The sequence below is a fragment of the Mytilus galloprovincialis genome, chromosome 11 (genome assembly GCF_965363235.1).
Source record: "Mytilus galloprovincialis chromosome 11, xbMytGall1.hap1.1, whole genome shotgun sequence".
Classification (NCBI taxonomy): domain Eukaryota; kingdom Metazoa; phylum Mollusca; class Bivalvia; order Mytilida; family Mytilidae; genus Mytilus; species Mytilus galloprovincialis.
The window spans coordinates 1,484,080-1,556,168 of record NC_134848.1 but is presented as its reverse complement, the minus strand read 5'-3'; the positions used below and the strand labels follow the sequence as shown (position 1 = coordinate 1,556,168).

Here is a 72,089-nt window from a genome sequence, read left to right as displayed (position 1 = left end):
CAGGGCTTGTTTACACGTACCCTGTCGATACACCTAGTCTTGCTGATTTTGGAGTTGATGTGATTCCCTCAGGGCTTGTTTACACGTACCCTGACGACACACCTGGTCTTGCTGATTTTGGAGTTGATGTGATTCCCTCGGGGCTTGTTTACACGTACCCTGTCGATACACCTAGTCTTGCTGATTTTGGAGTTGATGTGATTCCCTCACGGCTTGTTTACACGTACCCTGACGACACACCTAGTCTTTCTGATTTTGGAGTTGATGTGATTCCCTCAGGGCTTGTTTGCACGTACCCTGTCAATATACCTGGTCTTGAGGATTTGGAGTTGATGTGATTCCCTCAGGGCTTGTTTACACGTGCTTTGTCGATACACCTGGTTTTGAGGATTTGGAGTTGATGTGATTCCCTCAGGGGTTGTTTACACGTACCCTGTCGATACACCTAGTCTTGCTGATTTTGGAGTTGTGTGATTCCCTCAGGGCTTGTTTACACGTACCCTGACGACACACCTAGTCTTGCTGATTTTGGAATTGATGTGATTCCCTCAGGGCTTGTTTACACGTGCCCTGTCAATACACCTGGTCTTGAGGATTTGGAGTTGATGTGATTCCCTCAGGTCTTGTTTACACGTACCCTGTCGACACACCTAGTCTTGCTGATTTTGGAGTTGATGTGATTCCCTCTGGGCTTGTTTACACGTACCCTGTCGACACACCTAGTCTTGCTGATTTTGGAGTTGATGTGATTCCCTCTGGGCTTGTTTACACGTACCCTGTCAATACACCTGGTCTTGAGGATTTGGAGTTGATGTGATTCCCTCAGGTCTTGTTTACACGTACCCTATCGACACACCTGGTCTTGAGGATTTTTGAGTTGATGTGCTTCCCTCAGGGCTTATTTACACGTACCCTGACGACACACCTAGTCTTTCTGATTTTGGAGTTGATGTGATTCCCTCAGGGCTTGTTTACACGTACCCTGTCAATATACCTGGTCTTGAGGATTTGGAGTTGATGTGATTCCCTCAGGGCTTGTTTACACGTGCTCTGTCGATACACCTGGTCTTGAGGATTTTGGAGTTGATGTGATTCCCTCAGTGCTTGTTTACACGTACCTTGTCGACACACCTGGTCCTATTGATTTTGGAGTTGATGTGATTCCCTCAGGGCTTGTTTACAAGTACCCTGTCAATACACCTGGTATTGAGAATTTGGAGTTCATGTGATTCCCTCAGGGCTTGTTTACACGTACCCTGTCGATACACCTAGTCTTGCTGATTTTAGAGTTGATATGATTCCCTCAGGGCTTGTTTACACGTACCCTGTCGATACACCTAGTCTTGCTGATTTTAGAGTTGATATGATTCCCTCAGGGCTTGTTACACGTACCCTGTCGATACACCTAGTCTTGCTGATTTTGGAGTTGATGTGATTCCCTCAGGGCTTGTTTACACGTACCCTGACGACACACATAGTCTTGCTGATTTTGGAGTTGATGTGATTCCCTCAGGGCGTGTTTACACGTACCCTGTCGATACACCTAGTCTTGCTGATTTTGGAGTTGATGTGATTCCCTCAGGGCTTGTTTACACGTACCCTGTCTACACACCTGGTCTTGCTGATTTTGGAGTTGATGTGATTCCCTCAGGGCTTGTTTACACGTACCCTGACGACACACATAGTATTGTTGATTTTGGAGTTGATGTGATTCCCTCAGGGCTTGTTTACACGTACCCTGTCAATACACATAGTCTTGCTGATTGTGGAGTTGATGTGATTCCCTCAGAGCTTGTTTACACGTACCCTGTCGATATACCTGGTCTTGCAGAGTTGATGTGATTCCCTCAGGGCTTGTTTACACGTACCCTGTCGACACACCTAGTCTTGCTGATTTTGGAGTTGATGTGATCCTCTCAGGGCTTGTTTATTACTTAAGCTTAAGCCTTCTCAAGATTGAACATCTGTAAACTACTGTTGTGGTACAGAGTCGAATGATATCAAAGGGACATTCAAACTCACAAGTCGAAAATAAACTGACAATGCCATGGATAAAAAAGAAAGACAAACAATAGTACACACAACTAAACATAGAAAACTGATGACTGATCTGCTTTCCCATCCTGAGCACCTGAGACTACTCCCAGTTAATGGTGGGGTTCGTCCCATCATGAGCACCTGAGATCACTCCCAGGTAATGGTGGGGTTCGTCCCATCATGAGCACCTGAGATCACTCCGAGTTAATGATGGGGTTCGTCCCATCCTGAGCACCTGAGACCACTCCCAGTTAATGGTGGGGTTCGTCCCATCATGAGCACCTGAGATCACTCCCAGTAAATGGTGGGGTTCTTCCCATCATGAGCACCTGAGATCACTCCCAGGTAGTGGTGGGGTTCGTCCCATCATGAGCACCTGAGATCACTCCCAGTTAATGGTGGGGTTCGTCCCATCATGAGCACCTGATATCACTCCCAGTTAATGGTGGGGTTCCTGTTGCTCAGTCTTTATTTTTCTATGTTGGGTTTTTGTCTTTTTCTTTTTTTTTTGGTAGGCGTTGTCAGTCGGTACAACAATTTCCCGAAATCTTCCAAAAAATGAATATTTGCCCGAGAACCGATAAATCTCTTTATCATATGTATATTGCGTGCCTTTTTTGCTTTCAATGTAAAGGAAAACAAATCATATCGATACACCCGATGTTTATCGTTTTACAGTTCATACGATTCGTTGAGTTTTTGTCTTTTTCCTTGGATTGATGAGACTTGAAATACAGTTGCCTCAAAATTTGTAACCTAATACCTTAACTGTAACCCAGAGCTCTGCCTTAACCAGATGATTTTTCCAAGAATATTATCCATTGAAAAAGAAAATGAGATATTCAAGTGTTTATACACATGTCAATGTTTTAATTGGCAGATGAAACGTCGAAAAGAAAAGCCAATGTCCATTAAAATATATTGCTAATGCAATTATTTTGTATCAATGGTTCTGGTTGGATGACAATTATTCTCTATCTCCCTGTCTGTAACAAATGAAGCCGACATTTTGAATACCAGAATGTATTGACATGTAATTTCACCAATATGAAGTCAAACAAACTGAAATAATGACTGAAATTGAATGATTTATTTATTTTGCATTAGTATAGTGATAACTGTTCTGTATTTGAAGCTTTGCGGACGTCCATCGGTAGTTTTATTGTCGCAAATATCTGTCTACCTGTCTCCGCTAGGTGTCGCCAAGTTAAAACTAAATTTGCAACAACTACAGACGGATGTCCACAAAGCTTCAAATACAATACAGTTATCTCTAAAGTATTGAGACTACCTATTAATAGATAATCGTTTGAATATGTTCTGGAAGGCATTTTGTACATTTGTTGCTTATGGTTTGATCGATGATTTAAAACATCTGCTATCTGGTCAATTGTTTGATTAGGGACTTGTAAAATACACAATGATATTTTGTCGCCGCAAAGGAACCTTTATTTTCATCAGGTGATCACCTTTGAATGAATGTTTCTACTGATAATCATGGGGTAATCAAAGTATATACCTTTCAATTTTTGAAAAAGAGCTTCCAGCTACCGGTTTTTTAGTAGAGTTTGTGCTGCTCAGTCTTGTTTTTATGTTGCATTTTGTAAACTGTTGTTTGTTTCTTGGTCGCATATTTTTTTGCCATAGTTGTCAGCTATCTTTCGTCCCTCTTTTATAACCACTCGGTCGATGTCTCTGCTTTTGGACATTTTGTCCCCGAGGACATCATCCGCCAAGTAGTAAAACTACAATTGAATGAATCTACGAAGATCAAATAGGAAACTGGCTCGGACGTCGCCCAGTATAAAAAGGTCCTAAACAGACGTCACCATGGACACGGTGTCGTCTGATACGGCAGGTGTCACCTCATCACCAGACATGACAAATATCTCAAACATGACTCATTCAGATCATAGTTCTAGTGACAATAGCAATTTTACACATATACAGCCATGTTCAGTTCTCCTTAAAGACATTTTGGTTTTTGATGACACAGTACAACACTGTCGCATTTCGAAATGTGAGACCAAAGGCTGCAAAACTTGTCCAATTTTAATTACAGATGCTGAATTCACTAGCAATTTGACGAAGAAGTCATATTTTACCAGAAGTTACGATGATCTGAATTGTAAATCAATAAATGTCGTCTACGGATTAGAGTGCAACCTTTGCGGATTGGTATACGTCGGTGAAACGAAAGGAAGGCTAAACAAACGTATGTGCGGTCATAGATCAGACATTAACCTCAATGCTAACGACATTCTATACCAGCATTTCAATCAGCCCGATCATTCTATCGTTTCTATTGAATTTTTCGAAAAAATAAGGATTTTCAAACCAAGGAGTAGATTACCTTAGCCGTATTTGGCACAACTATTGGAATTTTGGGTCCTCAATGCTCTTCAACTATGTATTTATTTGGCTTTTTTAACTATTTTGATCCGAGCGTCACTGATGAGTCTTATGTAGACAAAACGCGCGTCTGGCGTATAAAATTATAATCCTGGTACTTTTGATAACTATTCTATGACAGTTCGCATTATCGAAAAAATATAGCATAGCTCTAACAATCCCAATCTTTCAACGAATCTCCGTAGACAAAAAGAAGACTACTGGATTAGACAATTCGGAACTGCGACACCTTATGGTTGCAATGACAAAATTGATGGTATAGGTATTCTATCTAGTCCTTCGTGTAACTCGATGAATGTAATGAATATTTTCAACTCGACTCCTCGACGTAGACGCAGTCATGGTCATCGTCATTGTACATCACCTTCTCTGCATGATGTCTCTATTAATGACTTGCTGCCATTTATACAAAAGCCGTTAGGTATTCATCACAAATGTGTTATCGAAAGGTCCGAAATATCGTGAGCCTAAATCCATCAATTGGAAATACAACTTTACAATTTTGATGGATTCAGTCGAGGATTATGCCAGGCAATGGGCTAAGCGCGAGAAGGAAGACGTAGACACTCTTTCCGAATGGATTAAGGCAGTGAGGTCGTTGATACAAATCAGAATTAAGAAACTGAATGGGTCCATCAATGCCCATGCTACGTCAATCTTTAAGGACCCAAATGTTTCAAAACACCTATCCGACTTCCATGACAAATATGTTGTTGTCCCCGCAGATAAAGCCCCAAATAACATCTTTTTTGTTTGTGAAAGTCATTACATTAACTGCTTAATAAACGAATTAGGCATTGACAATTCACTTGGAAACTCAACATATACCCTCACGACACTTACCAAAGAGGAAATCCTAGATAATCATAGGTCTGTTCTATGTTCCTTTGGAATTTCAACCAAAGATGACGAATTGGATCTTCCATCACTGTATCTTGGATACCTAAACTACATAAGTGTCCTTACAAACAACAGTATATTGCTTGGTCTTCCAATGCAAGTGCTCCACGAAACCTCTTTCTAAATTATTAACATCTATTTTATCGTTTGATTCATGCGACACAACCTGAAAAAAGTAGTAAGTATGCATATCTATTGTTGACTAGGTTAAACATATTTTTTTAAAGTGGATTGGGGAAAAAATTATTGCAACTTATATTAACCCCTATTCAATTTGCGGGTGCGAGTACTGCCTTGCACTGTCGATAAAAAAAAGTTAAGAACAAAAATCTGTCAAAATCTATGCTTTCCCGCAACTTTTTTAAGAGGATTACATATTTTTATGGATTAATCATAATTGTAAGATCAAACCCATGTCTGTAGCGTTATATTCGATATTTGACATTTTGTTGGTATGATTTCTCTTTAAAATAATATTCTTTTATCAGAACCAAGACCCAGAACCTTTAGTAAGTTTAACATAGAATAACATAATCACCTATTTCTCCGACAAAGTTCTCAGATGAATATAAGAGTATAGTTTATTGGAATTTAGCTCCATTGACGTAAAACTGACCTACAAATGTAAGGTAAACGGATTTTTTTTTAAATATATCTGCTTGTAACTACTTATTTTGTCAAATACTCAGTATGATGAAAAATATAGATTTGGCTAAGAGAGTAATGTTCAAAAATATATTCAAAGGGATAACGGGAATATCTTAACGTCAGTATAAATGTAGTTGATGTGATTCCCTCAGGGCTTGTTTACACGTACCCTGTCAATACACCTGGTCTGGAGGATTTGGAGTTGATGTGATTCCCTCAGGGCTTGTTTACAGTACCCTATCGGCACACCTAGTCTTGCTGATTTTGGAGTTGATGTGATTCCCTCAGGGCTTGTTTACACGTACCCTGACGACACACCTAGTCTTGCTGATTTTGGAGTTGATGTGATTCCTTCAGGGCTTGTTTACACGTACCCTGTCGACACACCTGGTCTTGCTGATTTTGGAGTTAATGTGATTTCCTCAGGGCTTCTTTACATGTACCCTGTCGATACACCTAGTCTTGCTGATTTTGGAGTTGATGTGATTCCCTCAGGGCTTGTTTACACATACCCTGACGACACACCTAGTCTTTCTGATTTTGGAGTTGATGTATTCCCTCAGGGCTTGTTTACACGTACCCTGTCAATACACCTGGTCTTGAGGATTTGGAGTTGATCTGATTCCCTCAGAGCTTGTTTACACGTACCCTGTCGATAAACCTAGTCTTGCCGATTTTGGAGTTGATGTGATTCCATCAGGGCTTATTTTCACGTACCCTGTCAATACACCTGGTCTTGAGGATTTGGAGTTGATGTGATTCCCTCAGGGCTTGTTTACACGTACCCTGTCAATACACCTGGTCTTGAGGATTTGGATTTGATGTGATTCCCTCAGGTCTTGTTTACAGGTACCCTGTCGACACACCTGGTCTTGCTGATTTTGGAGTTGATGTGATTCCCTCAGGGCTTGTTTACACGTACCCTGTCAATATACCTGGTTTTGAGGATTTGGAGTTGATGTGATTCCCTCAGAGCTTGTTTACACGTACCCTGTCGATACACCTAGTCTTGCTGATTTTGGAGTTGATGTGATTCCCTCAGGGCTTGTTTACACGTATCCTGACGACACACCTAGTCTTGCTGATTTTGGAGTTGATGTGATTCCCTCAGGGTTTGTTTACACGTACCCTGTCGACACACCTGGTCTTGCTGATTTTGGAGTTGATGTGATTCCTTCATGGCTTGTTTACACGTACCCTGTCGATACACCTAGTCTTGCTGATTCTGGAGTTGATGTGATTCCCTCAGGGCTTGTTGACACGTACCCTGACGATACACCTAGTCTTTCTGATTTTGGAGTTGATGTGATTCCCTCAGGGCTTGTTTACACGTACCCTGTCAATACACCTGGTCTTGAGGATTTGGAGTTGATGTGATTCCCTCAGAGCTTGTTTACACGTACCCTGTCGATACACCTAGTCTTGCTGATTTTGGAGTTGATGTGATTCCCTCAGGGCTTGTTTACACGTATCCTGACGACACACCTAGTCTTGCTGATTTTGGAGTTGATGTGATTCCCTCATGGTTTGTTTACACGTACCCTGTCAATACACCTGGTCTTGAGGATTTGGAGTTGATGTGATTCCCTCAGAGCTTGTTTACACGTACCCTGTCGATACACCTAGTCTTGCTGATTTTGGAGTTGATGTGATTCCCTCAGGGCTTGTTTACACGTATCCTGACGACACACCTAGTCTTGCTGATTTTGGAGTTGATGTGATTCCCTCAGGGTTTGTTTACACGTACCCTGTCAATACACCTGGTCTGGAGGATTTGGAGTTGATGTGATTCCCTCAGGGCTTGTTTACAGTACCCTATCGGCACACCTAGTCTTGCTGATTTTGGAGTTGATGTGATTCCCTCAGGGCTTGTTTACACGTACCCTGACGACACACCTAGTCTTGCTGATTTTGGAGTTGATGTGATTCCTTCAGGGCTTGTTTACACGTACCCTGTCGACACACCTGGTCTTGCTGATTTTGGAGTTAATGTGATTTCCTCAGGGCTTCTTTACATGTACCCTGTCGATACACCTAGTCTTGCTGATTTTGGAGTTGATGTGATTCCCTCAGGGCTTGTTTACACATACCCTGACGACACACCTAGTCTTTCTGATTTTGGAGTTGATGTATTCCCTCAGGGCTTGTTTACACGTACCCTGTCAATACACCTGGTCTTGAGGATTTGGAGTTGATCTGATTCCCTCAGAGCTTGTTTACACGTACCCTGTCGATAAACCTAGTCTTGCCGATTTTGGAGTTGATGTGATTCCATCAGGGCTTATTTTCACGTACCCTGTCAATACACCTGGTCTTGAGGATTTGGAGTTGATGTGATTCCCTCAGGGCTTGTTTACACGTACCCTGTCAATACACCTGGTCTTGAGGATTTGGATTTGATGTGATTCCCTCAGGTCTTGTTTACAGGTACCCTGTCGACACACCTGGTCTTGCTGATTTTGGAGTTGATGTGATTCCCTCAGGGCTTGTTTACACGTACCCTGTCAATATACCTGGTTTTGAGGATTTGGAGTTGATGTGATTCCCTCAGAGCTTGTTTACACGTACCCTGTCGATACACCTAGTCTTGCTGATTTTGGAGTTGATGTGATTCCCTCAGGGCTTGTTTACACGTATCCTGACGACACACCTAGTCTTGCTGATTTTGGAGTTGATGTGATTCCCTCAGGGTTTGTTTACACGTACCCTGTCGACACACCTGGTCTTGCTGATTTTGGAGTTGATGTGATTCCTTCATGGCTTGTTTACACGTACCCTGTCGATACACCTAGTCTTGCTGATTCTGGAGTTGATGTGATTCCCTCAGGGCTTGTTGACACGTACCCTGACGATACACCTAGTCTTTCTGATTTTGGAGTTGATGTGATTCCCTCAGGGCTTGTTTACACGTACCCTGTCAATACACCTGGTCTTGAGGATTTGGAGTTGATGTGATTCCCTCAGAGCTTGTTTACACGTACCCTGTCGATACACCTAGTCTTGCTGATTTTGGAGTTGATGTGATTCCCTCAGGGCTTGTTTACACGTATCCTGACGACACACCTAGTCTTGCTGATTTTGGAGTTGATGTGATTCCCTCAGGGTTTGTTTACACGTACCCTGTCGACACACCTGGTCTTGCTGATTTTGGAGTTGATGTGATTCCTTCATGGCTTGTTTACACGTACCCTGTCGATACACCTAGTCTTGCTGATTCTGGAGTTGATGTGATTCCCTCAGGGCTTGTTGACACGTACCCTGACGATACACCTAGTCTTTCTGATTTTGGAGTTGATGTGATTCCCTCAGGGCTTGTTTACACGTACTCTGTCAATACACCTGGTCTTGAGGATTTGGAGTTGATGTGATTCCCTCAGGGCTTGTTTACACGTACCCTGTCAATACACTTGGTCTTGAGGATTTTGATTTGATGTGATTCTCTCAGGTCTTGTTTACAGGTACCCTGTCGACACACCTGGTCTTGCTGGATTTGGAGTTGATGAGATTCCCTCAGGGCTTGTTTATACGTACCCTGTCGACACACCTGGTCATATTGATTTTGGAGTTGATGTGATTCCCTCAGGGCTTGTTTACACGTACCCTGTCAATATACCTGGTCTTGAGGATTTGGAGTTGATGTGATTCCCTCAGGGCTTGTTTACACATACCCTGTCGATACACCTAGTCTTGCTGATTTTGGAGTTGATGTGATTCCCTCAGGGCTTGTTTACACGTATCCTGACGACACACCTAGTCTTGCTGATTTTGGAGTTGATGTGATTCCCTCAGGGTTTGTTTACACGTACCCTGTCGACACACCTGGTCTTGCTGATTTTGGAGTTGATGTGATTCCAGACTTGGGGTAATTGTAATTGTAATCGTTAATCAGCTGTAATTGATTACAATTTTTCAAGTAATCAGTGTAATCATTAAGCAGCCAAAAATCTGATTACATGTAATTTAATTTAATCAATTACTTTTCAAAATACCCTGTAATCATGATTACTTTTTGATTACATTCTGATTACAATGAAAAAAATCTAAAATTGTGTTTTTGGTCATTAAATGAACCTCTTTGTTCATATTTGATAAATTTTTATCATACTAAAATGGTTTGGTTACTTTAAGCTTGTCTACTTCAGTAAAAAATAAACTGTTACAGTATTGAAAAGTCATCATTAGCCTAAGCAGAGACATATAATACAATTATATACCTTTTATCTTGGTAAAAGATATTGTACATACATGTATAGTTATCGTTTTATAATGATCTTCATATTAATATTTGATTATAACTGTTATATATTCAAGTAATACTTTTCATTAACCCTGAATTATAATCTTTTGTTAATTTTTGTGATTTTTGTCAACTTTGAATTGACAGGTAAGAGACTAATTAAGGTTTGTTTTTATTGCAATTACCAATTGAGTATAGCTGTAGGGAAATATATATGATAAAAGATAAATCAGACATGAAAATTTATCTAATAAGCACAAACTAAATTAACAGTTGGACAAATATGTTGTTTAAACTTTTTTTTTGTATTTGGACTGGATGTGTAAAATGCAATGGTTTTTAGTACTTTAATACATATTGTTTACAATTTGATTAAACATTTCTATTAAAATTTAACATAGTTTTAACTGGTACAAATGTAACTTTATTTCATCCATATTTAAACTTCCATAAACTGCAACTTGGAATACATATAAATTATGAAATAGGTTAGAAGACAAACAAAAAAAACTCTTGATTATGATGTATCTTTATTAAATTTAATTCAAAATAATTTAGAGAACATTGGTGATAAAGTGTAATGTATAGATATGTAGTGAAATTTGGTGTTTATTTAAATAGATGACGTTTAATTTGAAGTTATCATTTTATAATTGAACCAAATAAAATACGTTCTCAAAAATGTTATAGTTATATTAAACGTTTATTCATCCACATCATTCAAAATGTTTTGTTTTTAAATTCAATGTAATCAGATGTAATCATGATTACTTTGCCAATGTAATCATTAATTTAATCAGATACTTTCAGAAATGATGTAATCATTAATTTAATCAGATACTTTCAGAAATGATGTAATCATTAATTTAATTTAATCGTACAAATGACAAAGTAATTGTAATTTAATCAATTACATTGAAAGTAATCGGACCCATCTCTGTGTGATTCCCTCATGGCTTGTTTACACGTACCCTGTCGATACACCTAGTCTTGCTGATTTTGGAGTTGATGTGATTCCCTCAGGGCTTGTTTACACGTACCCTGACGATACACCTAGTCTTTCTGATTTTGGAGTTGATGTGATTCCCTCAGGGCTTGTTTACACGTACCCTGTCAATACACCTGGTCTTGAGGATTTGGAGTTGATGTGATTCCCTCAGAGTTTGTTTACACGTACCCTGTCGATACACCTAGTTTTGCCGATTTTGGAGTTGATGTGATTCCCTCAGGGCTTATTTTCACGTACCCTGTCAATACACCTGGTCTTGAGGATTTGGAGTTGATGTGATTCCCTCAGGGCTTGTTTACACGTACCCTGTCAATACACCTGGTCTTGAGGATTTGGATTTGATGTGATTCCCTCAGGTCTTGTTTACAGGTACCCTGTCGACACACCTGGTCTTGCTGATTTTGGAGTTGATGTGATTCCCTCAGGGCTTGTTTATACGTACCCTGTCGACACACCTGGTCATATTGATTTTGGAGTTGATGTGATTCCCTCAGGGCTTGTTTACACGTACCCTGTCAATATACCTGGTCTTGAGGATTTGGAGTTGATGTGATTCCCTCAGGGCTTGTTTACACGTACCCTGTCGATACACCTAGTCTTGCTGATTTTGGAGTTGATGTGATTCCCTCAGGGCTTGTTTACACGTATCCTGACGACACACCTAGTCTTGCTGATTTTGGAGTTGATGTGATTCCCTCATGGTTTGTTTACACGTACCCTGTCGACACACCTGGTCTTGCTGATTTTGGAGTTGATGTGATTCCCTCAGGGCTTGTTTACACGTACCCTGTCGATACACCTAGTCTTGCTGATTTTGGAGTTGATGTGATTCCCTCAGGGCTTGTTTACACGTACCCTGACGACACACCTAGTCTTGCTAATTTTGGAGTTGATGTGATTTCCTCAGGGCTTGTTTACACGTACCCTGTCAATAAATAAAGGCAACAGTAGTATACCGCTGTTCAAAACTCATAAATCCATGGACAAAAAACAAAATCGGGGTAACAAACTAAAACCGAGGGAAACGCATTAAATATAAGAGGAGAACAACGACATAACACCGAAACGTAACACACAGAGAAACGGACCAAGCATCAGACAAAACACCACGAGAATAACAAATATAACATGAAAACCAAATACATGAATTTGGGATAGACAAGTACCGTGCCACGTCTTATCTCAATTTCTCAAAAATAAGAGAAAACACAAATGACTCAACGTTAAAATGCAACACACACAGAAACGAACAATAGTATAACAATGGCCATCTTCCTGACTTGGTACAGGACACTTTTAAAGGGGAATAAAAGTGGTGGGTTGAACCTGGTTTTTTTGGCATGCCAAACCTCGCACTTTAATGGCAAAGTTAAATATAACATTGAAATGACAACATAATATTATAGGACTACAATACAAATTAATAGGAGAACATATTAGACAAAGAAAAACATGATTAATAGATAACAAAAAGCATCAGGTTTAAAATTCAATACGCCAAAAACGCGCCTTGTCCACACAATAAACCTGGTCTTGAGGATTTGGAGTTGATATGATTCCCTCAGGGCTTGTTTACACGTACCCTGTCGATGCACCTAGTCTTGCTGATTTTACATTTGATGTGATTCCCTCAGGGCTTGTTTACACGTACCCTGTCAATATACCTGGTCTGGAGGATTTGGAATTGATGTGATTCCCTCAGGGCTGGTTTACACGTACCCTGTCGATACACCTAGTCTTGCTGATTTTAGAGTTGATGTGATTCCCGCAGGGCATGTTTACACGTACCCTGTCGACACACCTGGTCTTGCTGATTTTGGAGTTGATGTGATTCCCTCAGGGCTTGTTTACACGTACCCTGTCGACACACCTGGTCCTATTGATTTTGGAGTTGATGTGATTCCCTCAGGGCTTGTTTACACGTACCCTGACGACACACCTAAACTTGCTGAATCTGGAGTTGATGTGATTCCCTCAGAGCTTGTTTACACGTACCCTGTCGACACACCTGGTCTTGCTGATTTTGGAGTTGATGTGATTCCCTCAGGGCTTGTTTACACGTACCCTGACGACACACATAGTATTGCTGATTTTGGAGTTGATGTGAATCCCTCAGGGCTTGTTTACACGTACCCTGACGACACACATAGTATTGCTGATTTTGGAGTTGATGTGATTCCCTCAGGGCTTGTTTACACGTACCCTGTCGATACACCTGGTCTTGCTGATTTTGGAGTTGATATGATTCAATCAGGTCTTGTTTACACGTACCCTGTCGACACACCTAGTCTTGCTGATTTTGGAGTTGATGTGATCCTCTCAGGGCTTGTTTATTACTTAAGCTTAAGCCTTCTCAAGATTGAACATCTGTAAACTACTGTTGTGGTACAGAGTCGAATGATATCAAAGGGACATTCAAACTCACAAGTCGAAAATAAACTGACAATGCCATGGATAAAAAAAAGAAAGACAAACAATAGTACACACAACACAACATAGAAAACTGATGACTGATCTGCTTTCCCATCCTGAGCACCTGAGACCACTCCCAGTTAACGGTGGGGTTCGTCCCATCATGAGCACCTGAGATCACTCTCAGGTAATGGTGGGGTTCGTCCCATCATGAGCACCTGAAATCACTCCGAGTTAATGATGGGGTTCGTCCCATCCTGAGCACCTGAGACCACTCCCAGTTAATGGTGGGGTTTGTCCCATCATGAGCACCTGAGATCACTCCCAGTTAATGGTGGAGTTCGTCCCATCATGAGCACCTGAGATCACTCCCAGGTAATGGTGGGGTTCGTCCCATCATGAGCACCTGAGAGCACTCCCAGTTAATGGTGGGGTTCGTCCCATCATGAGCACCTGATATCAAAAAATTTGTAACCTAATACCTTAACTGTAACCCTGAGCTCTGCCTTAACCAGATGATTTTCCCAACAATATTATCAAGTGAAAAAGAAAATGAGATATTCAAGTGTTTATACACATGTCAAGAAAAAGCCAATGTCCATTAAAATATATTACTAAAGCAATTATTTTGTATCAATGGTTCTGGTTGGATGACAATAAGCGTAATATTCTCTATACCCCTGTCTGTAACAAATGAAGCCGACATTTTGAATACCAGAATGTATTGACATGAAATTTTACCAATATGAAGTCAAAAACTGAAATAATGACTAAAATTGAATGAATAATTTATTTTGCATTAGTATAGTGATAACTGTATTTGAAGCTTTGCGGACGTCCATCGGTAGTTTTATTGTCGCAAATATCCGTTTACCTGTCTCCGCTAGGTGTCGCCAAGTAAACTAAATTTGCAACAACTACAGACGGATGTCCACAAAGCTTCAAATACAATACAGTTATCTCTAAAGTATTCAGACTACCTATTAATAGATAATCGTTTGAATATGTTCTGGAAAGCATTTTGTACATTTGTTGCTTATGGTTTGATCGATGATTTAAAACATCTGCTATCTGGTCAATTGTTTGATTAGGGACTTGTAAAATATACAATGATATTTTGTCGCCGCAAAGGAACCTTTATTTTCATCACCTTTGAATGAATGTTTCTACTGATAATCATGGGGTAACCAAAGTATATACCTTTCAATTTTTGAAAAAGAGCTTCCAGCTACCGGTTTTTTAGAAGGCTTTGTGCTGCTCAGTCTAGTTTTTTATGTTGCATTTTGTAAACTGTTGTTTGTTTCTTGGTCGCATATTTTTTTGCCATAGTTGTCAGCTATCTTTCGTCCCTCTTTTATAACCACTGGGTCGATGTCTCTGCTGGTGGACATTTTGTCCCCGAGGACATCATCCGCCCAGTAGTAAATCTTCTATTGCATGAATCTACGAAGATCAAATAGGAAACTGGCTCGGACGTCGCCCAGTATAAAAAGGTCCGAAACAGACGTCACCATGGACACGGTGTCGTCTGATACGGTAGGTGTCCCCTCATCACCAGACATGACAAATATCTCAAAAATGACTCATTCAGATCATAGTTCTAGTGACAATAGCAATATTACACATATACAGCCATGTTCAGTTCTCCTTAAAGACATTTTGGTTATTGATGACACAGTACAACACTGTCGCATTTCGAAATGTGAGACCAAAGGCTGCAAAACTTGTCCAATTTTAATTACAGATGCTGAATTCACTAGCAATTTGATGAAGAAGTCATATTTTACCAGAAGTTACGATGATCTGAATTGTAAATCAATAATTACGGATTAGAGTGCAACCTTTGCGGTTTGGTATACGTCGGTGAAACGAAAGGAAGGCTAAACAAACTTATGTGCGGTCATAGATCAGACATTAACCTCAATGCTAACGACATTCTATACCAGCATTTCAATCAGCCCGATCATTCTATCGTTTCTATGACATTTCGCATTATCGAAAAGATATACCATAGCTCTAACAATCCCAATCTTTCAACGACTCTCTGTAGACAAAAAGAAGACTACTGGATTAGACAATTCGGGACTGCGACACCTTATGGTTGCAATGACAAAATTGATGGTATAGGTATTCTATCTAGTCCTTCGTGTAACTCGGTGAATGTAATGAATATTTTCAACTCGACTACTCGACGTAGACGCAGTCATGGTCATCGTCATTATACATCACCTTCTCTGCATGATGTCTATTAATGACTTGCTGCCATTTATACAAAAGCCGTTATGTATTCATCACATTCGCACGAAACTTTATTCCTTACCCATTTCAAAACTTCATTCTCTGTTCAATTTATGTTTGGAATCCACTGTTACAAACCCTCATTCAAACCTATACAAACTTGAAACTATAATTTCGGATATTGCAAGTCACAGACTTTTCAAGCCAGTCCGCATTGGAAAAGATGAAAAAGAGAAAAGATCTTTCCTTAATCTTTCCTTTACCAACAAAGGTCTCGATGGCGTCAACTTGGGCAATATCCTTCATCATAAATTAGTTCAATCAAAAATACCACCTTATTTCAAAGACCAATCTGTACCAATCATTTCTTATACCTATACCAAACCTATTGCAACTAAAATTTTCAATTACAAACAGGTTTTGCAGGATCTCGATATTGACTTCAAGTATAAACCTCCTGATTGCACTTGTGCTAGTTCCCAACTCACATATAATCCTGCTGGCCACGTTATTACCGGTGACCTCAACATTGTTAATAACACTTCTCTACGAAATGTGTTATCGAAAGGTCCGAAATATCGTGAACTTAAATCCATCAATTGGAAATACAACTTAAAATTTTGATGGATTCAGTCGAGGATTATGCCAGGCAATGGGCTAAGCGCGAGAAGGAAGACGTAGACACTCTTTCCGAATGGATTAAGGCAGTGAGGTCGTTGATACAAATCAGAATTAAGAAACTGACTGGGTCCATCAATGCCCATGCTACGTCAATCTTTAAAGACCCAAATGTTGCAAAACACCTATCCGACCTCCATGACAAATATGTTGTTGTCCCCGCAGATACAGCCCCAAATAATATTTTTTTTGTTTGTAAAAGTCATTACATTAACTGCTTGATAAACGAATTAGGTATTGACAATTCACTTGGAAACTCAACATATACCCTCACGACACTTACCAAAGAGGAAATCCTGGATAATCATAGGTCTGTTCTATGTTTCTTTGGAATTTCAACCAAAGATGAAGAACTGGATCTTCCATCACTGTATTGGATACCTAAACTACATAAGTGTCCTTACAAACAACAGTATATTGCTGGGTCTTCCAAGTGCTCCACGAAACCTCTTTCTAAATTATTAACATCTATTTTGTCGTTTGATTCATGCGACACAACCTGAAAAAAGTAGTAAGAATGCATATCTATTGTTGACTAGGTTAAACATATTTATTTAAAGTGGAATGGGGAAAAAATTATTGCAACTTATATTGACCCCTATTCAATTTGCGGGTGCGAGTACTGCCTTGCACTGTCGATTAAATATATAGAACAACAATCTGTCAAAATCTATGCTTTCCTACAACTTTTTCAAGAGGATTACATATTTTTATGGATTAATCATAATTGTCGGTTGCACTTCGTAAATACAGCTGTTTCTCAAAACACGCCTCTTTTGGGGAGTAATTGAATATTCATAGAAAATTCATTTTGTTTACATACTGGTTCCCAGTTATGCTCTCTGTGTTCCATATCGCAGAGACAGAACTTGGGAATGTTACCAGTAAATAAACACGTGCATATTGTTTACATTGAAATCTGTGGTAACCTTTCATTCGAGGTAGGGGTAGTTAAGAAAATTAGTGTAAGTTTAAACTCTGAGAAGTTCAGGGCATATAAACGTTGAAAATATGCCGCACAGCCCTATATTTTGACCTTTGAAAAAAATTGTGGTGCATATGAACTTTCAATTCTAGGATAAGATTTTTTTCAAAACTTCATGGTAAAAGTGGTACAATTTTAGCCGTAAAAGGAGTTCCTATGGGAAATTGCATTGTCAATATTTACAGAAATGCAACCTGTAAGATCAAACCCATGTCTGTAGCGTTATATTCGATATTTGACATTTTGTTGGTATGATTTCTCTTTAAAATAATATTCTTTAATCAGAACCAAGACCCAGAACCTTTTGTAAGTTTAACATAGAATAACATAATCACCTATTTCTCCGACAAAGATCTCAGATGAATATAAGAGTATAGTTTATTGGAATTTAGCTCCATTGACGTAAAACTGACCTACAAATGTAAGGTAAACGGACTTTTTTTAAATGTATCTGCTTGTAACTACTTATTTTGTCAAAGACTCAGTATGATGAAAAATATAGATTTTTTCTAAAAGATACATTCAAAGGGATAACAGGAATATTTTAACGTCAGTATAAACGTTATGAAGGTGATAAGTCTTATTCGCTTGGTCATATTCCAGGAAAGAATGACGGGATTGTGTTGAACATATTCATGGGTTTTTGTTTCATATTTTTTATGTCGGTTCCTTTCAAAATAGACTATACGATTTTGGTTTTATTTTTAATTGACGAAGACCGTCTGACTGCTTTGAATTGCTGTCATCAACTGCAAATGGATTTTTGTTGATTGTTGTCTCAAAGCTAATCATACCACACCCCTCTACTTGCCGACTTGTTTCTTTATTATTATGAGGCTGACTTCATGCAGGAACTTCTTATGAAGAAAGATAAGAAGTTAGCAATATCCTTTAACTCTGCTTTCCGCTATATAGATAATGTTCTTTCACTAAATAATTCAAAATTTGGTGACTATGTGGAACGCATCTATCCCATCGAACTAGAGATAATGGATACTACAGATACAGTCAGGTCGGTCTCATATCTTGACTTACATCTAGAAATTGACAATGAGGGTCGGTTGAAAACAAAACTTTACGACAAAAGAGATGATTTCAGCTTTCCAATTGTGAACTTTCCATTTCTAAGTAGCAACATTCCAGCAGCACCTGCATACGAAGTATATATCTCCCAATTGATACGATATTCCCATGCTTGCATTTCCTATCATTTTTTTCTTGATAGGGGGTTGCTGCTCACAAGGAATCTATTAAACCAAGAGTTCATAATGGTGAAGTTGAAATCATCCCTTCGTAAATTTTACGGACGCCATCACAAGTTGGTTGACCGTTATGGAATAACCGTTTCACAAATAATATCGGATATGTTCCTTACGTCGTAACTACAATCCCCTTCCCTTTCATTAATGTGACCTACCGAAATAGACTATTTACCGGATTTGTTATCACATAAGCAACACGACGGGTGCCACATCTGATTACCCTTCCGGAGCACCTGAGATCACTCCTAGTTTTTGGTGGGGTTCGTGTTATTTATTCTTCAGTTTTCTATGTTGTGTCATGTGTACTATTGTTTGTCTGTTTGTCTTTTTCCTTTTTAGCCATGGCGTTGTCAGTTTGTTTTAGATTGATGAGTTTGACTGTCCCTTTGGTATCTTTCGTCCCTCTTCTATATAGTATTAAAATAATTCAAACAAGGTTTTATTTTTCAGTTGAAGATTAGTTCAAATAAAATTTAGGGATACAAACTTGCCCTCTTAGTTGGTTCATATATTTCTATGTTTTTTTCATATTGTCTTTCCTCCGGTGCGTCTTTATATAAGCCATCAGAGGTAAACAAAATCTCGGATTAGTAAAATTTATCGTATCTTAGGTAAATTCATCTTCGCTAGCCAAGGGTTACGATCAACTCCCGTTCTCTCCACGCTAAGCAGATTAAGCCAACATTTGTGATAACAATGTTGCGCCATATATCGGAAGATTGAAGTCACGCCAATTCAGAATACATTATTCTTGACCAATAGTAGCACGTGAACTCTTCAATTTGGAAGTAGAAACACGGTAGCATCTAGATTCTACACACTTGGTAAAGCCGGAAACGAAAATATACGTCAACACTCATACATTTGTGCATGAAACATACACAGGAACTTCTATTAGTTGATTAAAAACATTCAAGTTGTCACTAAATATAGTCGTATGTTTAGTGATGTAAAGACTTGTTGTACAATAAACACGTGGCAAATTTTTTCAAACACTTTCTACATTTACACGTGATCATGTTATAGGCGCTTTTTGATTGGATGCAGCGAGTTGTTTCGACTGCAACTAATAAAAATATTTACCTAATGTCTCCGAAATTTTATCTCAATCCGCCAAGGGTGGAGAGAACGGGAGTGGATCATGAAGATTGGGTAAATTATGACTTATGATTCGTTTAAAAACGTCAAATGTGGTCATCATATTGGGTTCATGGAGTCACGTCTACCTTAAATGGTCACGTTGTCTAGCAATTATTTTGTATTTCATTAGTTATTTGTTTTCCAAAACTTGGCAAAAAAAAGTCCGTTAAAAAAGAAATCGTCACACGATTAATTAGTGACCCTCTACTATCCACAATGTATTAGTAAGCTAATGGAATTCTATGCGATTGACATACATAGATAAAAAATAAATAAAACGATAACGCAATGTCTAAAAAAAGGAAAAAAAAACAAATAGAAAAAAAACGCAACTAAGAAAACTAAAGCAACACAAAAAAAATGCGGATGATCTCAAGTGCCCAGGACGGGTTAGCAGATCATGCACCACATGTGCGCTCATACACATGAGAGATATAGCTAGCTACAAAACCAGGTTTAATACATCCGTTCCTACATAAAAAAAAAAGCCTGTACCATTTCAAGGATATGACAGATGTTTTCAATTCGGAGGATTTGTGTCAAATTTTGATTTTGCTATCTAAGAAATGATTTTCGGTTTTGAATTTTTGAATGAGTTCAGTATTTATGTGATTTTACTTTTTTAATATAATTTCATATACCTTAGGGATGAACTTATGTGAGGTTTTGGAATTCGTGATAAATGTTCGGACTCCTTGGTGTTTTTCCATACAATACAAATGAAATATTTTGCCCCATAACACCCATTTATTTTTTTGAATAAGACTTAATAGCACATGAAAATTCATTTACCAAAATTTTAGAAGATACTTAATTTTCATTCTTTTGTTTTGAGACCCAAATAAAACCAATGCAAATATAAGGTAAAAGTCCGAGTCAGCTTTTTCCCCGTCATATTTCAAATCGAAAAGAAGGTCCATGACCTATCAAAATTTTTGGCTTATTTTTATAGTTAACGAATGCTCTACCGGCTTATAGTATCAGTTTTAAATTCTTGATTTATTAATTTTCACCTATCCTCGCCTAAGTACATCCTTAAAACAAAATAAATACTTGGTTTTTTTTTACAGACGATGCATGCTATACATGTAGTAAGTATTATTTTGCATAAGGATTATGCTTTTCTATAATTTATCTTTATTGTGGGCTAATAATGGTAAAAACGGCATTTAGTAAAATTACTTCTAATAAAAATAACACTGGTGAACTATTTATAACCTAATGGTATTATCAACCTAGTATCCTGTACTTTGGTACTGGATTAAAAAACTGATATTGTTTTGAACAAAAATGCTGTTATAAAAAGGAAAACAATTCTGCTACAATTGCTAGCATCCACGTTTTCTAGTTTTCTAGTTTTCGCATTAAATTTTGGGTTTTTTTTTTGGCAATAGTTGCACATCCTCTTGTTGAACTGAAAATCTAAGTATGCTGGGTTTTTTTTCATTATGGACAAGTTAGTATGACTTTTCAACTCAAGTCTTAAAAAGAAAACAGAATCACAATAACAATATAAAAACACTGAAATATATAATTTTAACCTATTGATTTTTTACACGACCTTACTTTGTATAAGGTTTCTTACTACTGAACACGTGTTTATTTTAGTTAATAACAAAATAAAACGAAAAAAAATTTTTCATTCAGTTTGATATTAAAAAAATGTTGGTGTTTGCAAGGTCAAATTTGACCTCAAAGACTGGAAGGATTTTCTCTCAAAATATCTTTTTCGTCTCTTTATTAGACTTGCTAAGACTGAGACTTGGTATTTGTAACATTGTTTATGACGTTTTATGACATCGTGGTTTTCACTTCAATTTGTATTTGTAGAATGGTTAAGCAATTCTCCACTTTTGTGGATGTTATTTCTATTTTTGTGAACAAAAACCCTTACAGAAATTATTCAAATAGTGTTACTGGTTTGACCTATATAATATTTTTCGCAATTCACGCAAGTGAAGCAATCAATCAAAATGGATGATTTACGTGTCTAATTTGCATTAATATGATAATAAACAACAACGTGTGTAGATATAGACGAATGTATTACATCGTTATGTGCATGTGAAAATTATAAATTATTATTTGTATTACCCAAAATACTTGAGAGATTGATTATACATGATTGCGGTGTATTTGACGTTAAATTTATTGTTACAGTTATAACATTATTTGAAAAAAAGGTCAAAACAGCGAACAGAAGATTTTTTTTCAGAAAAAGACATTTTAAAAGATTGAAATTTATATCCTTAAAACAATACAAAATGTGTAGTCAAAGAAGACAGACCTGGAAAAATATGGAAATAAGGAAATAAGAAATAATTGACAATGATACCACTATTAAACCAATGTTCACATGAAGTGAATGTAAGAACTTATAAAGTTGGCTATAAAAGATCCTGACAAAAAACAACAAGACTAGTTTACTGGCACAAAACCCTACGCTATCATTAGACAGTGGTATAACAGTACAACATAAGAACAACATACACAAAACCCTACGCTATCATTAGACAGTGGTATAACAGTACAACATAAGAACAAAACCCTACGCTATCATTAGACAGTGGTATAACAGTACAACATAAGAACAACATACACAAAACCCTACGCTATCATTAGACAGTGGTATAACAGTACAACATAAGAACAAAACCCTACGCTATCATTAGACAGTGGTATAACAGTACAACATAAGAACAAAACCCTACGCTATCATTAGACAGTGGTATAACAGTACAACATAAGAAACCCTACGCTATCATTAGACAGTGGTATAACAGTACAACATAAGAACCCTACGCTATCATTAGACAGTGGTATAACAGTACAACATAAGAAACCCTACGCTATCATTAGACAGTGGTATAACAGTACAACATAAGAACCCTACGCTATCATTAGACAGTGGTATAACAGTACAACATAAGAACCCTACGCTATCATTAGACAGTGGTATAACAGTACAACATAAGAACCCTACGCTATCATTAGACAGTGGTATAACAGTACAACATAAGAACCCTACGCTATCATTAGACAGTGGTATAACAGTACAACATAAGAACAACATATACTGGCACAAAACCCTACGCTATCATTAGACAGTGGTATAACAGTACAACAATAGAACAACATATACTGGCACAAAACCCTACGCTATCATTAGACAGTGGTATAACAGTACAACATAAGAACAACATATACTGGCACAAAACCCTACGCTATCATTAGACAGTGGTATAACAGTACAACATAAGAACAACATATACTGGCACAAAACCCTACGCTATCATTAGACAGTGGTATAACAGTACAACATAAGAGCAACATATACTGGCACAAAACCCCACGCTATCATTAGACAGTGGTATAACAGTACAACATAAGAACAACATATACAATTTAGTTGACAAACCGTATCTACTTTGATCGAAACAAATTGGAAAACATCAATAACAAAAACAAATACAAAAAATACAGACCAGACATGGCAGCGTATTTATACATCTTGCAATAAAATGAAACGGATCTAATGGGTTAATAAGTGGACGGTTATATTGTGTCACTAGTGGTACCATTTTTGATTTCAGTAGCAAAATAAAGATTAAGCGTAAATAGTTATCAAAAGTACCAGGATTATAAATTTATACGCCAGACGCGCGTTTCGTCTACATAAGACTCATCAGTGACGCTCAGATCAAAATAGTTAAAAAGCCAAATAAATACAAAGTTGAAGAGCATTGAGGACCCAAAATTCCAAAAAGTTGTGCCAAATACGGCTAAGGTAATCTACTCCTGGGGTAAGAAAATCCTTAGTTTTTCGAAAAATTCAAAGTTTTGTAAACAGAAAATTTATAAAAATGACCATATAATTGATATTCATGTCAACACCGAAGTGCTGACTACTGGGCTGGTGATACCCTCGGGGACGAAACGTCCACCAGCAGTGGCAGATATAAAAGATATATTGTTAAAAAAAAATCTCTATGTAAGTCACAAGATGTTAATTCTATTGGTACATAGCATACATAAAGATTCATGTTCTACTGTTTACGATTTCTCTAGATTCACGATGTTTAGACATGTGTTTCACCAAAAATGGTTTACATTTTTTGCTTTGTCATTCTGTGAATGTAGAATAAATGTGTATTTTTTTCAAATCAATTTCGTTACTTCCTTATCACGATAAAAAAAAGTAGACAGATATGAGCATTATATAACTATTCTATGTTTTGTCTGTGTATAGGTTGTGTGTGTGTAAACTCACATTCACCACAGGTTTACCACAAATGTATTTGTAGTCTTAAGTTATATATTAACATATTATAAGACAGGTTAGATTGAGAAAAGTTCATATCGAATATTCCTTTCAATTTTAAATGGTGTCATTAAAAAACAGTTAATTTAACTCTTAATTTTTCGACTTTGTTTGGAGTTGGAGAAGTTTACGCATATAATTTAGTATTTATTTTCTGTTTCTGCAGTGGGAACAATTAGCCACATGTGGAGCAGGATCTGCTTACCCTTCGGGAGCACCTGAGATCACTCCTAGTTTTTGGTGGGGTTCGTGTTGTTTATTCTTTAGTGTTCTATGTTGTGTCATGTGTACTATTGTTTTTCTGTTTGTCTTTTTCATTTTTAGCCATGGCGTTGTCAGTTTGTTTTAGATTTATGAGTTTGACTGTCCCTTTGGTATCTTTTATAATCCTGGTACTTTTGATAACTATCTATCGTCCCTCTTTCAGCGCCACATAATATTTTTTCCTTATTATTTTTCGCTTCGAACACATTTGTGTTCGATAAATTTTAGTGAAAAACGTTTGCTATATACATGTTGTTAAAAAAATCATTTTCAAATTATTATAGTCTAATTATACGCAAATTTTTATCTTTCTTGAGGCATTATGGTTTGGTCTTGGGATTGAGAGATATCGGTTGTCCAAGTGAACTTGAAATTAAGGATACTACTGATACTAGAAGGACTGCTTCATACCTCGATTTTTGCCTCAATATTGACACAGATGGACGACTTCACACGAAAATCTATGATAAACGGGACGATTTCAACTTCCCAATTATCAATTTCCCATTTCTCACCAGTAACATACCCTCTGCTCCTTCGCATGGTGTTTACATATCTCAATCAATACGTTATTCTCGTGCATGTTCACACTATAAGGATATCATATACAGGAGTGTGGTCCTAACGCAGAAACTGCTCCAACAAAGTTATGAGGAGGACAGATTAAAAATGATACTCCTTAAATTTTACGGACACCATCACGAATTGGTTGATCCATGATGTATCTCTGTCCAAACTAACTATGGTCATTTATACAACGTGTTAGAATGTGGTTTGTCATTACATCGTCTGATCTTTTTATTACCGAACGTGACTTATTCCCGAATTTGACTGTTTTGCTGAGTGTGAAATCGTATTGCTTTAAGACGTGGCACGGTACTTTTCCATCCCAAATTAATTTGTTGGGTTTTGATGTTGTGTCTAATGTCTTAACGTTTCTAGTTGTAAATCGTATTTTTCTTCTGTTGTATTCGTGTGTTGTGTTGGGGATAACTACTCATCCAGTTTATTTGGAAGATTTCATTTTGGATCAACGAAACTTACAATATATTTGGTTTGCAATTTGATCAGAAGAAACATCAACAAAGCTAGATAATATCATGAATTATCTAATTACTACTACAATTAAATATTATTTAGTATTATAATTTTCACTGTTATTAATATAAGTTAGATGAGTCATACAAATCTAATCTTGAATTTCATCCAAATTCTTTCTTAATTTTCGAATCACGTTTAAGAAATGTGACGTCACTTTGGGCGTTGCATTGACTGTGGCTAACAGGGTTGTGATTTTGTAATGTATTCGTTTTTATACTATAGCTAGTCACCACTTCAGTTTAACCCTGATAACACCTGGACGCCTCCGGGTGCGAGAATTTCTCGCTACATTGAAGACCTGTTGGTGACCTTCTGCTGTTGTTTTTTTTTTTTCTATGGTCGGGTTGTTGTCTCTTTGGCACATTCCCCATTTCCATTCTCAATTTTATATCTATTATATAGTCATTTTATAGAATATACAGTTTGCAAAACTATGTACTGTTCTTGATAATAATGATGTTTTTGTCCCAGGCGGATAACCCTGACCTCACATCGTTTTGGGACTTTTGGTCCTCGGCGATTTTCAGCTTTTAGTTGTTATGGCTTTTCAAACTTCTAACAACTGAGCATAGTTTTGTGTGGACGTAGCGCGCATCTGGCATATAAACATATTTTTTAACCTGTTACTTTATGATGGCTATTATTCGCTTGTTACTCTGTCCTATATTCCATTTATCTGTTTATTTATTGTAACCCTGTCGTGTATAATTAACACTGCCATTACAGCGGGAGGTTTCTGATGCCACAAAACCAGGTTCAACCCACCATTTTTCATAAAATGCCCTGTACCAAGTCAGGAAAATGGACATTGTTACATTATAGGTCGTTTATGTGTGTGTTACATTCGGTGTTGTGTCGTAGTTCTCTTATATTTGATACATTTCCCTCAGTTTTAGTTTGTAACCCGGATTTGTTTTTTCTCTATCGATTTATGGATGGTCTTCTTTGCTCTCCATCTCGTACATCATTTTGCCTTCTATTAATAATAATAATAATTTTTTTTTCAAACTATCTGCCTCACAAAATGCGAGATGTACTAATATTTGTTTACAGAATTAAAAACAGTTCCCCTAATATATTTTTTTTATTTCTACAATGCTGTATTCGATATTAGATGAATATTCCATGCCCCCCCTGTTCATTTTTCCCCAGTACAATCTTGCAATCTTTGAAGGGTGGATTTTAGATAGATAGATACAATAGTATAATAAGAAAGCAAATTGAGGGTGTTAAATTTGATGTATGCCTTTCTGTGCTTCTCAATTACATTTGTTTGTTTTATAGTGATTCAGATGATAACACAATGTTGACTGCTTTGCTCCTTTTTTTGACATTTTTCCTATTGTTTATGTGTGTTTTGATCATGCATCGTTGTCAATATAATGGAATTTGATGCGACTTTCATACAGATGAGAGGTTTAGCTGGCTATAAAACCAGGTTTAATCCACCTTTTTCTACACAAGATAATGCCCGTGCCAAGCCGGTTTGACAGTTGTTTTGCGTTCGTTTGGTGAGTTTGAGCTTTTGATTTTGCTATTTGATTAGGTACTTTTCTTTTTAAATTTTCCTTGGAGTTCAGTATTTTTATGATTTCACCTTTTCCCAACTTCTTATTCATGTATTAGTAAGAAAGTACATTTCTATTAAAGTGACACGTGTAATAACAGTTTACCAAAATACAGAATTGAGATCTATAAGTCTCTTTCAAAATCATAAAACGTATTTCTTTTATCATGGAGTTTTAACAAAAAATGTCAACAGATTAATCTAAATTCAATATAAACAAGACCAGCACAAGTTCGAATACTGTTTACATGAAGAAGACACCTTTTGCATTCATATGAACACCCCGACCATAAAATATCTATTTCATTTTTAAAAGACTGGTCATGACATACACGTACACGTATATATGGCGCGGTATCAATGTCATAAATATAAAATGTAATGTATATTATTTAATTAAGTGTATCATGAAATGAATTTTGATTGCCCTTAATATATGGGCTCCGTCGGATTGAAATCGACCTTATGCAAGTGCATATCAGTATATATGTTATCCTATTTTGGCTTGAAATAAAATATCTATCAAAAGTCTGTTGTAATTGTTTGAAAATTGAGTTGTTATAAGAACCTAAAAAACATGTTAAATGACCCTTTAACCAATCAAAGGTGTATACATGTACATGTCAACGTGCATTTCCATAAGATCGATTTCTATCCAACGCAGCTCATATTATGCACATCACACTTCATCAACCGATATGTGTAAAAGATAAGAGGGGAGAAACATAAACAACAAGAATAAGTTCCCAGTCTACGGATGCCCTATCTGCTCTATCATTTTCTATGTTCAGTGGACCGTGAAAATGGGGTAAAACCTCCAATTTGGCATTAAACTGTTAAAATTAGAAAGATCATATCATAGGAAACATGTTTACTAAGTTTCAAGTTGATTGGACTTGAACTTCATCAAAAACTATTTCGACCAAAATCTTTAACCTGAAAATGGACGAACGGACGGACAGACCAGAAAACATAACACCCTTAAATGGGACATGAAAATCAAAAATGCTTTATCCAAAGATTCTATCTTAAAACAAAACCAAAAAAGTGTTAAATCAGTTGTACGTGCGTATATATCATGTATATATCTTGCATCATTTGCCTATGGCGATGACAGACATATGGCTTAAATTTTCAAAATTATAATTTAATGAAGTAACAAAAAAATATAACTTAGAAGTGGAATGGTATGACACGCTTTTCTTCAAAGCCAAGGATGTGTATAAAATACCGAAACATGAGGGTCTAGAGCTTAATTCATGAATGCCACACAACTGATTTGGTTATGTTTATAACTAGATTTTGATATAATTTGTAAATGTTAAAGTAGTTTTATAATTCGATAACTTCAATTTTGCTTTTCTGATATGTTCCTACAACTCATTGGTGGAGATTTATTTTCCCCGAGGGTATCACGAAGCCAGTAGTTAGCATTTTTTGTGCTGACATGAATTGTCATTGATATGGTTATATTTATAAATTTACTGTTAACAAATTTTGGATTTTTTTGAAATACTAAGGCTTTTCTACCTCAGGCAAAGATTACCTTAGCTGTATTTGACAACACTTTTAGAAATTTTGGTCCTCTAGCTCTTCAACTTCGTCCTTTATTTGGCCTTTTTAACTTTTTTTTATTTGAGCGTCACTGATGAGTCTTTTGTAGACGAAACGCGCGTCTGGCGTATATATTAAATTTAGTCCTGGTATCTATGATGAGTTTATTTACAACCACTGGGTCGATGCCACTGCTGGTGGAGATTTATTTCTCTGAGGGTATCACAATCCCAGTAGTCAGCACTTTTTGTGCTGACATGAATTGTCATTGATATGGTTATATTTATAAATTTACTGTGAACAAATTTTGGATTTTTTTGAAATACTAAGGCTTTTCTACCTCAGACATAGATTACCTTAGCTGTATTTGGCAAAACTGTTAGACATTTTGGTCCTCTAGCTCTTCAACTTCGTCCTTTATTTGGCTTTTTTAATTTTTTTGGATTCGAGCGTCACTGATGAGTCTTTTGTAGACGAAACGCGCGTCTGGCGTATATATTAAATTTAGTCCTGGTATCTATGATGAGTTTATTTACAACCACTGGGTAGATGCCACTGCTGGTGGAGATTTATTTCCCCGAGGATATCACAATCCCAGTAGTCAGCACTTTTTGTGCTGACATGAATTGTCATTGATATGGTTATATTTATAAATTTACTGTTAACAAATTTTGGATTTTTTTGAAATACTAAGGCTTTTCTACCTCAGACATAGATTACCTTAGCTGTATTTGGTAAAACTGTTAGGCATTTTGGTCCTCTAGCTCTTCAACTTCGTCCATTATTTGGCCTTTTAAACTTTTTTGGATTCGAGCGTCACTGATGAGTCTTTTGTAGACGAAACGCGCGTCTGGCGTATATATTAAATTTAGTCCTGGTATCTATGATGAGTTTATTTGCATATCTGGTTTATACTAACATGAGGTACAGGACGTAGTATCTGCTTACCCTTCTGCAGCACCTTAGATCAACCAAAGTTTTCGGTCGGGTTCTTGTTGCTTAGTGTTTACTTTTCTGTGTTGTGTCTTGTGTACATCTATTTATCCCTTTGTCTTTTTTTTTAGCCTTGGCGTTTTCAGCTTTTTTTCGATCTATGAGTTAAATGTCCCTCAGGTATCTTTCGACCCTTTTGAAATTGTCTTGTATCAATTCCTTATTTTTCAGAAAACAAGAAAGCATTTAAATGATAAAGGAAGTGCTAAAACGCAAGAATGTAAGACGTTATGTGAAACTGTATACCTTCAATATCTAACAAAATATCTGACACTGTACGGTTTTTTGAAAAAAAGATGAAGAAATGAAAAAAGTAAACGTTTTTGAAAAACTAACTTCAGAACCGGAAATTTTGTATTGTGAAAACTATAGTAGTTCTTATTCATGTTATTTGGGAGGTAATATATAAATGATTGTATGCAAATCACTTTACAAATCTAAGTCACTGATGAGTCTATTGCAGACGAAACGCGTGTTTTTGGGTACACAGGTTTATGCTTGTTATCACCTTTGATTAATTTATTTGCATCTTTTTATTAACATAAATTGTAGAAATGGATAAAGTCTTATTTTCTTTCAGAACGGCCTAGGAAAAAGGGTATGTCTACTGTAAATTTATAGTTTCAAATTAACTGTTTTGTGACGATATTGTTAGAATTCAATAAAACAAAGTCATTTGTCTACAAGTATTCATATGTTGTCACTTCCCGTCCATGGGATTATTGACATCAACGATTGAAAACCTGTAATTAACTTCAAACTGTAAATCAATTTCATATCTTTATTTTCTAAAATGATATTCTGACAAAAACATCTAATTTACTTTAGCCTGCTGTCACAGGAATATCATTTACACATTGTATTTCAAAGCATCAGGTATCATTGTCACTAGAGTTCAATCATGACTATGTTAACAATTATATGACTTTGTAAAATCGTCAACAACCCGTATCATTGACTCCCTGTCCGAGACAAATGGAAACAGAGTTACCGATTGAGAAAGGAAAACAACTATATATATTGGCAATAAACGAGTTGTCTCATTGACAATCATACCACATCATCTCTTTTATGTTTGTTACAGTTAAATGATGTTTTATATAGTTCATGTATAAGTTTCAAAAACAGTGATACAGTCATTAGGAATGTTAAAAGTCAGGGTTACAGATAAGGCCCGATTATCACAAATGTATTTTGACCAATGGGCCGAAGCAGACAGACGAAAGCCAGGAAAGATGTGGACTCGATCTGCATGAAACGGTTTTAACAAATCTTAATATCATACGCAATCAACAGAACACCGCGAAAACAATTACCAGACTACACAGGACTAATTGCAATTTAGATATGTTAAAACATAATCTACAACAAGATTATTTATGTTATAATCTGACTAAAAAATCGTTTTAGTTTCATTAATGTAACGAGAGGCATACTACTTCGGTACTGGCATGAAAATACGGATTATTTGTGTTATCAAAATTTGCTGTTACAAAATATTAGAAATTATTATAAATTAAGGAATGTATCTCCCTCATGCAAAGCTCTGATTTCTTTCACGGATTTGGCTATACTTTTTGGACCTTTTGGATTATAGCTCTTCATCTTTTAAATAAGCTTTGGATTTCAAATATTTTGGCCACGAGCATCACTGAAGAGACATGTATTGTCGAAATGCGCATCTGGTGCAAGAAAATTGGTACCGTTAATTTTATTACTACCACTGGGTCGATGCCTCTGCTGGTGGACTATTAGTCCCCGAGGGTATCACCAGCCCAGTAGCCAGTACTTCGGTACTGGCATGAAAATACGGATTATTTGTGTTATTAAAATTTGCTGTTACAAAATATTAGAAATTATTATAAATTAAGGAATGTATCTCCCTCATGCAAAGCTCTGATTCCTTTCACGGATTTGGCTATACTTTTTGGACCTTTTGGATTATAGCTCTTCATCTTTTAAATAAGCTTTGGATTTCAAATATTTTGGCCACGAGCATCACTGAAGAGACATGTATTGTCGAAATGCGCATCTGGTGCAAGACAATTGGTACCGTTAATTTTATTACTACCACTGGGTCGATGCCTCTGCTGGTGGACTATTAGTCCCCGAGGGTATCACCAGCCCAGTAGCCAGTACTTCGGTACTGGCATGAAAATACGGATTATTTGTGTTATTAAAATTTGCTGTTACAAAATATTAGAAATTATTATAAATTAAGGAATGTATCTCCCTCATGCAAAGCTCTGATTCCTTTCACGGATTTGGCTATACTTTTTGGACCTTTTGGATTATAGCTCTTCATCTTTTAAATAAGCTTTGGATTTCAAATATTTTGGCCACGAGCATCACTGAAGAGACATGTATTGTCGAAATGCGCATCTGGTGCAAGACAATTGGTACCGTTAATTTTATTACTACCACTGGGTCGATGCCTCTGCTGGTGGACTATTAGTCCCCGAGGGTATCACCAGCCCAGTAGCCAGTACTTCGGTACTGGCATGAAAATACGGATTATTTGTGTTATTAAAATTTGCTGTTACAAAATATTAGAAATTATTATAAATTAAGGAATGTATCTCCCTCATGCAAAGCTCTGATTCCTTTCACGGATTTGGCTATACTTTTTGGACCTTTTGGATTATAGCTCTTCATCTTTTAAATAAGCTTTGGATTTCAAATATTTTGGCCACGAGCATCACTGAAGAGACATGTATTGTCGAAATGCGCATCTGGTGCAAGACAATTGGTACCGTTAATTTTATTACTACCACTGGGTCGATGCCTCTGCTGGTGGACTATTAGTCCCCGAGGGTATCACCAGCCCAGTAGCCAGTACTTCGGTACTGGCATGAAAATACGGATTATTTGTGTTATTAAAATTTGCTGTTACAAAATATTAGAAATTATTATAAATTAAGGAATGTATCTCCCTCATGCAAAGCTCTGATTCCTTTCTCGGATTTGGCTATACTTTTTGGACCTTTTGGATTATAGCTCTTCATCTTTTAAATAAGCTTTGGATTTCAAATATTTTGGCCACGAGCATCACTGAAGAGACATGTATTGTCGAAATGCGCATCTGGTGCAAGAAAATTGGTACCGTTAATATTTTTACTACTGTCGGGAGTGCTTAAAGGCATTCGTGGTCGAGTGGTCTAAGTGGTCATACTACTCGCTAGACTCTCAACATGGTACGTTTCATGTGTGTTGGACTCCTATTCTTTATTGACTACGAAAGTGAGTTTTTTCTACCAAAGGTCGATATTTGTTTACAATAATGTTTTACACATTTTACTTTCACAGGTGAGAGATGTAGAGAAAGAAATAAAACGCACAGTTGTACGTATTCTTCATATACTTTTTTATTTACCTCAACATCTCAAGTAAAAATGATTCAAGATTACCTTGCAGCATAATAGTTTTTCTTTTTTGTCAATGACATTTAGTATTTTGGTATTTTAATTTAATAATATGTATTTCACTGCAGATACGATAACTATTAAAAGAGGGACGAAAGCTACCAGAGGGACAGTCAAACTCATAAATCAAAAATAAAGTGACAACGCCATTGCTAAAAATGAAAAAGACAAACAGACAAACAATAGTACACATGACACAACATATTAAATTACTTAAGTATATGTGGGAATTCTTAATACATATTTCACTGTGAAAATAAACACCTGAAGAATTTTCTCCGATCAGCGATTGTAACCGAATATGAACATTTATTTGCTGCATTACATAGTTGTACGAAAACTTACTCTTCGTCAGTACAATTAAAAATGACTATTTTGATTATATAAAGTTCATTTTTTTTAACTCGATTCTATTCTTTTTTTAAAATTGTCATATAATAATATTTTAATACCTTTTCTTGAATTGTATAGACGTTTTAATTGGAACTGTTTTATATTGATGAAAAAACTGATGGTGTAACAAAGGTTCGGAAATAGTTAAATTCCAGTCAGAATGATTGAACGTTTGACAGGAATTATCATTGATGTGGTCATGTGTATAAATTAACTGTTTACAAAACGTTGAATAGTGTGAAATCCCTTGAGTTCTTGAAGTCCCTCTTGTACCTATCGCCCCTCGTATCTACCTTAGTTATATTACCTAAGCTGTATTTAGTAAAATCCTTTCGGAAATTCGGGTCCTCGTTATTTTTTTTATTTGTTCATAATTTTGCTTTTTAACTTTTTTGATTTGAGCGTCACTGATAAGTCCTTCGTATTCTTTACACCTGTCGTACAAATATACAAATATAGTAAAATCTCAAAAATACTGAACTCCGAGGAAAATTAAAAAACGGAAATTCCTAATCAAATGGCAAAATAAAAAGATAAAACACATCAACTGTCATATTCCTGACTTGGTAGAGGCATTTTCAAATGTAGAAAATGACTGATTTAACCTGGTTTTATAGCGCTAAACCTCTCACTTGCACGACAGTCCTTTCAATTTCCATTATATTTACAATGATGCGTGAATAAAACAGACATAATAAATAAAAATATGGGTACAGCAGTCATTACTGTGTAACAATCTTAAAACAAACAATTTTACAAAATTTTTATTTTTTAATTGAAAACACATTCATTGCTTAGTGTGTCTATCGTCACTGATAAGTCCTTCGTAGACTTTACACACATATGTCGTACAAATGTATGAGACCTATATCTTTAATGAGTTTTTGTCTGCCAATACAATGAACAATTACTTCACTATAAATTCATTTCTTAACTGTCTTTTAACAATTAAAATTTTAAACGTAATAGCTTCCGCTTCCGGAGCACCGTAGATCATCCCTGGTTTTATCGGGAGTACTAGTTGCTCGGTTGTAGCTTTCTGTAGTGGGTTCTGTTTTTGTGTTTTTGTGTTAGTCGTGTGTTTGCCATGGCATTGTCAGTTATAAGTCTGAATATCCCTAGTATCGTTCGCCTCCTTTTTTGTCATTTCATCATGTTACAAAATACTTGGTATGTAGCATGCATGCACGCCTCAAGCAGAAATTATTTTCATTAAATTGTAAATACAAAACTACATTAACTTCGTTCACATTTTATGTCAAGTCACTCTTTAAATCTACAATATTTTTCGGTAGATCCGATTTCTTGAATCTAATGCATTATGGGTAATATTTTCAAAAGTGTACACCGAAACGTCGTGATTAGTTAAAAACGTCCTAAACAATGGGAATTCAACCAATGACGTTGTCAGACCAATTTCTTGATTTCCTCATCACGATCAAAGGACAGATTAGATATTTGACAACAGTATGATCTTTCTAGTGAAATAATCACACATCTAGTGTTACCACAAATATCTTTTATGTCTTGAGTAATAAAATATAATAATTGTATGCGATTCATTTTTTTTATTAATTGATGATGATCTTTTATATTGTTTAGAAATAAATATAGTTTTTTTGTGTAATGCATGTTTTATCAATTAATAGTGCATAAAGATTTTTTCGATGTTGAATGATATGAATAAAAGCATCGTTTAAACACAAATACATTTAGTTTTTATTTCCAGGATTGTTGTGCACAACATAAATTGATTTATTAGCGAAAACGCCTAATGTGAAACCTATTGACGTCACAACAGGGGCTACATTTAACTTCAATGAACTTAGTTTATTTTGAATTGTGAACACGATGCACATGTACTAGCTACTTCCAAAATTTCAAACAAATCCCAGTTACATTAATAATGATCCAAATTATACAATCGGTGCTAAAATGAGTGATAGGCATATGTAAATGATATTTTTTTCATTAAAAAACTAAGATATAATATCAAGGATCAATTGCACTAATAGTTTTCAAAGGTGCAATGATTATAATTTAATACGCCAGACGCCCGTTTCGTCTACATGAGACTCATCAGCGACGCTCAGATCAAAATAGTTATAGAGCCAAACCAGTACAAAGTTGGAGAGCATTAAGGACCCATAAATCCAAAAAGTTGTGCCAAATACGGCTAAGGTAATCTATTCCTGGAAAAAAGAAAATCCTCAGTTTTTCGATTAATTCAAAGTTTTGTAACAGGAAATTTATAAAAATAACCATATAATTGATATTCATCTCAACACCGAAGTGATGACTACTGGGCTACTCTTGGAACCAAACGTCCACAAGCAGTGACATCGACCCAGTGGTGTAAATAGTTTTCAAAGGTACCAGGATTATAATTTAATATGCCTGACGCGCTTATTCGTCTACATAAGACTCATCAGTGACGCTCAAATCAAAGTAGTTATAATGCCAAACGAGTTCAAATATAGGACCCAAAAACACATAGATTAGGAAGCAAGATAAACATCTTGCAATAGATAAACATCTTGCAATATATTGATATCTTGAATTCCATGTTCATGAACTAAAAATAACGCGAAATACTTGCATTGAAGAGATTCCGTTTGTTACTATAGTATAACCTGTATAGTTAATGGACTGCTAAAAATTTTCGACATATTATGGACAGGTGCTAGCCCAAGAATACCTAAGCTGTATTAGGCAAAGCTTACAGAACTTTGTATCCTTAAAGCTCTTCAACTTGCACTTTATTTAACCTTTCAATTTTTAATCCAGCATCACTGATTGGTCCTTTGAAGTCCAGCGTTTCTGTCGTACAAAATGACAAGCCTGATATATCTGATTGTGATTTCTTTTTCTCTCAACCACAATGAAGGATAACTTAACTTTATTTTTCAATTTTAACTACTTATATATATGAAGCACCATATCCTTCGTAGCACCTGTAATCACCTCCGTGTGGTTCGTGTTTGTCAGCCATTATTTTTTATGTTGTGTTTGGTGCTGTTGTTTGTTTTTAAAAATGGCATTGTCAGTTCTGCAAATGGTATCTTCTACCTTCATTCGTTTTGTTCTTAAAAATTTATTATGTACACCTCGAGTAAGAATTGTGTCTTTAGTTTAAATTTATTTATTTAAAGTGGATTGGGAAACAAGTTTTGCAACTTAAATTAATCCCTTTCCATTTTGCGTTAGGGAGTGCGGCCTTGTAGCGGCATTAGTCTGCACTTTTTTGAAATCTACAAGGATGTCTTTAACGTACAAAAGATATGTCTCTTTCTTAACACCGGACTATCATCGTTTCCTAAAGACCATACTTCCAAATGGTGTCAAGGGAGAGTCGAAACTAGTAATTTGAAAAATACAATAGCTTTGTTGATATTTTTTGCCTATTCACTCTGTCAAAAATAGTTGTCAATCTAATTTCTTTACTTCCTCATCACGATTAAATGGTAGACTAGATATTTGACAACAGTGAAACCTTACTAGTCTACGTTTTATTTGTTTTTAGTGTATTGTATGTATAAGCACACACCTGTTACAATTAACCCTGACCACAAAAATCTTTTGTAATAAAATGTAGCATTTTTATGTTATGCTTGTTTGACCAATTAATGGTTCATTCATTATATTATTTCGATTTTGTATGACATCAATAAAAGCATCGTTTAACTAAGTGCATTTTAAATTTTTCATCGTTATTTTGAATTGTGGTGCACATAAAAAAAAATGTTATATCAATGAAAACGCCTAATGGTTAAGATTAAACAAATATCGATAGGGAAGGGGTAACAAAGTTTTTCTATGCAATTTATGCATACGGTATCTTTTAAAGAAAAATCATTAACGAGAAGCATTACAGTCTATTTATTCTAGTTTCTCGTTTTTTATATAGATAAGACCGTTGGTTTTCCCGTTTGAATGGTTTTACACCTGTAATGTTTGGGGCTCTTAATAGCTTGCTGTTCGGTGTGGACTAAGGCTCCGCGTTGAAAACCGTACTTTGAACTGTAATGGTTTACTTTTATAAATTGTGACTTGGATGGAGAGTTGTCTCATTGGCACTCATATCATAACTTTTGATATCTATATAAATGAATTTATATAATATTTAATATCCTTTATATCTAAAAGTATGAAAAATTATAGTATTTTTGATACATTGAGTTTAATATATACAGTTCCATATATGTTCTAATTGGTTGCAAAATTTTGATTAAATCTCATTTACGTTATACAGTTACATTAACAACGGTTTAAGTTGTGGAATAGACACTAAAAAGTGCGATAAGCAAATGTCAATTGCATTTTTTTAAATTCCGTTTAAAATTTGCATGTATTTTTCTTATCCGCTAATTTTACAAGAATGGAGTACTGAATATTAACCTTTGAAAAAGGAGCCAAACATCAGTTGTAACTTGTCTGGTCAATTATCCCAACGCACCGCAAATTGAGGAACTAAATAGTGTTCAATCAAAAACAAAAATCAATTTAAATAAGTGACCTATAGTTGTTAATGTCTGTGTCATTTTGGTCTCTTGTGGACAGTTGTCTCATTGGCAATCATACCACATCTTCGTTTTTTATATTAGTTAACCATTTGTGGGTTTTTGAAGAACAGGGGACCATAGAATAAAGGTTTAAAATCTACTGAGTTATTAAAAAGTAAAATAAGATCAAAACAATTATCACAAATGATATCGGATATGTTCCTTACGTTGTAACTGCAATCCCCTTCCCATTCATAAATGTGACCCACCGAATTAGACTATTTACCGGATTTGTTATCTCATAAACAACACGACGGGTGCCACATGTGGAGCAGGATCTACTTACTCTTCCGGAGCACCTGAGATCACCGCTAGATTTTGGTGGCGTTCGTGTTTTTTATTCTTTAGTTTTTCTATGTTGTGTTATGTGTACTATTGTTTGTCCTTTTAATTTTAAACCATGGGGTTGTCAGTTTATTATCGATTTATGAGTTTGACTGTCCCTCTGGTATCTTTCGTCCCTCTTTTATTGGTGGTATTAAAAAAAAATGGGTGTAAAATAGAAGAATTACTTTTAAAGTCCAGAAAGTTTATATTCCTACATCTGACAATGGCCGCCGCCATTGGTAGTTTAGAAAATAAATGATAGAACAATAAATGTTTATAAAATGAGTCCAAATTGTACCGCTGAAGACAAAGACCTCCCTCAAATCAGAAATAAAACTGCATGGTTATTTGAAACTTTTTAACCTCTTTCATGTTTTTCTTCTCGACGTAACAGTTTGGTCATGTTATAATTTTATACGATGATACTACATTAATTTAAATTTAGATTTTGATAATGATCATGTATGTTTTGTTTAGGAATTAATTTATTTAAATAACAGACACATAATTTTCATAATGAATTAATTAATATGTAAAACAAACTATGAAACCCAATAACATTTAAAACGAAAGCATCATATTTAGTTGAATATGGAGTTTAGTATGACGTCCATTCTCACTGCACTAGTATACATAGTGTTAAGGGGCTGAAGGACACCTACGGGTGCGGGAGTTTCTCACTACATTGAAGACCCATTGGTGGCCTTCGGCTGTTGTCTGCTCTAAAGCAGTTGAAGAATATATGATTTAATCACTATAATCTCAGCAGCCATCGTCGAGTGGTAGGGGAAAAGTATTACTTTTTTTTACATTTTCCCGGCTTAAGGTTGCCTGTGTACACCCAAGATAGTTGCGGGAAGTCAACTAAGGGGCGCTGTGATTTGAAAGAAGGGTATGATATATATTTTTTAATTCGTTGATGAATAACTGAATTGTGTATATTTACAATATAAATTTTGAAACACAGGGAAATATTTTCTTTGGATTTAATTAAAAAGGCTTCCAAATTTTCATAGGTTTGATGTAAAAATGACGGTGGCCATGTATGGATACTATAAACAAGATCCGTTTGAAGATGACTATACCATCATTTTATTTCAGAATAATTCAGTACTAATATTTAACATAACTGTTTTGGAGGTGCGCCTGTCAGATGCGTTTTCATGTTTTCATTTTCATTTTCATTCAGGAAATGCTGGTACTGCTGCTTTTGAAGTAATGACTAACCATTTCCCTCATATCGTTTCCGAAAATAATAATGGTAATTGAGGATCAAGTGCAAACGTTTCCGAGTGCTAGGCAAAAAACAGAATTTTACATAAGAAATTTCTTTACCAAGTCAGCAATATGACAGTTGTTGTCCATTCGTTCGATGAGTTTGAGTTTTTGATTATGCCATTTGACAAGGGACTTTCCGTTATGAATTTTCATCGGAGTGTTTTTTTATGATTTTACTTTTTATAGTGTATTATTTTGATACTGGTGACATGTAAATTAAGTTTCAGAATTAATTTCACTAAGTCATTCAAATTATTTCATCAACCTGATATAAACATTTACAATTAACATAAAGAAAAATACTTCTTCAAAAAGTGTAATGATATCTATAATACTAAAATTACGAGGTCCAATTTGTCAGCCGTCATCACGTAAAAACGACGAATCACAGAATTCAACTTTATATATAACTAATATAATACAAAGGTGTAGATAAAAAATTACACCACTCCAGGCCCTTTTGTTTTCCACGTAATTAATATTGCCAATAATTAAGAAGTTCCGGGTCGAGTCCGCTACCAATACCAATAGTATATTCACCTGTTACCTATTACCTTATATGTACGTTACGCATCTGACAGGCGCACCTCTAAACAGTGTATTTAGAATTTTGCTGTATACTGTTGAGTAAAAATTCTCCATTCCAGGCCCTTTTGTTTTCCAACTTATTAATATTACCAGTAATTGATAGGTTCCAGGTCGACGGGTTCAAACAGACCGACACTAATACCAATAGTATATTCATCTGTTACATATTACCTTATATGTACGTTCCGCATCTGACAGGCGCACCTCTAAACAGTGTATTTAGAATTTTGCTGTATACTGTTGAGTAAAAATTCTCCATTCCAGGCCCTTTTGTTTTCCAAATTATTAATATTACCAATAATTGATAGGTTCCAGGTCGACGGGTTCAAACAGAAAGATTTTGAAAGCAGAGAAAACTGTGCACCTTATACATGTTATAATCAGCATGACTTTATCAGATGACAATACCAATACTACAATAAGACATACGCAAAGTTATATATCAGTCATGAACCCGCGATATCACGGGTGTGTTCTAGTGTTTTAAAAGATTCAGAGACCTAAGAAAAATTGCTTTTTACAGCGTAAGAGTTTTATACTGGTACAGTGAAACCTGACTAAACCGAATCCTGTATAAACCGAAAACCTGTGTAAACCAAACATGTTCGTAAGCACCGTCATATCAAATAAAGTGCGTTGTGAACCTGATTAAACCGAACATTGGCCAAAACCGAACAAAATCTTGAGTCCAGAAGAGGTTCGGTTTTAACAGGTTTCACTGTATCATGTAATTTGACCTTCGAGATTAGTTTTTTACAGAAGTATATTCATTCAATAAATCATTCAAATAATTTCATTAACCTTACATAAACATTTACAATTTACATAAAAATCAATTTCATCAAAAAGTGTAATGATATGTTTGAGAAAATTCAGAAACCTTAGAAATACTGCTTTGTGTAAGATTGTGATGCGGGTGTCGTGTAAATAAGTTTCAAGATTAGTTTTTTAACAAAAGTATATTCATTCAGTAAAGCATTCAAATTATTTCATAAACCTTAGATAAACATTTACAATTAATATAAAAATCAATTTCCTCAAAAAGTGTCATGGAATGTTTAAGAAAAAAATCAGAAACCTAAGAAAAACTTTGTTTGTACAATGTAAGATTTTTGAACAGCGATATACTACTGTTGCCTTTATTTGATACTGGTGTCATGTAGTTGGAGCTTCTAGATTAGTTTTTTTAACAGAACCATATTCATTCAGTAAATCATTCAAACTATTTCATCAACCTTAGATAAACATTTACAAATTACATAAAATTCGATTTCCTCAAAAAGTGTAATAATATGTTTGAAAAGATTCAGTGACCTAAGAAAAACTGCTTTGTTCAGCGTAAGATTTTGTGTTAGGTAATTGAAGCTTCGAGATAAGCTTTTTCTAACAGAAGTATATTCATTTAGTAAATCATATAAATTATTTCATCAGCCTCACATAAATATTTACAATTAACATAAAATTCAATTTCCTCAAAAACAGAATTTTACAGTACAGAATTTGATACCTGTGTGGAACAACCCATAAGAACTTCGTGGTTTTTTTCTGACATAAGTATATCCATTCAATAAATCATTCAAATTATTTCATCAATCTTACAAAAACATTTTTAATCTACATAAAAATCAAATTTCTCATAAAGTTGAATGGAACATATGAGAAGATTCAGAGACCTAAGAAAAACTGCTTTATGTAAGACTATGAGACTTGTGTCATGTAAATGAAGCTTCAAGTTTAGTTTTCTGACATAAGTATATTATTTCAGTAGATTTAAGATTTAAGTAGATTCAGTGAGAAAACATCTTTTGTACAATGTAAGATTTTGTCATGTAAAATGGAGCTTCAAGATTAGTTTTTGAAATAAGTATATCTATTCAATAAATAAATCCAATCATTTCATCAAACTTATATATTAAACATTTACAATTTACAAAAAAAATCAATTTCCTCATAAAGTGAAATGAAATGTTGAGAAGATACAGATACCAACGAAACAACCATCTACTGTACAAAAATTTGATACTTGTGTGGTGTAACCCATAAGAGCTTCATGGTTTTTATTTTGAAATAAATATATTCATTCAATAAATCATTCAAGTTTTTTCACCAACCTTACATAAACATTTACAATTAACATACAAATTATTTTCCTCATAAAGTAAAAAGAAATGTTTGAGCAGATCCAGAGGCCTTTGAAAAACTGTTTTGTACAGTGTTATATTTTTGTACTGACCAAGTGTATGTAAATAGCGCTTCAAGATTAGATTTTTAACAGAAGTATATTCATTCAATAAACCATTCAAATTATTTTATCAAACTTACATAAACGTTTACAATTTACATAAAAATATATTTCCTCAAAAAGTGTAATGACATATTTGAGAAGATTCAGATACCTGCCTTTTACAGTACCTATAGGAGCTTCGTGGTTTTTTTCTGACATAAGTATATCTATTCAATAAATCATTCAAATGATTTCATCAACCTTACATAAATATCTACAATTTACATAAAAATCAATTTCCTCCACCATTCTAATGGAATGTTTTGAGGTAGGCCTATACTTATTGACGTATGGAGGAAACACCAAATACGCTCTTCCCATTTGTTAAACTAGCTTGATCTCATAACAATAAACAAATGTATGTTATGTCGTAAGAACGTCATATACACCTTACAATCAGTCAACCGTGACATCTAGGATAAAAATAAGACCTTAACACACAAAAGGCAGAATAAATAAATAATTTCAAGTATTGGTGTTAAACGTTGTTGATATATTGGATTACGAAATGAGGAACTATAGTTTATTTATCAGTATTTTAAGTAAGTAATTAGTATTAGCTGATAGGGAATTATTTGGCATGTTTATATCGTAAAATTGTATAAGCAAATACGACGAAACAAATATGCATAGAAAGATGAAAAATCATTTTAAATTGCACCGCTTTGACGGGCAACCTTGCTGTATACCTACTGTAATTGTTTCAGATAAAATTTCATTACATCCGTTCAATAATTGTTATTACATGATTGAAAACTATTTGCATATTTATATAAAACAATCTCTGAGCAAACATAACAGAACCGATGAACATTATTTTTAAAGAAGAAATATCAGCGTGTAACCTTGCTGTGTGCCTTCGGTAATTGTTTATAATTTTATTAATGAATTAAAACAAAAATACCAAACTCTAAGGTGAATTTAAAACAGGAATGAAAGAAATAATAGAATAAGACTTCTATTAAATAAACAAACTGAACTAATGAAAAGTAAAAGATGACGTAAATATGTGTATAATAATAATGTGTTTTCTGGATTTTGATGGCTACACATTGTGTTTATATAATCTATTTGTGAAAAACTAGATCCTAAATTTTCCGTCTTTTGGTTTGAATTTCAGATCGGAACTGTTCATAAATGACAAAAAAAATAAGTAACAAAAAAACTTCAGAGTGAAAGTATTACCTTTTGAACATACATTCAATTAAGCCCAATAAATTATTTCTTAACTATTGGAAAATATGATAGAAAGCATTGAATAGACTACATATTAAAGTATGTGTATGTATTATAAATTAATTTATTGCAATCATATATATATATATATATATATATATATCTAATGGTAGTTTTTACATGTATCCATATTATATTGATGACTCTGAATAGTATGTGGCCCCGACAATCCCTTACATGTACATGTATCAAACAATCTTACAACGTTGTGTGGTAAATATAAAAAATATTTAAAAATAAGGACCATTACAAAGCGAATTGAAAACCCCGCACCTGATCGTACTTAATCATAATTACTTTCCGCGGGAAAATGTTATTGGTTGGTATTGTCTGTTTCCTTGTCGTATAGAATGATGGATTATTACCCTCCGGGCAATTACATTTAATATTGTCACCTATTGTTCTATATTTGTTAAATTATAACGCTGACGTCTGTAATATACTAACAATTTGACGACATACTGATGATGTTTATGATGTCTGTTTTATTTGTAAATGATTTATTTGTTTTTAACTAATATATTTACATATATTTTGGGAACAGTGTGTCTCATTAAAGGTGTATGCAGGATCTGATCAAGATTTCAAAAAAAGGGGGCGTAATAAAAAAAAAAGTAATGAACGGCAGCCTTGATTAGCGAGATTAAACAATTTTTGGACTAAATATTTACCAGTCAAAATAGTCTACCTCACCCTTCCCGAATCTGCCTGATTTCAAATCATATGCTTTAACTACCTTGTCATTATTATCTTTTTTCTATAAACAAATAAACATGATGCACCTTAAGAAAAATCATTTTTTTTCAATTAAACAGACATTCGAGGTTTTTTATTACTGCGGTTCCCTCACCAACTTCGCCACACAAAAGTGCACGTTTAATTGATAATCCTCCCCAATTTAGGTTGGGCTCTTAATACTCAGTCTTTGACTATCTCTGTAATGAGTATTTGACTGGTATTTCCTATTTCCTCGAGTTTTCTTTGACTTAGCTTTTTTATTGTCCCTTTCGTGTCTATTGTTTCCTTTTTTTGTATAAATCTTTACCTGTAGTGTGCAAAAAAGTACAATAACAAAAATAACTTGCCGGTTTGTTCTTTGTATTACTATTGTCCATTATGCTTTGAACTATCATGTTAATGATGCCCTCAGGATTTTCTATACAATTATCATAGTAATACTTTCTGTTTAAGAAAGGAGTATAGAATATCAATTTAATTTATTTTTTTTGTGTTTACCTGTCATTAAAAGGGTATATTTCATGCAAGTGAAATAACTCCGAAATACCTGTGAACCCTTATATATGAGTGCATTGATTGGAATTTACATAGTAGAGAAAATGAGGGGGGAATAAAGAAGAGAGAATAAGCCAAAAGAATAAAAAAAAAAAAAAAGGATTATGAGTAGTTTAATATAAATATATAAATATTCTACCACTGCATCGAGTGTGATACTTAATTATCCACTAAAGACTGTTCAGTTCTCAAATTTAAAACGCGAGTCTCGTTTTACACGAGCTTTGGTGGTGGAATCAGTTTTATGACGTAATAATAGGGCATTTAGAGGAAAGCAAGATTTGACGTCTTAATTGAATTTTGATCAATGAAAAGCGGAGATCAATCAAGTTGATTGAAAACAAGAAATCAACAGGTCAGAAAAAGGAAACATCGAGAAAGAATTTGAAAAATATAAAGAACACCCTCAAATAATCTTAGCTTATAGACTAAAACATATTATTTTGTTGTTTCAAATGTTTTAATTGGCACCGATGCACCAGATTATTTAAAGCTGATATATCTCCCTTGTTGTCCCCCTTTATAAACCTCTTATATGAACATATTTTTTTCTTTGTAGTTACAGTCATATCAGTTGCTGTCGCGCAAGTCAGCACAACAACAAAAAAGAAAGGTAAATATGCATGTAACGATCCTATCCTCGTCCTATCCTCGAAATTGAAAAAGATTTAAAATGATGTTTTACCCTTAAAAATTCGTATCTTACAGAATGAACACAAATAAAAAGAACAGCAAGTTACAGAATTCATGATTTCCCAACGGAAGCAAAATTTTAACTTTATCTGCCATATTGAAGTAGAATGAACATATATTTTTAAACAACCATGGACACGCGCAGATCTTGAGATTTTGAAACGGAGGAAGTGGTTGGTAGTTTCAACCCCCAGAACACAATGAAATGTTTACATAATTTAAAAAAAAATCAAATTAAATTAGAAAAACAGACCCACTTCATTCCCCATATCACCCTTTAGATCCGCCAATGGTGAATCAAAACATTGTATTCAAAGATTTTTTTTATTATTTTAGGTTGTAGTGGTTATGGTTTTCAAATATGGTTGAGTTGTATAACTGACCCATGTGTATTTTCGAATTGTCCAGCGTTTGGCAAGATGGCAACATGCAGGTAATTTTCGTTTTATCATTAATATGTAATTTTCTTTCTAATAAATCAATTCAAATTGAGACTTTTCAACAGTTAAATTTTGCGCCTGTTTGCGACCAAAAGATGACTTTTGTTTTCTGTTTGATTTTTCTTTAGAAACCTTAAGTTTCAACATCATTGATTCGGTTATTATTTATATATAATGATAAGAAGATGTGGAATGATTGCCAATGAAATAACTATTCAATAAAGTTATGATGTAAGTTATGAAAGGCAAGAATACAGCCTTCAACCATGACAAAAACCAATACAGTTGAGTGTCTTTTGAAAGACCCCATGCAAAGTATAAAACAATTCAAATGAGAAAACTGACTGTCTTATTTATAAAAAAAAAAACAATTACGAAAACTATGTATATTTATTTGTATTTTGCATATTTAAACAAGTTTTAATTCTCCATTTTCACATATTTTCTCATAGTTAAAATTTGTATTTCTTCGTTTTTGTATATTTTGACAATTTATATTTCACCATTTTCACAGTAAGGAAGTAACGGATGATTGTAAGCATTGTAGAGCCACGTTCTCGTTAAATGGAAGACGAGTTGATCATTTATGTCATACAAATTTCGGTAAGATACTTTTATATCTGTTGATTCTATAAAGAACATTATTTATCATTTTCTTTAATTAAGATTTAATTTTAGTTTAATTTTAATTAATTTTAATTTTAATTTTAATTTTAATTTTAATTTTAATTTTAATTTTAATTTAATTTAATTTAATTTAATTCTAGTTGTATTTTTAATTTTTACTTTTTCAATTTTAAATTTAATTTTAATTTTGAAATTTTATTTTGATTTAATCTTAATTTTGATACGGTCTTTATTTTAAGTTTAATCTTAGTTGTAATTTTGATTTTGATTCGAGTTTTGATTTTAATTTTGATTTGAATTTCACTTTTTTTTTCTATTATTTTTATTTCTGGTTTGTTATCTTTATTTTGTATAAATAATTGATAAATGATTCCCCAAGCGGGAAATTCCGATTTGTATTCAAGACGATGTTATGTTAATGAAATAATTTACAATGTCATTAACCTATTTGAAAAAAATGACATTATCATTTAATGGAATATGTCATTTAGTTACTACAGAAATGACATCACAAAAGACACAGTATTCATCTCATTTATACTTGTACGTACGGTGTAGGTTAAAGTTCATGCATTTTGTTCAATATTACACAGACAAGACTATAGTCTTCTTATTTAGAAAATATTTGTTGTATTGCTAGACTTTTAAAGACCTACATGTAACAATGTTGCTTCCTATTTCCTATAAAAGCATGCAGAGAACAAAGGAATAAAAATGATGGGTCTAGAGATTGAATAAAAACAAAACTTAAAATTTCTTAACGAAAATAGACAAAAGATATAATAGAAAAGTTCACATAACAGAAATCTATAGATTGAGTAACATGGACCCCCCTCCCCCCCCCCCCAAAAAAAGAAAATGATACTCAGGGAGAGTTGGCAGTAACTGCTCCGTCCGTGACAACCATTGTGTTACCTAATTTTATGCTATTGTGATACTGCTGAACTTACTATCAGATAGAACTTTCCGAAAGAAGTCAAATCTTTTAAAAACAATCAAGATAAAATGTTATCTTCGGCTGTTATCTGCATGGTTGTTGCCTCTTTGACATATTCCCAATTTCCATTCTCAACATTATTTGGTTTTTTTTATAGAATGTCCGGAAGGATTGCCTCTCCAACGTTGCTCCATAGACCCATGTGTGAGTACTGAATGTTTGGAGCCAAAATTTCAAGGCGCTAGGTGTCGGTAAGTCTTATAACCATTATAAATATTGCAAGGATGTCGATACTCTTGTTTTTGACTTTCCGCTTATATTTAAGGAGGTAGACCTAGGTCAAGGGAAATAACTCTTAAAATCATCAGTACGTTTTTGTCAACCATTTTCAAAAATATATTCTAAGCTTCTAGGTTACATAGATTATTTTCAATCTGTTTCAGGTAAATGCTTAAAATACATTGATGAACTTGACTTTTACAAACGCTTAACTGATTTAAAGACCTATCTCCCTGAACCAAGGTCTACCCCCTTAAAATCCTCTAGTTTTATCCATGAAGTGTCAAAACAAAAGGAAATTCATGCTAACTTACTTTCTTTTCCTTTTCTATTTCATAAACTTTGAAATCCAATATTTGAAATTTGTTACAAAAAATAAAAATCACAAAAATACGGAACTTAGAGGAAGATCAATTGGGAAAGTCCATAATCACATGGCAAAATCAAATAAAAAAACGCATCAAAAACGAATGGACAAGAACTGTCATATTCCTGACTTGGTACAGGCATTTTCAAATGTAGAAAATGGTGGATTAAACCTGGTTCTATAGCGCTAACCCTCTCACTTTAATGACAGTCTCATCAATTTCCGATATTTTTACATTGATGCGTTAAATAAACAGACACAATGTTATGTTTTCATAGATTTTGAAAACAGGAGGGTTAATGTTAATTGTATGAAAATTCAGGAATCATTTCCCGCCAAATTTTCAATAGATTGTATCTCAAACATAAGACTTAGAACTGTCAATATTTCCAACTTTTTTAGTTCGAGTCTTAACGCGATGTGAACCTGATTTAACTGGATATCTGGCATAGTCGAGCAAAATAGGTTTGGTTTAGACCGGTTTTACTATAAAAAAAATATATATATATATATGTTAAAGTAAATATAACTTCGACTTTCAGAGGTTATTATTGTGGAGCCTGTTTAGCAGAATACTATGTTGAAGGTAGATGGCAGCAGTGTCCAAATCCTGGTGAGAAATCGTGACCTTAATCCTTTTTACTTGATCTCAATGTTCTATAAAATAAGAAAATACATAATGGTATATTAATGAGCACTCAGGTGAGGTTTAGGAATTCTGTCAAATGTTCGGACTCGTTTGGGTTTTTTTTTATTCGATACAGGCTAAAATATTTTCCTAGCAGTGCAGATGTAAGGTAAAAGTAAAAGTATTTCTCAAAAGGGACCTCATAGCCTGTCAATAGTTTAAGTTTTTGTTCCCTAACTAAAGATCTTCTGACTTAAAGTATCAATTTTAAATTCAAATTTTTTTTTATTTTCAACTCCGTACATCCTTTAAAAAAAGAAGTCTAAAAAATATATAATCGTTCACTTTAAGTACTGTTTTGTTTCCTAAGTTTAAAGAAGATTTATATATTTTTATTTTTAGATGTAAAACTTCAAGGAGATGCTGCATTATTATTACCTGAGATTCAGAAAGCAATGATACAATTTCCCACCAATAATAGAAGGAGAACAGGAAGTTCCAGTCCACTAGCTCTAGGCTCATGCCCAGATGGATCACCGGAACCGGAATGCCCAGCTAACGTGTGCGCACGCGCAGAGTGTCCACAATTTACAACTGCTCAATGTGTGTACGTATTTAAAATAAGTGTTTTTTTTATATAAAAGAAAACAATTGTAAATATCTTAAAATAACAGAAAGAAAGCTAAAATATGAAATAAATAATATTTTTATATTTTCACTTTTTGCGTAATAACTCGAAAGTTGTATTTATTGTTTAAAAGGGTAAATGTATAGAAAAGCAACAGAATTGCAACAATCGGTCAACACAGCTTACAACAAAGATTAAAGACAAATCAACACCCGCTTACAAATGTAACAATTGACACTTTTTTTCTTTTATACATTTCGAATTATAAAATCATAACATAATGTTCAGGCCAAATAAAAAAGTATGTGTGGTTCCAGTTACATCTGAAAAAAAGTTAGGGTAGGTAGGTAGTGATTTTTTTTTATTTTATGTTTTTTTTATATTGAGTCTATGGGAGCAACATTCTGATTTTAACAGTGCTTAATGAAAAATGACAATAAAATCTTTAGGGTAGGCTATTTTTAAGCCGAAAAAGTAGGGACGGTAGGGTTACTGGAACCACACATATATTTTCATTTGGCCTCAGAGAAGTATTTACTTCTGACGCTTTACAAAATAATCAGAACAATTCTACTCTTGCTGCTTCGTGTCACTTCTAATAAACAATTAAAACGTAAAAATATGCTAATGTTTGTTTTCTTTTGAATCAATGATAAAAATTGTACTAAATATTTCAGAGTAAACAAGTGTCAAGGTTGTAAGGCGGAGTTCTACTTCAGGGGTCAACTAGTTAACTGCCAATCAAATAGTAAGTACGATAACACATATATTACATTTCAGTAATAGAAAGAGATTAAAGAACCCCGATATTAACAAATAGTATAAAAAAGAATTGTTTTTGATGCTTCTTTTTATTATTTTATTTGGATGTATTCGCGTTGACCGAAGTATTTTTGATATGAAGCGCGTCTTTCATATCAAAAATGTAGGTACGACCAATGCACTGAAATTCGAAGATATACTCAAACATAAGACAAAAAACTTTATTATGAGACGGCAAAAACAATACAACTACAAACATGAAGATTATCTGAAACTGATACAATAAATAAAGGCAACAGTAGTAAACTGATACAATAAATAAAGGCAACAGTAGTAAACTGATACAATAAATAAAGGCAACAGTAATAAACTGATACAATAAATAAAGGCAACAGTAGTAAACTGATACAATAAATAAAGGCAACAGTAGTAAACTGATACAATAAATAAAGGCAACAGTAGAAAACTGATACAATAAATAAAGGCAACAGTAGTAAACTGATACAATAAATAAAGGCAACAGTAGTAAACTGATACAATAAATAAAGGCAACAGTAGTAAACTGATACAATAAATAAAGGCAACAGTAGTAAACTGATACAATAAATAAAGGCAACAGTAGTAAACTGATACAATAAATAAAGGCAACAGTAGTAAACTGATACAATAAATAAAGGCAACAGTAGTAAACTGATACAATAAATAAAGGCAACAGTAGAAAACTGATACAATAAATAAAGGCAACAGTAGTAAACTGATACAATAAATAAAGGCAACAGTAGTAAACTGATACAATAAATAAAGGCAACAGTAGTAAACTGATACAATAAAAGCACAACAAACGAAACATACATATAAAGTCATGCACACAAGAAATAATCACTTTATAAATTCAACGCGTATAATTTCTGTAACTCTATAAGGATCCCTAAATTAAAAATGTATCCCAAAACATGTGAGAAAACTAAACATGAAACCTGCTATACAACAACTACAAGTTAAATACAAAACCATTATTTAGTCAGAACCGAAAATATGCCTTAATTAGCCTGTTTAAATCTTAGTCATTTATTTCATAATGTTTATTTTTAGAATGTCGCCGAAACGTATTGGAAATGCATTGTCCTGACGATCCATGTAAATATGCTACCTGTCCATTGTTTCCTGCAGCTGAATGCCGGTAAGTTATCTGCCCATTATTTCATGTTGCTGAATGTAGGCCAGTTACTTGTCCTTTATGTTATGCTGTTAAAGGTCAGTAACATGTCCGTTATTTACTTATGATGAACACCGGTTATGTCCTTGCCCGTTATTAACTGCTGGTAAATGCGGGTAGGTTACTGGTCCGTTTAATATTGTTGATAAACATTTATTGACTTGCAGATGTCAAGTTTTATATTGTAAGATTGCTGTCTTCATTTTTTTCTTAATTTCAATAAATAGTGTCGTTTGATTGCTGTCTCATTGACATATACGTATACTTCCTGTTTTTTTCTAAATTTATATGATAATTCGTTTTTTATTTTTAGACCAAGTAGTTGTGGGTACTGTCACCCTGAGTGGTTTGTTAATGAAAAACAAGTGAACTGTTTCTCCAGAATGCCCGACAATTACCGTAAGTAAAACTGATGATGTATGTCCAGTAATTCATAGCTTACGGTTATTCCAATCTACATGCACTTTCTCGAGATTAGATTTACATACAAAAGAACAACGTCTTTGGTCACGTGATAGGTGTTGTCAACTCGAGTGCGAGAGGTTCAATCACAAGCCGAGTCAAACCAAAGATTTAACAATTGAAAGTTATTGATTTTCCTCTGAACACACAGCATGTAGGTAAACAAACAATTCAAAGCCTTGACCTCTCAGAGTCTGACAAAATGTGTCCAGTCGCGTGACTTGTATAAATGTAGACTATTACCTTGATAATAGTACATTAAAAATTCAACGTGTCCGTTTAGTACAAAAAAAACCAAACAAAAGCAAATACCTAACACCAAGAAAATTGTAACCGGAAAGTCTGTTATCAAATAGCAAAATCAGAATCTTATACACACCAAACAAATATAACTGACATGTTCTTAGATTAAGCTGGGATCACACATTCACGATTTTTATTGCCATCCTAGACAGGACTGATTCCCGATTAAAATTTGTCAAAAGTATGATCAAGATCCTGTGAATCGTGTATGGAAATTCAAACTTTAATCACGACAACAATCAGATATTGTTCAGGAAGCGTCGATATTCAACCGTTTCCAAGCGAATTTATCCCGATAATCCCGTTCTCAATCCGCTTCTATTCCAATTTGTATCTTTCGCCTGGTAAAATTCGACCGAGTATGTGACGACTGCATCTCGATTCTACCGAATGCAATCCTACAGAGATCAGACAGTGAACCACCGCTGACGGAAGTCATCCGTTCGAAAACTATCGGCATACTCGGGATGATCAGGTACTGTCACAAACGGCTGTGTCTGGTCTCAGTCCTATTGTATTCTCCCGAGTTTCCCCGAATGTTACGGGACGCACCTAATTGTCGGGGTGCTTCGCCGAACTATTCGGACCCTTCCCGACCCGTAGGAATCTGTTACGAACTTATACAACTGCATTCAGACAATGATAGGGCATTTCACATAATTGAAGATAGTAATCCGACTTTTTCACTGTTCGTGTCGTATCCCTGTCTGATCTCAAACGGGAGCAAAAGTCGGTAATGTGTGAACCCCGCATTAGTAGAGGCATTTACTTATATAGAAAATGGAATATTAAAGCCTGGTTTTATAGCTATAGCTAAACATCAGTAATGCGTTTGTAAAAGTCAAGTTTCATCAATGTTTTTTAAGCATTTACCTAAAACAGAGTGGAAATAATCTATGTTACCTAGAAGCTTAGAATATATTTATGAAAGTGGTTGACACAAACATACTGATGATTTTATGAGTTATCTCCCTTAACCTAGGTCTACCTCCTTAACATGTTCTCTCTTTCTCTTTACAGAATGTCCAAACGGTCTTAAACAACAGCAGTGTCCACGAAACACATGTCGATTCAAGAGATGTTTAACAGATGCTGACACTTTCTGCAGGTAAGTGTTCTTTGAATTCTCAGTTGTATTATTTTATTTTTTTAATTCTTCGAAGCATCAAATATATAAAAATGTCAGTTAACAAGAGATGTCTGAAACACAAAGTTTTGGTAATCAATTCGAATGGAAAACTTCTTGTAAGATGAAACACATATATTTGATAAACAATAAATAACTTCCAATTAGAAAGAAAATAAAGCTTTTGAAGACAACATAAAACTGCCGCGTAGATGAAAACAAATCTTTGGTAAACAAACAATATCCCAACGTTTTCGGGTACGCGTTTGAAAATATTACACAGAATGCATTAAATTCTGAAACGGCCAATTTAATTGATGAAATTCATAAAGACTGCAAATGAAAATAAGTAGTAACGCCAATACTTAACATTTTTTTTTATTTTCCAGAATAAATAACTGTGGAGGTTGTTACGCTGAGTACGTGAACACAAAGAATGAAATTGTTGCTTGTGAAGGATGGTGGACTACATATGAAACTAAGAAGCCAAAAGAACTCACTCAAGTGGAAGATTCTTCAACCAGTATAACTTCTGCATCGACCGGTTTACCTAAACCATCGACCAAAGCGGACGAGGCAATGACCGAGGCTAAGAAGCAAATGGAGATTGATGCCTTATTTGGAAATCTAGGACTTGAGGTTCCATCAAATTCAAAAATAGTTTCAAGTTCGGTCAATTCTAATCCAATGGGTAACAATCCATGGGAGACAACTGATACTAAACAAAAGGCAGCAACCCAAAACAATGTCGATCTTATCTCTAAACAAACTGCCGATACCGCAAGACCTTTTGTGACGTCATCACAAACTCTACATGCAACGAATATAAACAGAGACACAATAATAAAATCACCAAGAATTGTTCCTGAAAGGAAAAAAGAAGAAATAAATATACCGAAACAAATTGATGAAAATAAACAACAAATACCATCAAAAACTTGGGGAAATGACAAAGTGAAAACTTCTCAAAGTGGACCAAAACCCGTTACTAGAAGTTCCAGAACTAGAGAACCATCAAGACCTTTGAGTAGAAATTCCGGAAACGTAGAACCGTCAAAACCCATTACTAGAAATACCGGAAACAAAAAACAGTCAAAATCCTTGACGAGTGACGCCGGAAACAGAGAACCGTCACCAATGGATTTGTTCAGATCAATTGCTATCCCTCTTGATTCTCTCAACAAAGGTTCTAATTTTAGACCAGGGGTACCTATAGGAGGATTTAGATTTACACGGCGATGAAAGGTATGTTAAATTTTGTTTAATATTACAAACACAAGTGTGACGACATTACTTCCTTTAGTACAATGTATATGCAGTAGATAATTAATCTGCCATAACCGATTGAGTCAGTCTGTTAGGGCGTTGTCTTGTTACATAGTAGAACCGGTTTCGACTCCCGCAGGAGACAAAGTGATTTTGTTATAGGGTACACATTCAAATGAAAACTCAACATATAAGAACCGTTTCGCATTTGATACATCAAGTACAGAATTAGAGAGAAATGAATATCGCCTCACGATTCTGATGTTTTTTTAAACATTCCAAAACCCCTTTTTTATCATTTTTTTCTCTAAATTACTCTCGAGATACGTTATGTCATGTTATTTTGTTCATTTCTGAATGCGTCGTCTATAATTATTCTTGTAGAAATATGGGAGAGAAATTTAGTGTTAAAAACGTAGCACAACCCAGACACCTGTGTCTCAATAAATTCATACAGTTGTGTCTCATTAAAGTCATACAGTTGTGTCTCATTTATTCATACAGTTGTGTCCCTTTTGTTCATACAGTTTTTGACTTAATAATTAATATATGTTTTGTTTTTAATTTCAGAACTGGAATATAACAATATTTATTCTACAAACCAAGAAATCCAAAGAGAGTGTTGAATGTTGTTTCGACTATGTTGTCTAGCAGTCTAGGTTCTTTTAAATGTTGTTTCGATTATGATGTCCAGCAGTCTAGATTATGTTAAATGTTGTTTCGACCGTTTTGTACTTCAGTCTTGTGCTATGTTGTATACCATTTCAATTATTGGACAACTCTTTATCGCATGATTAGTTGTACATCCGTATCACGTGATAAGACACAACTAGACCAAAATGTGCAAAAAAAATGCCAAATTGAAAATATCATGGTGTATATTGTTTGAATATGATTTTTTTACGACCTGTTTAAGGAATGACTGTAATATTTTTTTTTGTCTTTGAAGAAATAACATAAAAAATTTGGTGCACACTGAATTACGCGCGTAGCGGGTTATTTAACAGTGTGCACCACATTTTTTATGTTATTTCGAAGACAGAAAAAAAATTACAGTCATTTCTTATAATTCAATTCTAAATTCCATTTTAAACCGTAGAAAACCATAAAAAAACGTTGATGACTTCACGGTCACATGACTAAATTATGTCTATGGGGTGATAACAAAATAACGTCAACCAATCAGAAGACGCGTTACATCCAAAATTAAATTATTCATGCATGTATTACATTATTTAGTTTTCTTTATCCGTCAGATTCGTATTTAGCTGGACTAATCAAGTCCACCTCTTTTTCTCAAATAAAAATCCGTTAACAAATGATTATTTTGCAGAAAAACAAACAACGACTATGTTTCAACAATTTTATCATTTTGTAATGTCCTTTTAACGGTAAGGTTTTAATAATTTATAACCTTTGTAATTATTGCGCTATACGTTATGATTTTTACGTTGTACGTTGTAATTATTGTGGTATACGTTGTAATTATTGCACTATTCGTTGTAATTATTGTGGTATATGTTGTAGTTATTGCGTTATACGTTGTAGTTATTGCGTTATACGTTGTAATTTTTGCGCTATACGTTGTCTCATTTTTCACGTTTATTTGTAAATAAAACTATACTATTTAATTAAATTTTCTATTACTTAATGTAGTTGATATACTGTATAAAATTCGCAAGGTTTGAAGCTTAAATCAAAGAGTGAGAAACTACCAACGGGATACTCAAAAATCATAAATCGAATGAGAACAAGAAAGATTACACAATCGACAAAAAGACAAAAAGATAAACAAGAATCAACAAATCTCTTCATTCAAGTAACAATTTAGCAACACATAGTTCAAACAGACAAAATAGTATGATCGCAGGTGGTCATGAATAGTCTGCTGTTCCTGCTCTATAACAAACACCCGTCACTAAAGTTTCGATATGCTGACGAATGTTATCAAATGACATTATATGAAATCTTTCCGAAACTTAAGACACTTCAAATTCAGAAATTCTTAGTACAGGTTTTAAAATGCATTATCTATTAATGTTGACCGAATATACAAACTCAAGTGCACTCACCTTTTTACACTTAGTTGCACAAAGAATGGTACCAAAAAGAAAAAACTAAAATCTGGAAAAATTAAAAAATAAAGCACATAATAATTCGCTAAAAACTAAAGCAACTCGTATTATATCAGTACTGATCATCTTTTGTATTAGGAAGATTGATAGGCAATGAAAAGAAATCAGTTGTGTATAAACGCTCAGAACTTTCCAAGTTCCAACTGTTTAGTAACACAAAACTCATAATATAAAAGACTCATCAGTGAAAATTGGATCAAACAAGGTTTTGGTCAGTGAAGATGGAATTATAAATACAAATGGACAGAAAATAACGCATGTCTAGTGAGCTGAAATTTCTAGTTTTTCATCCTTTTTTTTTATTATATGAGTTGTAAGGGTCAAGCTCAAATGAAACAACAGCCACATATATATACTCTCTAACTATATGGCACACGAGTGGTGAACGTCATGCTTTCCACGAAGTTTCATCATCCATATATATATTCTCTCATTTTATAATTATCAAAGGTACCAGGGTTATAATTTAATACGCCAGACGCGCGTTTCGTCTACATAAGACTCATCAGTGACGCTCAGATCAAAATAGTTATCAAGGCAAACAAGTACAAAGTTGAAGAGCATTGAGGACCCGAAATTTCCCAAAGGTGTGGCAAATACGGCTAGTCTATTCCTTGGATAAGAAAATCCTTGGTTTTTCGAAGAAAAAAAAATTGTCAACAGGAAATTTTATAAAATCAACATATAATTGATATGCATGTCAACACCGAAGTGCTGACTACTGGGCTTGATAAGAGGATGATACCCTTATAATGTATTGTTTTGCCTTTTTTGTTTTGTAGCATTTATATCTCACACTCCAAGTACCAACTTTAGTAACATAAAAACTCACAATACAAAAGACTCGGGTGAAAATTGGAATAAACAAGGTTTTGGTCAAGTGGCTTTCGAGAAGATTGAACTATAAATGCAAATGGACAGAAAATACCGCATCTCTAGTGAGCTGCCATTTCTAGTTATATAGTTATCAAAGGTACCAGGATTATAATTCAATACGCCAGACGTGCGTTTCGTCTACATAAGACCCATCAGTGACGCTCAGATCAAAATAGTTGTACAGCCAAATAAGTTAAAAGTTGAAGAGCATTGAGGACCCAAAATTTTTAAACGTTGTGCCAAATACAGCTAAGGTAATCTATTCATTTGGTTTTCTATTATACGACACGAAATTTAAGGATCAAGCCTCAAATGAAACAACATTCACATATATGTACTATCTACTTATATCGCAACCGTGTTCAAACGTAAAACTTTCCACGAAATTTCATCACTCAGCGTACAGGTATCTTTTTTTTTTTTTTTTTGGTGCTATCGACTTGTTGCATTAGATCGATATATTTTATGTCGACTTGTGTGGCAATACAGCAATAAGTTTTGAAAAATACTGCGAAATATTGTGTTTAATCAAAACAATGCGATATAAAAAATATTGACTTGAAGTAAATGTCAATATATTTATGTCGATACAAATTATAATCGAAGTTATTTATATCGATCAAAAGTGACAATCATTTTTTTCAATATATTTATCTCAATATTTCGAGATTAATACCATTATATGTTTCTTATATTACGATATATCGATATACTGGAAATGATTTGTTACTTAATTATGACATATATCGATTTTAATATATAGAATGATTGACACCTGCGCGCTTGATACGGTGCTTTTAGTCCGGGATTTGCATTTTGTCCGCTTTTGATCTTTTATATCTGGGCGTCACTGGTGAGTCTTGTGTGGACGAGGCGCGTTTTTGGCGTATTAGATTTTAAACCTGATGCTTTTTGTTATTCATTAATCATGTGTTTCTTTGTCTAATACGTTTTCCTATTTATTTGTATTGTAGTCCTGTAATATTATGTTGTCATTTCTATGTTATATTTAACATTGCCATTAAAGTGCGAGTTTTGGCATGCCACAAAACCAGGTTCAACCCATCATTTTTTCCTTAAAAAATGTCCTGTACCAAGTCAGGAATATGGCCATTGTTATATTATAGTTCGTTTCTGTGTGTGTTACAATTTAACTTTGCGTCGTTTGTAAGACGTGTCACTGTACTTGTCTACCCCAAATTCATGTATTTGGTTTTGATGTTATATTTGTTATTCTCGTGGGATTTTGTCTGATGCTTGGTCCGTTTCTGTGTGTGTTAGTTACATTGTAGTGTTGTGTCGTTGTTCTCCTCTTATATTTATGCGTTTCCCTCAGTTTTAGTTCGTTACCCCGATTTTGTTTTTTGTCCATGGATTTATGAGTTTGAACAGCGGTATACTACTGTTGCCTTTATTTTGCATTTTGTCCGATAATTTTGCTTTTTGTCCGCCACTTTTGCTTTTGGTTCGTCTTACTTTTGTCAGATAATTTTGCTTTTTGTCCGATTATTTCGCTTTTAGTCCAACACTTTTGTATTTTGCTCATTGTTGAAAGACATACGTTGACCTATAGTTGTTAATGTCTGTGTCATTTAGTCTCATGTGCAGAGTTGTCGCATAGGCAATCATACCACATTTTCTTTTTATATGTAATATGATATTTGAAGAATCTCTGCAAAAAGAGAACAATTAAGAAGTCAAGGCAAAGACCCGATTGGTGTGTTTGATACATGTGACATGTTGGTTTTTTTTTATCGAATTAGTAATGAGTCTAAGGTTGTCATTTTGTTGTTACTTTTTGCTGACGTAGTTGTCTTTAAAGCAAACCATTTAATCATTTGATAAATTAATATAACAAAACCAACCACGAAAACATATTTCATTAAAAAATATCAATAGATCATCAAAAAGTAAAATAACAAAAATACAACAGAAAAACTTTTTAAAAAATACAAACAAAATAAAACAGAAAGTCCTTACAAAGTCTCAAAATAAAAAGCTCAAACACTTCTAAAAATGAAAAAAAAACAACTGTCAACACTTGGGGTACATGATTATTAATGTTGATTGATGTACCCCAAGTGTTGACATTTTTACCTATGCATGTCTGTTGTGCTCATACACTGTTGTCAAAATAATAGAATTTGATGCGACAGTCATACAAGTGAGGGTTTATCCATCATTTTCTACATACGGAAATGCCTGTGTCACGTGAGGAATATGACAGTTGTTTTTTTTTCATTTTTAGAAGTGTTTGGGCTTTTTATTTTGTAAGGACTTTCTGTTTTATTTTGTTGGTATTTTGGTAATAAGCACATAAGAAAAATTGAAAGACAAGAATTCTAAATGGACCATTGTACAATAGCACAATATCGTAGTGTATAAATACCCAGCCACGTAAACAGTACAGTAAAAGTTAAAAAAAAAAAAAAAAATATACAAGGACCAAACGCAGTGGAACTTTTAACACATAATAAAGTTGATAACACACACAAACAAATATCTTGTTACATTCACTCACATTGTAAATAAATTTTTAAAAACATGTCAGAAATGATACATGAATTTATACTGTTTAATCAGAATCACTTTTTCGAATTTCAAAAGACCTACTCCAAAATTTAACATCTTTGGCTTGGTCTCAAATTGCTAGATTTTATAGATTCACGATGTCAACTGTATCATTATAAGATTAAGGTTTAAACTATTTTTACTGCAGGGGAAAACACAGATTCAGGTAAACAACATTTTAGTTCGACTAAAAAATTATTTATATCAGTTATTTTTATCACATCTTTTCGTTGCAATTCCTTAACTTAAACTTTGCCATAACTTCGTTAACCAGCATTAAGACTATTTTTTTATAAAAATGAGGGGATGTGATTGATTTGTATGATCGACTGTCAATGAGACAACGATCCACGAGATATAAAATAAAGTGGATGTAAGCAATTATAGACAACCGTACAGCGGTCATTATAGTCCTGAATATGCATTTATTAATTAATTTGCCACTGAACGTTAAACAGCCATTCATTCGTCCACTTTAAGTGCGTGTTTAACAGAAGAATGGGAGGAGCCAAAAGTCAACTAATGTTATACAACTGATCGAGCGGAGCCTACGTTTCTTATTTGCAAAAGGACATTCTATTTGAAGATGTGTGTGATAAGGATGTTGACCGTTATAATTATAATTGATTTCTTATCACCGAACAGTGCCATTAAAAACTGATATACAAATGAACTGAGCGTATGATGATCTATTATTAGGGACGAATTAGCGGACACTTCATTGATAAGTTCATCCCGAAGTACCTGTCTAAAAATGAACTGGCCTCAAATAAGCGAATCAGTCAAGTGAAATAAATCAATTAATATTTGTCATCGACTTGATGTTTACGTTTGTCTTACTGTGTTATTTTATTACTTTTTAAACTTATTGTGGTGATCTAATGGCCGAACTCTGAAATGGGCAAGATAGAAATGGGATGCTATAATAAGGATTAATCAAAAAAGTCATCTTCACAATCGCGCTCTGGAAATATAATTATAAACATAAAAAGTTCGATTAGCCATGAAGTACATTTTTCAGTGGTTAAATATAAGTATTTCCTGACTAATCGAAATAGAGGTGAAAGTAATCCATAACTGTTAGCGTTTCTACACGAAACTTGTATATTACTTAACGAAAAATTATCAAGGACGATAAACTGGCCAATCACATCGTTGCCCTGGAGTTGTTTCTTAGACGAAAAAATGAAAGTTTTTTGTCCTTCAATTTCGTCGGCCATAATTTTTACCGTTACCATATTCATTTCAAAATTATAGCGGAGGTCAAGTGTTAGATGGCTACCATTCACCACACTAGGTTGTAACTTGGTGTCGTCAGTGAAAAAACAGAACCGTGATAATACAGATTGTATTTCCTTATCAATCAGACAAATTTCAGCAGTAAAGTGGCCAACAACTCTGTACTTTGTGTCAATTTGTCCTATTTTTAGTTTAAACAGTAACTGTTCTTCTGCAATTTCAAAATGTTGTGGGTAAACTATATCTAAATCAATAATGTGGTGCAAATATTTTGTGTTTTCCGTATACTTTAGAACACCATACGGCGATTTCGTCTTCTTTACATCCGCAAATACTTCTATAGGTGTGTTTGACACGGTCTTATTGTCAGGTGATAATTCAAGATGGCGATGGAGCGTTGAAACATTAAAACCGAGAAAGTCTATTTCGGAATTTATAGTCATTGAAGTAACGACACTATCTGATTCATACAATGCAAACACTGGAGTAACACTATATTCTGTCTGAGGTTGATGAAATGCTCTGATTTGAGAGCTCGTCACAAAGAAGTTAACATTTGTATTAATCAACCTTCCATCAACACTGTATTTATAATTAATAAGATTTGGCGGGAAATCATTTCTTTCATCGAAACATATACCATGTTCGTTTACACAGACATATGCTGTAATCGACCATATCTTTCCATTATACGAGTTTTCCATATAATTTGAGCTTATGGAGCTCTGCGTCAACCCTATTTCAAATAATATTTTATTTTTAGGATATTTTTTCTTATCCTTATATTTTTTTCTCAATTCAACTTTAACATCAAAATTAAGATTTTTCTCCGAAACATCGAAAGTTGTGTTTGCATAAACTCCTTTGTATTTATACATATTTTGTGCTGAACCACAAATAGTTGCTTCTGGCATGGGATCCATTGACACTGTCTGGTGGTCAGCTGATCTGCATTTAAACTGACCATTTGTTGAAGATAGAAATTTATATTCTGGAACTGAAAACAAAATATGTATTATAACTTTTATAGTAATGAATTTTGTAATACATATATATTCAATTTGATTTAATAATTAGTTAATCAAAGAATCAAGTTTCAGGCAAAATCATAACAAACAAATAACTAATGTGGAAATAACGGCCACAGTTCACTTAGAATGACGAGGTCTGACATGATTACAGAATGTCGACATGATTGATTTTACTGACAAATCTGTGCACCATTGGTAGCAATGGATGCTCAAGTTCCTCAAGGTTCAGCCAAAAGAGAACGAGGGTTATGATCCCCAAATACGTCGGGTCTTATTCGCATCACCCCCTGGTTTCAGGGGAGTAAAAATTAACAGTTTCTATATCATAAAACTCTATATGCACGCTGAATACATAGGCCATACTATGTATCATAAAACAGTCAAGCTCGAACTGGAACCAATTCAGAACCGGCCACTCAGGGTAGACATGAGATGGTCTCAACAGAACTTCCTGCGGTACCGCAGGAAAGTAAAAACCTAATATGATCCGACGTACAATTACGGGAAACGATCATAACCCCTTAATCTTGCCACTTGAGTGTGCCTATACACACTCATCAGAATTCCTCCCCTTTCCACAACCTAAAGGTCCATTCAAGTGAACTAGCTAAGGCATTAGTCTTTGTTAATACGTTTGAATCTTGGACAATCATATTTTCCTTTTGTAATACCTTTGTTATCATGGGGGCCAGGGGCTGTTATCCTTCCATGATATCCCCTTAGCAAGATTTTTTTTTGGACGATATCACTTCTTTTGTTTTTATTATTCATGTTATATATATATTTAAATCATCATAAAAACGAAATATGTTATAGTTATTGACCAAGCAAGTCGGTATATGAGATTTAATCTGCACAGCACGAGATGACCCAATAACCCGAACGACGTAGGAGTTCGGGTTATTGGGTCATCTCGTGCTGTGCAGATGAAATTTCATATACCGATTTGATTGGCCAATAACTGTTTTAACACATGACGCAATCAATTTACGTGAACGTTTTAGAAATATTGACGCCATTCCGCAATACACGGATCCTAGGAAAGCCTTTCTTGTAGGTTGAAGAAAGGGGGAAATACGACTTTGGTAAGTTTAAAATTAATAAATTTTTTTATATTTAGACTCATTCTAAAATTGCGATTTTAATGGTATATTTTTTTTTTTATCGTTTCCGTTAAATTTATTCCCAATTTTTATTTAATTGGTGACGATTAAGACTTTGACAAACTGTGTACTTTTAAATCGGTGTATGAATAAAAAAAACATAACTGCAAGGGTTATTGAGTTTAAATTAGATTAATTGCTTTTGAATTTTTTTCCCTCAATGATATGCTTAGAGAAAAAAAGAACCGAGGAAGATATTATATTACCAAAATTTAAAATGTTAAATAAACAGAAAAAAACGTTTCTCTTTCAAAACCTTTTACTCCCCGCACCCCCCCCCCCCCCCTCATTTTTTTTATCTACTGTATTACTTTTTAAGGGCATACGATACAGTTTTGAACCTGTATTTACAAGTTGATGAAAATTTGCATATCGGCTATTTCTTACCTGATTAAATCAAATATGTAATAAAAAATATACCTTCATGTGCTACTTTTTGAGTAAAATGAGGTCGAAATTTTGTATATTTGCTCAAAATTCAGATTTATGGCCGTATTTTCTTTTTCGAAAGAGAGACATAACTTTTTTGTTTTAAAAGATAAACACAAATTGTTTTTTGTTAAATAATCGGTAATTTCTGTATTTTATAATTATCATTAAAAATTATGCAATTTTTATTCAAAAATAACTCATATTTATCAAATGTTAATGAACAGGGGAAAAGACGTCATTTTTTCCTGCATGTTTATCAAAATTGAAAAAATTGCGCTATTTACAGTTTTATAAAATTTGGGTCACATAATCTCCTTGCAAAATGAAACAAATTGCCGTTTTAAAAAATAGGGGTCCATGCACTCGTTTTCAAATTAAATCAGTCGCGAAAATAACATTTTACGTTAGCAACGTCATTACCTCCCCTGTAACTGTATCGTATGCCCTTAAGACACGTCCATCTTAATGAAGTCTGATTGATCTCCAGTTAATCCCCCTGTTTTAAAACAAACTTAAATATGGTCCTCATTAAATTCGATCCAAAAATAGTCTCTTTATAGAAGAGATATTCAAAAAGTCGTTATAAATTCCATTGAGTCTGAAACTAATCAGATTTCTTTTATTCGGATATTCTTAGGTACAATTCTTTTTTGGCAGAAATTATCAAAAAATGTTTTAACTATCTTTTTAACTTTAAAACACTGATTTAGATTTACGTTGTACACAAAATTTAATAAAATAGTTTATATCCCAGCTTAGATAAATCAAATAATGGAATGAGAAACCTTTCTTTTTCCTATTTTGAAACTACGATGTTTGTACGAAGTTCAACTTTGTCGTAATTTCAAGGCAGATGGCAGATTCAGGGGTGGGGCGAACAGGTCGTTAACCCTTGGATTTTACAAAGTATCGTGGTTTAGCTTAAAATCGTCAATATTTTTTTTTAAGTCTCGCTACACTCGGGGATATTTTTTTTTAATTTTGATAGAATAACGCCCCTTTCAAAATCCAAGAACCGCCCCTAAAGGTAAAAATAGATTTGAACTGTGCAGTATATCTGAGGTAGTTAATGCACACCTTAGCTGTGCATTATCCAGATTATAGCACAGTAAGAACAAAGAGATTTTACTCTTGCCATGTGTTAATTTAGCATAACACATATATTTGGTACTTGTTAAAATATTTCTAATATATATAATGCGATAAATCAGGAAGTTTTCTTATAGAGATAAACATTCTTATCAATAAAATTGAACATCTGTGTACAAATTCGGAGATTTGGGTAACAACTAGACTGATTGGTCACTGCAAAAGTACAATGCAAGATGGTGGTATACCATGAATCTACCTAATTGCTTTGTTAATCTGTAATACGCACTAATATTAGTTTTCCATTCTCAATTTTATTATCCTCTACAAAGTTTACGAAAATACATTACCTGTATATATAATTTATGCTATTCTAGGCACCCCTTCGAAGTCGAGAACATTTGTATATTTTTATTTTCAACAAACAACGTGACCAATATTTTAAAACCCAGAGTATATAACGTACACTTTTAAAAATTAATTTATTCGTATCAATCAATATATAGAAAGTACCACACTTCCTGTACTAAGTCGGCAACCACATGCATTCCTAGTGTTCCTGAAAATTTGGATACAGCTAAGCAGTCTGTGCAGCTTTTTGGAAAGTTCAAACTTGAATAGTTTTACGTCGAATATATTTTGTGACCTAAAAGGTGCTATAAAGTGAAATTCCATGTGGGTGTATATAGATGCATAGTTGATTAATTCCGACTAGAATTAAAAAGATTGTGTCCATCAGCTCTGTATATAGATGAGAATGCTAAATGTTCCTTTTAATAGAAGGAAATAGATCAAGAATATTTGAAATAGATTTAAAAATTCATTGAGTCTCCCATCTAGATAATATGCATGTTTGTCTGTAAAAGTCCTTAACATGCAGTATATACCACATATTTGTATTGTTTCTAAAAATAGTTGTGGGAAAGCCCATAGTTCGTGCTGACATGTAAAAAGAAATGCGATAGTAAAATACAAAGGTATAATCCTCAGTGTTCACATATCCGTGTTAGATGATGATGACAATCAAAAATATTATAAACAATACATGTAAATATACAACATTATCGCACTTCAAAGTAAATTGTGTACCATGCTCTGTCTGCTACTTCGTGAGTTTATAAAGTAATTTAATAATTGTGTCAAAAGGGCACATAATTCCCTTATTTGCTCTAAGTTGACTTGTTGGTAAACTAATAGTCCTGTCCATGAGCTTTAGTGAGCTATATGAATAACCTATACCAATAGTAATAACAGATCATATGTTGAGGTTGAAAATATCAACTCAGCTTTGCTTGTATAACTATATTTGCTTGTATAACTATATCAACTCTATTTGCATAAGTCAGAAAATTTAGGGTCGGGTATGATTTGTATGATTCAACAACGTAAACATGAGCTCTGTAGATCTCTCAAGTTCAACTGACTTGATATTTAATACAAAAATCAAATATGAAATTATAAGCATATTACATGACAAGAATTACACATGCATAAAGTAAATAGCTAGGCAAACATGCATAGATTAAAGCAAGCAAGCTAACAAGAAAAGAAACGCAAATTAAAAAGTATATATATATACATGTAACTGAGTAACTCACTCATGTAAAAAAGAATTGGTATGAATCAATGAGACAACTCTTCACAGTAGACCAAAAGGCAAAGAAATCAATAACAATAAGTCATCGTACTGCCTTCAACAATGAGCAGGGCCAATACCGCATTAATAACTATAAGTCTTTTTACTGCCTTCAACAATGAGCAGATCCCATGCCGCATTAATAACAATACGTCACTTTACTGCTTTCAACAATGAACAGGGCCCATACTGCATTAACAAAAATAAGTCATTGTACTGCCTTCAACAATGAGCAGAGCCCATACCGCATTAGTGAGTAATTAGAAACCCCAAAAGAAAAAAGTTACACATGTTAAACAAGTCAAACGAGAATACTGTAGGCATAAATTATGTACATCTTTTTTTTTTATAGTAATGCCGATTTAAGTGTATCAAACAATATTAGGAAATATTTAAGACTGATCAAATAATTTGCACGTGTAAATACTTTTATCGAAGCCATCGACTCTGATTGGATTTATTCTAAAGCTATATATAGCGTCATCCGCCACAAAATTTATTATTTGTCTTCTAACTCTCATGAAGTGTATTTCATTTACACGTCAGCTGAGCCATCTAACGCATAGTATAAAATTGTGTATAATTAGTGGTATAAGGTTATTATTAAAATTGTGATTAAGGTTGACGAATTAGCACTTATTGCCCTCGTTGTATCGTGTGTGTACTAGCGCTATATGTGCGTCTTCCAAACGACTGCCTGCATGGTTATACAAGATATTGTACATTAAACATGTTAAAGCAGAGACATGTAAACTAAAGGCTCTAAAGAGCCTGTGTCGCTCACCTTGGTCTATGTGAATATTAAACAATGGACACAGATGGATTCATGACAAAATTGTGTTTTGGTGATAGTGATGTGTTTGAAGATCTTACTTTACTAAACATTCTTGCTGCTTACAATTATCTCTATCTATAACAGTACTTTCTGTGGAAAATGTTATTGAAAATCTTCAAATTTTAAGAAAATTGTTAAAAATTGACTATGAAGGGCAATAACTCCTTAGGGGGTCAATTGACTATTTTGGTCATAGTGACTTATTTTTAGTTCTTACTTTGCTGTACATTATTGCTGTTTACAGTTTATCTCTATCTATAATAATATTCAAGATAACAAAAAAACAGCAAAATTTCCTCAAAATTACCAATTCAGGGGCAGCAACCTAACAACCGATTATCTGATTCATCTGAAAATTCCAGGACAGATAGATCGTGACCTGATCAACAATTTAACTTCCTGTCAGATTTGCTCTTAATGCTTTGGTTTTTGAGTTATAAGCCAAAAACTGCATTTTACCCCCATGTTCTATTTTTTAGCCATGGCGGCCATCTTGGTTTGTTGGCCGAGTTACCGGACACATTTTTTTAACTAGATACCCCAATGATGATTATGGCTAAGTTTGGTTAAATTTGGCCCAGTAGTTTCAGAGGAGAAGATTTTTCTAAAAGATTACTAAGATTTACGAAAAATGGTTAAAAATTGACTATAAAGGGCAATAACTCCTAAAGTGGTCAACTGACCATTTTGGTCATGATGACTTATTTGTAGATCTTACTTTGCTGAACATTATTGCTGTTTACAGTTTATCTCTATCTATTATAATATTCAAGATAATAACCAAAAACAGCAAAATGTCCTTAAAATTACCATTTCAGGGGCAGCAACCCAACAACGGAATGTCTGATTCATCTGAAAATTTCAGGGCAGATAGATCTTGACCTGATCAACAATTTTACACCTGTCAGATTGGCTCTAAATGCTTTGGTTTTTGAGTTATAAGCCAAAAACTGCATTTTACCCCTATGTTCTTTTTTAGCCATGGCGGCCATCTTGGTTGGTTGGGCGGGTCATTGGACACATTTTTTAAACTAGATACCCCAATGATGATTGTGGCCAAGTTTGGTTAAATTTGGCCCAGTAGTTTCAGAGGAGAACATTTTTGTAAAAGTTAACGCAGGACGACGACGGACGACGACGACGGACGACGACGGACGACGACGGACGCCGGACGCCAAGTGATGAGAAAAGCTCACTTGGCCTTTCGGCCAGGTGAGCTAAAAAGGCCACAGTGCGATCATATTGCTCATGTGAAATTCAAATTAAATATATGACATCAAATTATAATAATACATAATCCTTTAAGTAAATCTTATCTTTATCACTATCATATTAATCTTATTCATTATGTCTAAGATAATTATCAATTAGAATAATTATACGCCACAAAACATAACCTTTTTTATAAATTATAAACATACCAAGATTAATGTTTGACAAAATCTGCAAACCAATGAATTCTTTGGATCAGTGGTTCTCCTTATTTTGAATCGTGTTTTTCTTGTGCATCTTGTGCCGTGTGGAATTCTAAACGGGGGCTCCTGGTGTGAAGATTTTGTTCTGCCATTAAATTGATCACCGGTCAATGAGCCACTGACAAATTGGAAGCTGACCCTGTCATTCGTGCATTGTATACGTTTTATGGCGAAGATTCATTAATTAAGTAGTTTAATGATCTTTACACATGCAAACATGTCGAAAGAAGCTGGATGTGTTCCTCGTGTTGATGGCATCGGATCGTGTGGTGACAGTTCGGTTTACCTTTTAATTTCGTCATTTGCTGGCCCTTGCAAATGAAAATCCTTTCTTGTTGTTTACCTTGATTCTTCGATAGTTTCATATCCAAATATTGGAATATGATATGCGGATGTCAAGGGTTTTTTACGATTACATTTTTTGAAACTTTTACATATCTAGCTACAAGAGTGGCTAGTGCAATGTAATGCTGACGAGTCATGTGACGTTGATTGGCGGGAAACAAAAACCGGATCCGTATGATGCAGTAATCATTTCTCTTTAATTAAATTGGTTTATCTTATAAATGAGATATTAAAACCGTATTATTACGGCTCAGACACCCATGTGGTAACATTGTTACCATACATTTGTTTGCTGAAATACACAAAGAAAAACATATTGGACATACACACGTGACGTAATATCAGATATATCAATACCCATACTTACATGATTTGTAAAACAATAATATGTTTACTGGCACCACTAGAATTACAGCGATGACAAGAAGAAAGGCGAATACAAGTGATCTATGAAAACCTGCAAAATATAATCGAAAGTAAAGGATTTATGGTACTTCTTATCATTCTAGGAAATGTTGAAAAATTACAGTTATAATTGGAACTTACTTTAAATGACCAGAAAACATTTTGGCAATATTAATTTTGATAAAATACCCAAAAAATGTTTGTTATAGTGCAAACATGATTGAGTGTTGGTTTGCTTGACGTCCAGTGGCAAATATTTCATGAATGTTCGAGATGTTGTTTGTTATAGTGCAAACATGATTGTTTGTTGGTTTGTTTGACGTCCAGTGGCAAATATTTCACGAATATTCGAGATGTTGTTTGTTATAGTGCAAACATGATTGATTGTTGGTTTGCTTGGCGTCCAGTGGCAAATATTTCATGAATGTTCTGGATGTTGTTTGTTATAGTGCAAACATGATTTATTGTTGGTTTGCTTTGCGTCCAGTGGCAAATTTTTCATGAATGTTCGGGAGGCAAATATTTCATGAATGTTCGGGATGTTGTTTGTTATAGTGCAAACATGATTGATTGTTGGTTTGTTTAACGTCCAGTGGCAAATATTTCACGAATGTTCGGGATGTTGTTTGTTATAGTGCAAACAAGATTGATTGTTGGTTTGTTTGTCGTCCAGTGGCAAATATTTCATGAATGTTCAGAATGAACCCACACGAGGATGAAATACACAAAAGTTTAATAAGGATTAGAAAACTTTGAACAGTTCGTATTGTGAAATAAATTAACTTCTAGCTGATGGTAAGTACTGAAAAATTACTGGATAGCAACTGATTCAAACATATTATAAAACTTGCCTTCCATTTAGAGTACACACGACTTGATAAATCTAAAAAAACAAAACATCATAATTTTATTTTCAAATATGAAAAGACAATGTCATTTTAATTATATAAGTAAATGGACAACAGTTCAAAGTTAGGTTTGGTTCTTGCGTAGCCAGACGTCTACGTTACATGTACTAGTATAAAGATGTTATTTTTATAACCTAAAAATACTAAATATAAAATAATTCAAACGAGAAAACTAACGCCCTAATTTGGGTACAAAATATTAACGAAAACAAACATGTAACACATAAACAAACGACAACCTCTCAATTACAGGCTCCTGACTTAGGACAGGTACATACATACGGAATGTGGTGGGGTTAAACATGTAATGGGAATTCCAACCCTCCCCTAACCTGGGACAGTGGTGTAACAGTACAACGTCAGAACGAACTATAAAAATCAGTTGAAAAAGTTTTCACTCATGAGATGGATACACATAGAAGTACTACACTGAGTGGACGTGGCCGGATACTTGTATATTCCAACTCATCAGATGGACCAGCTATAACTTACCAGCTTCTATAGCAAAGAGCTGACACAACAGAATAAATAACCCTAACCCTAACCCTGGACCAGCTATAACTTACCACCTTCTATAGCAAAGAGCTGACACAACAGAATAAATAACTCTAACCCTAACCCTGGACCAGCTATAACTTACCAGCTTCTATAGCAAAGAGCTGACACAGCAGAATAAATAACCCTAACCCTAACCCTTGACCAGCTATAACTTACCACCTTCTATAGCAAAGAGCTGACACAACAGAATAAATAACTCTAACCCTAACCCTGGACCAGCTATAACTTACCACCTTCTATAGCAAAGAGCTGACACAACAGAATAAATAACTCTAACCCTAACCCTGGACCAGCTATAACTTACCACCTTCTATAGCAAAGAGCTGACACAACAGAATAAATAACTCTAACCCTAACCCTGGACCAGCTATAACTTACCAGCTTCTATAGCAAAGAGCTGACACAACAGAATAAATAACCCTAACCCTAACCCTGGACCAGCTATAACTTACCACCTTCTATAGCAAAGAGCTGACACAACAGAATAAATAACCCTAACCCTAACCCTGGACCAGC

The 72,089-nt window shown here is 34.4% G+C and overlaps 1 protein-coding gene across 1 annotated transcript; it reads left to right on the top strand.

Moving 5' to 3' along the window:
* Window positions 1–43,047: 43,047 nt before the first annotated feature.
* Window positions 43,048–56,526, top strand: LOC143051504 (uncharacterized). Its single transcript, XM_076224405.1, has 13 exons — window positions 43,048–43,154; window positions 45,701–45,754; window positions 46,171–46,267; window positions 46,789–46,877; window positions 47,996–48,089; window positions 49,027–49,097; window positions 49,515–49,719; window positions 50,418–50,488; window positions 51,595–51,682; window positions 52,032–52,117; window positions 53,504–53,591; window positions 53,999–54,854; window positions 55,446–56,526. Exons 1-12 carry the CDS (start codon window positions 43,121–43,123, stop codon window positions 54,849–54,851), a joined length of 1,830 nt encoding a protein of 609 aa, XP_076080520.1. The 5' UTR covers window positions 43,048–43,120; the 3' UTR covers window positions 54,852–54,854; window positions 55,446–56,526.
* Window positions 56,527–72,089: the final 15,563 nt, after the last annotated feature.

What these genes read in the sequence shown, in the direction of transcription:
- LOC143051504 (XM_076224405.1), top strand. Translation starts at nt 43,121, where the DNA reads ATGAGGAACTATAGTTTATTTATCAGTATTTTAA. An exon ending in AGTTAACTGCCAATCAAATA is followed by an intron (nt 50,489 to 51,594) that starts GTAAGTACGATA and finishes GTTTATTTTTAG; the next exon opens with AATGTCGCCGAAACGTATTG. An exon ending in GATGCTGACACTTTCTGCAG is followed by an intron (nt 53,592 to 53,998) that starts GTAAGTGTTCTT and finishes TTTATTTTCCAG; the next exon opens with AATAAATAACTGTGGAGGTT.